This window comes from Babylonia areolata, chromosome 7 (genome assembly GCF_041734735.1).
Source record: "Babylonia areolata isolate BAREFJ2019XMU chromosome 7, ASM4173473v1, whole genome shotgun sequence".
NCBI classification, from domain to species: Eukaryota; Metazoa; Mollusca; class Gastropoda; order Neogastropoda; family Buccinidae; genus Babylonia; species Babylonia areolata.
Window position 1 is genome coordinate 32,400,949 of NC_134882.1, and position 60,000 is coordinate 32,460,948.

The 60,000-nt window shown below is 38.9% G+C and overlaps 6 protein-coding genes across 8 annotated transcripts in view; 3 read left to right on the top strand and 3 right to left on the bottom strand.

Moving 5' to 3' along the window:
- Window positions 1-8,113, top strand: part of LOC143283972 (ras-related protein Rab-9B-like) — a 12,288-nt gene extending 4,175 nt beyond the window's left edge. For 2 of the 3 annotated variants that reach the window (XM_076590453.1, XM_076590455.1), the window contains exons 2-3: window positions 2,480-3,191; window positions 4,646-8,113. In XM_076590453.1, the coding sequence (XP_076446568.1) occupies window positions 3,018-3,191; window positions 4,646-5,074 (603 nt within the window). In that variant the 5' untranslated portion in view covers window positions 2,480-3,017 and the 3' untranslated portion in view covers window positions 5,075-8,113. Of the gene's footprint in view, window positions 1-1,516; window positions 1,618-2,479; window positions 3,192-4,645 lie in introns of those variants that run through there. The other variant, XM_076590454.1, reaches the window with a different exon arrangement.
- Window position 8,114: 1 nt separating this feature from the next.
- Window positions 8,115-14,942, bottom strand: LOC143283973 (DNA-directed RNA polymerases I and III subunit RPAC2-like). The gene is made up of 5 exons (XM_076590456.1): window positions 14,808-14,942; window positions 12,624-12,724; window positions 10,685-10,770; window positions 9,729-9,808; window positions 8,115-8,336 (listed from the first exon to the last, which is right to left on the bottom strand). Exons 1-5 carry the CDS (start codon window positions 14,838-14,840, stop codon window positions 8,277-8,279), a joined length of 360 nt encoding a protein of 119 aa, XP_076446571.1. The 5' UTR covers window positions 14,841-14,942; the 3' UTR covers window positions 8,115-8,276.
- An 8,674-nt stretch (window positions 14,943-23,616) lies between these two features.
- LOC143283975 (eukaryotic translation initiation factor 3 subunit F-like) lies at window positions 23,617-31,691 on the top strand. Its single transcript, XM_076590458.1, has 7 exons — window positions 23,617-23,758; window positions 25,795-25,865; window positions 26,527-26,606; window positions 27,999-28,228; window positions 29,440-29,576; window positions 30,621-30,734; window positions 31,468-31,691. The coding sequence occupies exons 1-7, from the start codon at window positions 23,650-23,652 to the stop codon at window positions 31,549-31,551; spliced, it is 825 nt and encodes a 274-aa protein (XP_076446573.1). The 5' UTR covers window positions 23,617-23,649; the 3' UTR covers window positions 31,552-31,691.
- LOC143283974 (RNA-binding protein 41-like) lies at window positions 31,670-41,053 on the bottom strand. Its single transcript, XM_076590457.1, has 6 exons — window positions 40,892-41,053; window positions 40,348-40,506; window positions 37,464-37,671; window positions 35,345-36,163; window positions 34,202-34,349; window positions 31,670-33,087 (listed from the first exon to the last, which is right to left on the bottom strand). Exons 1-6 carry the CDS (start codon window positions 40,951-40,953, stop codon window positions 32,990-32,992), a joined length of 1,494 nt encoding a protein of 497 aa, XP_076446572.1. The 5' UTR covers window positions 40,954-41,053; the 3' UTR covers window positions 31,670-32,989.
- Window positions 41,054-41,278: 225 nt separating this feature from the next.
- LOC143284233 (uncharacterized) lies at window positions 41,279-47,239 on the top strand. Its single transcript, XM_076590907.1, has 4 exons — window positions 41,279-41,339; window positions 42,373-42,566; window positions 43,513-43,695; window positions 45,795-47,239. Exons 2-4 carry the CDS (start codon window positions 42,407-42,409, stop codon window positions 46,784-46,786), a joined length of 1,335 nt encoding a protein of 444 aa, XP_076447022.1. The 5' UTR covers window positions 41,279-41,339; window positions 42,373-42,406; the 3' UTR covers window positions 46,787-47,239.
- An 8,770-nt stretch (window positions 47,240-56,009) lies between these two features.
- Window positions 56,010-60,000, bottom strand: part of LOC143284234 (sodium/mannose cotransporter SLC5A10-like) — a 129,485-nt gene continuing 125,494 nt past the window's right edge. The window contains exons 13-16 of the mRNA XM_076590908.1: window positions 59,112-59,231; window positions 58,658-58,753; window positions 57,317-57,416; window positions 56,010-56,310 (exon numbers count right to left, since the gene is read on the bottom strand). Of these exons, the coding sequence (XP_076447023.1) occupies window positions 56,126-56,310; window positions 57,317-57,416; window positions 58,658-58,753; window positions 59,112-59,231 (501 nt within the window). The 3' untranslated portion in view covers window positions 56,010-56,125. The remainder of the gene's footprint in view (window positions 56,311-57,316; window positions 57,417-58,657; window positions 58,754-59,111; window positions 59,232-60,000) is intronic.

Here is a 60,000-nt window from a genome sequence, read left to right on the forward strand (position 1 = left end):
ACACGAAGGGGGTTCAGGCACTAGCAGGTCTGCACATATGTTGACCTGGGAGATCATAAAAATCTCCACCCTTTACCCACCAGGCGCCATCACCGTGATTCGAACCCGGGACCCTCAGATTGACAGTCCGACGCTTTAACCACTCGGCTATTGCGCCCGTCGCAGATTAGTTATGAGTCGCTTATCTGCCAGTGTGATTGTCCGTGAGAGACTGGATTCGATTCTTGCTCACTTCCTTTCTCCCATAATGAGTTTGACTGACTGGAAATTCAAAGACTGACCCGTCTAGTCATGCGGATGAGACTGATGATTAAAACGGTCCGGTGTAAACTGAAATTGGCGCACAGAAAATGAACCCAAGGCAAAGACTGCATGAGTGTTGTATTCTGGCAAACTGAATCTGTTGAAGTAATTCATTCCGATAGGTACACAAAATTAATATGATTACATGCATGTCGTACTCAAGCCCAGAATCAAACGCGCGTTGGGTTATAAATCCTGTTGTCAGGCATATGCCTTACGGCAGTGTGTGGTGTAGGATCAGGATCAAGATTTGGGGCGTTGTTATATACAACTTAGCCATTTTAGGTGTTTTTTTTATGCCCCTTCAGATTTGCTCCTTTACATTGTTGGTCAGGTCGTTGACTAGCTCAGTCATTTTATCCATCAAAATCTACATTGTTGGTCAGGTCGTTGACTAGCTCAGTCATTTTATCCATCAAAATCGTATTTCATTTTTGTCAATTGATAACTCATGTTTATCTATGATGTTCTTAAAAGTATTTAAACTAGGTGCACGTTTGATATTGTTTGTTAATTTGTTCCAATAATTTGTTACTCTGTTACTAAATGTAAACTTTCGGAGATTCGTTCTGGAATAATGTTTAAATATTTTATCTGTGCTGTTTCTTGTTGTGTCTACCTTTGGAGTACAAAAAAGTATGCTTTATTTACATCGTCAAACCCATTAAATATTTTGTACGTCTGTATCAAGTCCTATCTTACTCTTCTTGCTTTAAGTGATGGTAGTTGTAAGTGCTTTAATCTTTCTTGGTATGAATGTGTGTAGGGCCAGTATATCTGATGTGAGGGTGAAATTTTGTTTTAAAAAGGTCAACTACACCGACGAGCCGCAAGTCAGGTCAGAAAAAAAAGAAAGAAAAAAAAGAAGAATAAATCCAGTGAATGTAAAAGGGCTTATAATAATAAATAAAACATATCAGTTGATGAAGTAATATCTTCACTTTATCAAAGTGAAGAAAAAAAACAACATGTTCAAGTTATCATTGAATAATAATCCATAATTCATATAATACTGATTATAAAATCGATTTCCTTTTCTTTTTCTTTCCTTTTCCCCTAACACTATAAGATGCTTTTCATTCATTTATAGCTACTTAAATCCTGTTGATACATTTCTTCTGGAATGCAACCCAAGTTGGAAGAATATTCTGTTGTTGTTTTTTGACACTACTACTTTATCATAATAGGCATTGAGCGAATCCGCCCCTGGCACGTGACCATCACATGACCATCTATCATGTAGATAGATAGCCTACAAACATTTGATCCCGATACTGACCTGTGGACTGGGTCACGAAGCCATTGCTTGTTAAGGTGAAATATTGAATAATACTATAACCGGAAGTTGTTTCTTTCTTCGATTCTGTGTTGCATATTCGCACCCTCCTAATTAGTTGCATGCTTGCACGTGTGTGTGTGTGTGTGTGTGTGTGTGTGTGATTTTGTTGTTGCAGGAGTGGTGTGTGTGTGTGTGTGTGTGCGCGCGTATGTGTGTGCGTGTGTTGTTGTTACAGGGTGTGTGTGTGTGTGTGTGTGTGTTGTATTTTGTTGTTGCAGGAGTGGTGTGTGTGTGTGTGTGTGTGCGTATGTGTGTGTGTTGTATTTTGTTGTTGCAGGAGTGGTGTGTGTGTGTATGTGTTGTATTTTGTTGTTGCAGGAGTGGTGTGTGTGTGTGTGTGTGTGTGTGTGTGTGTTGTATTTTGTTGTTGCAGGAGATGTGTGTGTGTGTGTGATGCCCACATGTATGTGTGGTGTGTGTGTGTGTGTGTGTGTGTAATGCCCACATATGTGTGTGGTGTGTGTGTGTGTATCACTGTATGTATGTGTGTGTGTGCGATGCCCACATGTGTGGTGTGTGTGTGTGTGAGAGAGAGAGAGAGAGAGAGAGGGAAAGGACTAGCTCAAGGATACATGCAGGACATATTTTCTTGAGCCTGTTATATTCAGTGAAAGATGACATGCAGCGATTATCAAACTTTTCAAGTTAACTTCTATTATCAAAACTTTACTTTATAAACAAAAACAAACCAAACCAAACCAACAAACAAAAACACATCTTTAGCTTTAAATCTATGAATATCCTGTTCTCAATATACATCTAATGTCTGCAGATTTTTTTGGATATGTATGTGTGCCAGAGACAATTCTCTCATCCTGGTTTGGTTTTCTATTCCAGGTTCTTCCAACAAAAGAACAGGGTATGAAAGTGTCACCTTTTGTTCCTCATAGAGTGATCAGTGATGATAAGAAACTCTAGGGACAGCTGGACAGTACAAGGTCTTCAGAGAAGAAACCCCCCTCAGTGAAGTGTTTCGGTCCTTAACTCCTTACGAGTTATAATAAAATATATGAAATTAGTCACTTTCTTCAACTGGGTAAAATATAAAAAGTGGATGAATGGAAGCAACAATATCATTTTTAAAATAAAGTGTGATAACCAAACATAGTTTAGACTAATAAAAAAAAGAAAAGAAAAAAAAAGTGTGAATGTTGGTTGAGTGAAACAGCTACAATATGAATGGAACGTGCAAAGGCATCATCAAGAAAGTCTGAGAAAGCAGACCTGAAGAAAGAAAAAACCTAAACATAAAAGAAACATGACAGATGTAATTTTGGAAAATTGTTAAACAGACTGTAGCAAAGTGAAAGAGAGATCTGAAGAAAGAGAGGGGAGGAAGGAAGCGAATAGAGAGCAGCAAGCAGCAACAGCAAAGATGTCAGGTACGACACTGCTGAAAGTGATACTGTTGGGAGACGGAGGAGTGGGCAAGTCTTCATTGATGAAACGCTTCGTCGACAACAAGTTCGACTCCCAAGTCTTTCACACTATCGGCGTCGAGTTCCTCTCTAAGAACGTTGTGGTTGGTCAGACGACTTTCACCTTGCAGGTTGGTATGGCATGTCATCAATTTTTATTTCATGTATGCCAAAAACTGTGTTAAAAAATGTCTGTGCAGGTTCTTAACCCCATTTCTTTTCTTCTTGTGTGGAGTACATTACTGATGTTTAGTTAAATGTGGGAAATCATCCTATCATTTCTATGGAAATAAAAAAGAAATCAGTCATCTCAAACAGACGCTTGTCTACCTATACAGTGTCCATGAGGGTCTGAGTTCGAATCCTGGTCTTGCCCTTTCTCCAAAGTTTGACTGGAAAACTGTACTGAGCTGTAGTCATTCGAATGATGTAAGAAAGCAAGGTTCTGTGTGCAGCATGCATTACGTGCACTGAAAAAGAACCCATGGCAATACAAGTGTTATCCTCTAGCAAAATTATGTGGAAGAAATCCACTCTGATAAGTACATGAATATATATATATATATATATGTGTGTGTGTGTGTGTGTGTGTGTGTTATCTATACATATGTGTATGTGTATATATAAATATCAATAGATACATACATACATATATTTATAAATATATAGGCACACACATGTACTCATGGCTCAAGTCCGTTGTGTTATGTTGCTAGTAAGGCATTTGTCTTGCAGATGTGGTGTAGTGTATTTGGATTTGTCCGAATACAGTGACACCTCCATGAAAAAAATGAACCTGGTAATGCTGTTGCACCCCCATTGCATCATCTATGATCACTCGGTAACAGAATTTTTACTTGTATGGAAGTTCAGTGATTTTAGTGGGAGTATTTATCGCTATCATTGAGTAGCAATTATTGATAAGTTTTGTTTTACCGGCTCTTTAAAATCATTCTTGTACAAAAAAGAGAAAGAAAAAAAAAAGCTGTATCTGGATGAATATATGTTATTGTCTTGTGGTTCCCTGCTATCTTTACTGCAACAGGATGCATCAGAATAATAACTCCCCTCCCCTACACACAAACACACTTTATTTGATGCCAGAGGACCTAGGTGTGTCTTTGATGGAAAACTGATTTCTTTTTTAAAGGTAATTATCAGTTAATCTGAAAGTGCTATTAATGGATTTGCTTAACTGAAGAATTAGAGTTAACTGAATTCTTTTGATGCAGCGACCAATAGCTGTGTGCAGCCACAGCTGGACTTGTTAGCAATGAGATCAAGTCTTGGGATTGGTGGCCATTGATGGATTACCAATCATTCCTGATACACAGCTGTTGGTGCGTTGTCATTGTGGTTCTTTTCTTGATAACTTTTTACGTAAAATTTTTTAAGATTTTCATCGATACTGGGACACCAAGTTTGTTCTTTTATACCATAGCATGTGATATATGTGTGGAAGGTGTCAAGCATAAATATAGTAAGCAAGCATTTATTACCAAACATCTTACTGTTGATTAAAAATCAAAATCTGTAATACATTATAGTTGGAATGTGTTGTTGACTTTCTTTTGTGCGGTTTCAGATTTGGGACACAGCAGGACAAGAGCGATACAGAAGCCTTCGGACACCATTTTATCGTGGCACAGACTGTTGTCTCCTGACATTTTCCTTGAACGATAAACAAAGTTTTGAGCATTTGTCTATGTGGCACAAAGAGTTCATCACCTACGCTGATGTGCAAGACGGCACGGCCTTCCCATTCGTTGTCATTGGCAACAAAGCTGACATGAAAGAAGAGCGTGAAGTGACCAGCGAAGAAGCCCGCAAATGGTGTTCTTCTCATGGACATTTGCCCTACTTTGAGGCAAGTGCTAAAGAGTCGACCAATGTGGAGAATGCTTTCTTGGCAGTCATTCAACGTCTCCTTGAACTGGAAGATCAAATGGAACAGAGGCCTATGCAAGGACTCCCTGTGGATTTAAGACGAGCACGAAACAGAATATCTTGTTGAGTATCCTGTTTGTACACAGACTCTGGTCACAGATGATAAAGTACATATGTTTAATAGAATTTGGTAAGCAGATTTTGCTGATCTCATTGTCTTTGGATAGGTTTCCTTTACACTGATATTTCACTTGGGTTGTGGGTTTCTGCACAACCAAAAGCATAACTTGTGAGATTTTTTTTTTCCAGTCTAGAGCTGATTGTGATTGGGACAACATAGTTCAGTAGCATCCTCTTCACAGATCAAGATGTCTTTGAGAGTGTTAATCTTGATGGTTGATGGTGGGATATATTAAAGGAAGCATACAGCAGCCCAGTACAGCCCTGTCTGCATACATTCATTCTCTCAAAGCTGCATGGATCAGCATAGCAGCTTCAACCTCATAAATGTTTAACAACCCCCAGTTTTATGCCTGTCATTCGCTGCATTCATGGCAACCTAAATGTCTGTTTCCCTCCAACCTCTGTTCCTATAGCACATTTGTGTCCAAGTATTCTTGCGTCAGCAGGCTTGTGAAAACTGTTGCTGAGGTTGCATGGTGGCAGTCTCCACTCCATGGGAGACACCCACTAGGACTTCAAGGCTAAACATTCATTGTTGTCTGTACAGCGGCATAGTAAGTTGTGTTCTGTATAGTTAAATTACTGTTATACCACATTGGAACAGGCACCAGTGAATGCTGCCAGAGTGAATTAGCAACAGTGCAGGGTCTCCTCTACAAGGTGGTGTCATGGTGGCCTGACACTGATGAAACCCTGTAAACTGTTGGTGCTGGGACTGTGACAGAACAAGCTGGGATATGGTTGTGTATGTGTGGAATTTGGGATTGAGTAAAGCAACTGAAGAGAGCAGTACAAAAGCAGAAAAAAACATCTCTTCCAATAAACCTTACGTTAACACTTACGATTACCTCAAATCCTTCTCTGTGTGTACTTAAAATACATGGAAATACACATTTCTGTTGAACCTGTCTTATAAATGGTTGAACATGAAGACTTCTGCTGCCGATTTGGTACTTAAAATGGTCTTTGAAATATCTAGATATGCAGATTTTTGTTATGATTTGGTGCTTAAGAATGTCTGATAAATGAATGGATATGCAGATTTATGCAATAATTAGGTACTTAAAGCACATGGACTACGAATTTCTGCTAAAATTATTTTGTATATGGTTGGACAACCAAGACATTTTTGCTAATTTGGTTCTTAAAATAGTCTCAGAAATATTTGGACATGCAGATCTCTGCTGATTTGGTACTTGTAACTGTTTTAATTTTATGCTTAGAAATTAAGATACACCCTTGTGTTGATTTAAGAAACTGGTTTGTAAAAAGAATGGTGGCAGATTGAGATAATATTGGCATCTGGCTATATGTGCTTACCAGATTGTGTGTGTGTGTGTGTGTGTGTGTGTGCGCGCGTGCGCAAGTGCATTCGCAAACATGCACAGATGTGTTTGGCTTTCGATAGTTGATCCAAAACTTTACACACTGTAAATTGCTTTCATCAACAATACTCACTTCCATAACCCTCTTGTCAACATATCCTAAAGAGAAAAACTTCCCCTTGGTTTTTTTTTTAAACACTGAAGTGTTGTGAAAACATTTGTTGTTCAAACGAGGTGGAATTCTAGCAAATGTTTGTCACCACTGCAATGTTATGGTTCCATGTGATATCATATCACTGCAATGTTATGGTTCCATGTGATATCATATCACTGCAATGTTATGGTTTCATGTGATATCATATCACTGTGATGTTATGGTTCCATGTGATATTTTAAGTGCCTGATCACCCCCTGTCATTTGAATCTCACCATAAATGTCATCAGATACACTGATTAGGCATCAACCAAACAAACAGAAATCCTTGCATGGCAACAAAACATACAACTTAGCACTAAAGGAGTGTGATAAATATCTGAGGTGTAACCAGCCAGTTTGAAAAGTCCTACACCAATCCCATTGTTGGTGGAACCCAAAACACTTCACCAAACACTTTTCAAAGGTTAAAATAATTCAATGAGACATGCAATATTAACATAATTATTCCAAATCAGGCATTTCTAGCATTGCAAGGTTTGCCCTGATGCAGAAGGCTATTACTTTCATGTCTGTGGATGCAACGTAGGATGTCATGCTTGGTGGGAGAAAGTGAGCAGTATGTTGATTCCATGGTCACTAATCTGTCCTCACCTGCCAATGTTTTCATCATCTGCCTTTTCAGTTTTCGATATCCAGCATGATCAAAGCATTTTGCTGTGACTTTATCACTTCAACAGATAATATGATACCTTACATTGCCTAAAAAATATGTTTCAAATGCTACAAAGCATTTCAAAATATTTGCACCCAGCACACATGAATGAACATGCTTAACAACTCTGCCACAAAATGTCCCATAATGAGCCAGTTTGAGCACCCAATTTTAGACACAGCATCTCACTGGACTTTTTGGGGTTTCCCCACCCACTTCCAGTCCACTGGTGCCATCGTCACAAGGTCTGGGTGATGGAAAACTACCACCATGTGGCCATCCATGGCTGACTAAAGGTGCCTGGTGGAGTGGTCTGCTGCAGCCGTAAAAAAGCTAAAAACTGAACAGGGCTTTATGAATGCAATATAAACATATATATTTATAATATCTGTCAGATACACCCCCCCCCCTCCTCCACCTACTCCCGTGTGAATAAATCACTGCCATCTTTTTCAAAATAAAATAATGTTCGTATGTTCTTGGGCTGCTGTCTGTTTTGCTTTCTTGGTACAACAGCAAATGTGACATCTCTGTTTTTTAAAGTAAAAAGTACTTATGACCATCAAAAACCCTCACCAAAAAGGAAAAAACAACAACAAACAAGCAAACAAAAACAACAGAAATTAATCTGATAGATATTTCACATTTTATTTCATTTATGCAATGTAATGTAATTATTTTGTAAGGTCACAGAACACTTTATTACCATCATTTAAAAAATCTGAAACATAAAAACTGTTGTTGCCATTATACAGATTACACACACACACACACACACACACACACACACACAGACAGACAAACAAACAAACAAGAAAAAGAACTCCCTTTTGCACGACTTTCCTTGACCCATGCATACACACAGAGGTACAAACACACCTTTACACTCACAAATCCTATCATTCTCATTTTCAACCAGACACACAAAGATCAAATAATCACTTGATGCAAATCAAGATGCTCCATCCTCATCATCTGAAGGGTGAGTGGATTTATAGTGAGCCACTTCAGTCTGAAACACAACAAACAGGGAGAAAAAAGGTTTTAGGAAACTGTTCACTGCTACTGATAAAACACTGTTTCAGTTACAACTTGTGTGCTATAAAATATGTCTCTTAACTCCTCACTTTCCTGCCATCTCTTTTTCATGTACAGCTTCAGGAAACTATTCATTATGTTACCAATAAAACATCATTTCAATTATGTAAGCTATTTTCTTACTTCTTTGCAGTTAATCTTTCATGCATACCCAATACACATGTTCACCTGATAACCTTTTCTGTGCTGTTTCTATATATATGGATACACAAGAACCTTGACCATTAAAGCACAGTCACTACCTCTTATTTCAAGCAACTGAGGAACACACACACACACACTTCAAACTGATGACACATCACACATCCCATCAATTTGCACATACACAATTTGTAAGTAAATAAAAGATAAAGATCAAGCCAGAACCCCTTGCCCCACACCTCTCTGTGCTCTATCACCACCAAGCTCCCAGAGAAAGGAATTTTCCAGGAAGCTCACTTTACAATATAACACCTACACCCACAAACAACAGCAGATGAAAGGTGCAAACACAAATCTTCATTGCAGTCAAGACCAGACACACAGCCCTTTGGGTTTGAAGAATGCCTGCATTATGCAGAACACAAACAACTAGCAATCAACATGTCAGTCTTCCAAAGGAAACTGAAATGTTCACATTTACTGAAGAAGGTTCTGAGATAAAGGCAGTCAACACTATTTTTGCAACACAAATGCTCTTACCAGTTTACTGGTATTTTGAGAAATAACAACAGGAACAACAGAAAAACCCACTTTAGCAAAGCTAACTATGCAGTCAGCATTTCATACTTTGAGTGAGTGTGGGGTGGGGGTTGGTGGGGGGCCGGGGGGAGCCATATAAAATGAAATTTACATAAACAGATAAAAAGGGTTAAAACGTTAAGTCCCTTCGCTTTTTAAGGCCATAAAGGCAGTAAATAAATATTCACTGTGTCTAGGGCTGCTTAGCACAGGAAGGCAGGGCCCAATCTTGTCCTTCTGCCATTTCAATCTACCCCGAACAAAGTCAGGTACCCATTCACACCTGGGTGAAGTGTAGAAAATCAGAGTAAAGTGCCTTTCCCAAGCACAAAAAAACAAACTGAAACTGGGCCTCTATTTCTGATTCCTGGTTAACACTGGATCAGAAGTCCAATGCCTGACTGATTTTGCCATGGTGTCCCAGGAATTGATAAAAGAGACACATTACCTGGAAATACTACACACTGCAAACACACACACACACACACACACCTGCACAGATACAGTAATATTGTAACAATAACATACATATCGATACAGAAACTGAGAGTAAGAATGAAAAATGTTATCAAACTATGCAACAAACCTGAAACGTTGAAATGATGTGGCTGCAAACACCACTCAAATCCTTGAGTCCTTTTTTGAATGCGTCCATAGCTGTCATATCTATAAGAAAAAAAACAACAACAGAAAATATAAAACAAATTATCTTAACCAGTATCACATGAACTGATTATTTTCTTACCTTGCAACCCCCCCTCCTCCCCAACCCCCTCCCTCTCCCCACTAAATTCAGAACCATGGAATTAATATCCCTCTATCAGCTTTGTAAAGAATTTTCAAATAAATATTCATGCCCTTCCTGGCCTGAATTTCTAAGTTTAAAGTAAATCAAAATGACACATCAGATCATGATTATGCTGATTACTGCAATCAGAATCTTAGTATCAAAGAAAGCAGGAAAACAAGAGGTCTGGCACAGATACCAGTGCATATTTGTTGCCTGAAATACATTGCATTCAAACTGATTACACCATAAAAATAAAATTAAAACTGCTCTTTTTTTTCTTTTTTTTTACATAATAATGTTCAATGTTCACACACAATAGTGTGTGATTTGTTTTCATAATAATTTCATTTTTCATAGTTTAAAAAAAATCAAGCTAGTATCATGCACTGTTGAATGAAACTTACCAATAGCAACTCCATGAAAAATGGACCACAATAAGGGAAACATACATAAACACAGCTGCCAGAGTTAGGCCAAACAATTCAACATTACATACACTGACACACACTTCCACACACTATATTGGATCTGTCACAACAACCAGTGCACAAACCCCACAACTATTCTTTCCCAAGAAGTATGACTATGAGCTGGTGATTCATACTTTTATAGTCTAACGTCCTTTTTATTTTCAGTGGCACTAACATAAACAAGTATACGGACAGTCTTCAAAAATTTTCTTACAAAACACAGTGAATAAAAAACAACAACAACATATTTAAACAGAAAAGAAATAAGCAATAAACACATACCGCTTGTGGGATACGTCTGTACTCTCAAGTGGATCTTTTTTTCCGATGGATGAGGAACATTGTAACCACAAAATTCAACATTAGGACTGCAAACAGAAACAGAGAGTTGTCATGTATATACATGTATTAATATCTAATATAGTATACCATGGAATTAATATCAAATGACACGTCAGATCATGATTATGCAGATTACTGCACTGTGAGTATCAAAGAAAACAGGAAAACAAAAGGTCTGGCATACATATACCAGTGCATATTTGTAGCCTGAAGTACACTGCATTTTTACAAATTCAATGATCACACACAACAGTGTCTGATTTTTTTGGGTTTTTTTTTCATAACAATGTTATTTCTCATAGTTTAAAAAGTCATGCTAGAACTGGGCCTTTATATCTGATTCCTGGTTAACACTGGATCAGAAGTCCAATGCCAAACTGATTCTGTCATGGTGTCCCATGAATTGATAAAACAGACAATCAGGAAATATTGCACAGTGCACACACACACACCTGCATAGATAGAATAATAGTGTAACAATAACATACATATTGATACAGAAACTGAGAGAAAGAATAAAAAAAACATTATTAACCTATGAAACAAACCTGAAACGTTTCAATGATGTGGCTGCAAATGCCACTCAAATCCTCGAGTCCTTTTTTGAGGCTCAGTTTCTGCATGTTTTTTTTTAGTCCATAAAGGCAGTAAAGGATTAGCACTGCGGAGTACTAACACTAAGCTAAAATTAGTGTAAATATTATTTCAATATCTATACTTATATAAATATTTATACTAATATGAATTTATCAAATTGATTCATTATTCACTTTCTTACTCTTAGTTAAAACTTTGGCAGAATGGTTAAGACGCTCAGCTGCCAATACACAGAGTCCGTGAGGGTGTGGGTTCGAATCCCGCTCTCGCCCTTTCTCCTAAGTTTGACTGGAAAATCAAACTGAGCGTCTAGTCTTTCGGATGAGACGATAAACCGAGGTCCCGTGTGCAGCACGCACTTGGCGCACTGAAAAAGAACCCATGGCAACGAGAGTGTTGTCCTCTGGCGAAATTACGTAAAATGAAATCCCCTTTCATAGGTACACAAATATGTAAGCATGCACTCAAGGCCTGACTAAGCGCGTTGGGTTATGCTGCTGGTCAGGCATCTGCTCAACAGATGTGGTGTAGCGTGTATGGATTTGTCCGAACGCAGTGACGCCTCCTTGAGAAAGTGAAACTGAAACTGAAGTTAAAACTTGACTTACACATGCTACACCAGATCCAAAACAATGTGTGGAAGTGTGTGTCAGTGTAATGTTGAATTGTTTGGCCTAACACTGGCAGCTGTGATTATGAGCGTAGTCTCTGACCAAGCTGCTGGGTAGCAGCGAAAATTCATATTTTTCTTGTTTTGTTTTTTTGTTTAACAAAATAGGTGTAGGTATTCAACTTTGTTTTAATCATTTTACACACACACACACACACACACACACACACATATATATATATATATATATATATATTGTAAATCCGATCTTAACATTATAACTATGATTTTTTTAAAATTTTATCATATTATTCACTGAAATCATTTAAAAATCATGCTTAAACTTGTATTGGTAATCATAACAAATGAAATGCTGATATCATTTTGGAAGAGTAAATTGCGTTTTCATAGTCCCAAAATTTTGAAAACAACCCCCTCCACAAATTACACACACACACATACACAAGCAGTAATTATATAGTATAAAATGTAGCAAGCATTTTAACTTTAAAGCAAAATTAAGACTGTGCATCACAATCACATACCTGCACAAACATTGTGCTACATAAGTGTGTGTTAATATATCCAGTACACACACAGTTGAACACAATATCTACACACAGACAACAACAACAACAATAACAACAACAACAAAACAACAGTGAATTATACTTTTTCATGATCATGTAACGAAGACTGTTTCCTAAGGTGTGATCCTCATCATGCAAGACAAAGGTGCACATGGTTTCATCATCTTTTTCCGGAGATGGCAACTGGAACAATTCAAAATCATTATAGAAAACTAAGTTCATTCAGTGATTCAGCTCTAATATAACAATCTGCTAAAATAACTATCACTCATCTAGAATTAACTACATTGTCTGAATACAGTGATAAATTAAAGTACTAACACTAAGCTAAAATTACTGTAACCATATTAATGAACATTACAGTAAAAATAACCATTAGGTGTGGATGTAACATGTAACAAAATAAAGACAAACACTATGTCAACATTTGTGTTCTATGTTATCTAAAAAATAGTTAGACAAATTGATACATTTTTCACTTTCTTACTCTTAGTTAAAACTTGACTTACACATACTACACCATAAGTTAAAATGAATCTCAGAAGTCCACACAAATTTTTCAGTTGGGAAAGTGGCAAAGAGAGAGACAGACAAAGATAATGAGAAAGAGAAAGTGAGGATAACAGTTCTAGAGAGGGAGATAAAGTCAGAAAATGATAAATAAATAAATCATACTGTATTGTGTTACTTTTTGTCACAACAGATTTCTTGGTGTGAAATTTGGGCTGCTCTGCCCATGAAGAGTGCATCGCCACAGGGCAAAGCCAACTCCCCATTTTTCCTTTCCTTTTTCTCACTGCAAGTGTTTTGTTTTACTATCTAAGTGGATTTTTCTACAGAAATTTTCCAGCTACAATTTACTGGCATGGGTTCTTTTATATGTATGTGCTAAGTGTATACTGCACATATGGAATTTGTTTTGTTTATTGTTATATCTGAAAGACTAGCACCCTGATCATCACTCATGAAGTGAGGCAAAAATATAATTACAAAAATGCAATCATATTCAATTGCATAGTAAAAATATGATAAAACACCATCAATATCATATTCTGTGGCATCTGAAACAGAAAACAAAGGAGAATCTAAAGTCTTAGATAAGTAAATAGGTTGATGCCTAATGATGGTTGTTCTAACAATAAACAAGATTCAATGTTATGATTTAGCTTATGAAGCAGTGATAAGAAACTCTAGGCAGAGCTGGACAGTACAAGGTCTTCTGAGAAGAAGTCGTCTTCTTCTTCTTTCCATTACACGACTAACATCAACTTGCCGATGACTCTGTCATGGTTCATGCATGCTGGGTATTTTCGTGTCTCCATTACCCACCGAACACTGACATAGGTTACAGGATCTTAAGCATGTGTATTTGATCTTCTGCGTGCGTATACACACAAAGGGGGTTCAGGCACTTGCAGGTCTGCACATATGTTGACCTGGGAGACCAGAAAAATCTCCACCCTTTACCCACCCTGCACCGTTACCGTGATTCAAACCCGGAACCCTCAGATTGAAAGTCCAATGCTTAAACCACTCGGCTATTGCACCCATCAGTCCCCCTCAGTCAAAGTTTTTCAGATTTAACCATATGCTCTTACACTAATAATTTTCCATAATCGCTTTTATCATAATGACATCCTCATCCTGATTCATTTTGAACATGAAAAAAGCCCCAAACAACTGCTGTAGCGCAAACATCTCTGCATCTTGTGAGGTTGTTGACAAATTGAAATTCGTGAAGGTGGAGACAATAAGTGAATAACAGGTTCAGGTTCAGGTTAGGGGCGATGTTTTTTGTTATTTTGTTGGTCAGGTACTCCCAAGCCCAGGCTCACCTTTGACCATCAAAGTCAAACATTGTTTTCTTTATGATATCGTGGTCATGAATAAGCTTTTTAAAGGCATTCATTTTAGGTGCACGTTTGATTTCTGGAGTTTGTCTAAGTCTATTCCAATTGTTAGTTACTCTGTAACTAAAAACATATTTTCTAATGTTGCTACTATAATGTTGCTTCTGAATTTTGTCGATACTGTTACGGGTGACAATGTTAGTTTGTGAATCAATAAAGAAACATGCTTTGTCAATGTCATCAACATTATTATATATTTTGTACGCTTGTATCAAGTCCCCTCGTACCCTTCTCGCTTTAAGGGAACCAAACCGTGTTTGCATATTCTAATGATATAGGTCTTACCAATGCTTTATATAGTCTTAAAAGTGTGCTACAAAAAAGAAATGATAACAAACTCGAGACAAGATACTTACCACTTCAATCCTCTCCTTCTTCTTTTCACTCATTTTGTTATTCTCTTGATGTGACTGGTCGACGAAATCTCAAGTAACTGCACAACCACGTGAACTTGGAAAACTTCTTTCCTGACAGGAAGTTGACAATTTTTCGTTCATGTCAGCTCAACCCGTTTAAGAATGCCTGCTTCCGGGGTTGATTTTGAAAATATAATCATTGTCGAATTTCGTTCAAAATCTATAAAACTTCAAATTTTAGTTTCTCAATATCTTCAGATTTGTTTGAAATGACACCAAAGAAGGAAAATAAAGTACACACACATATACACAAAAGGAGAAAACATGTATTCCTATTTGGTCAGTTACCTGCCTCAGGAAATCACTTCGCAAAGAGCGAACTTTGTGATCAATACAAACAGGTGTGATAAAACCTGTGTTCAACAGAATGCAGAACAAAGTGTAAAATCAAATACAGTTATGGGTTCATTTCAGTGTTGGCAGTTAGCAGTTTTCTTCATGACTTTCCTTTTTACATGCTGTGAGTAACATGATTATTTTTTTTATTATTTATTACCTTATAAAGAATTTTTTTTTAATTTTTAGAATGGTACGAAATCTCAGAGAATCAGGAATGCGGAAGAAAACAAATGCACACACACACACACATATGATGAATACGCAAAGGACACAAATCTGTCCGCATTGACAGATGTGTATATGGGATTCATATGCGTATGAGTGTGTATGTGTATTTTCTTCCGCATTCTGATTAGATATCATCCATCTAGATATGTCTTCTTCTTCTTCTTCTTCTTCTTCTTCTTCTTCTCTCTCTCTCTCTCTCTCTCTCTCTCTCTCTCTGTGAGCACATTTTCACTTAATATCCACATTTCTTCCTTATCACGCCTCTGTGTAACTGGTGGAATCAACTTCCACACCTTGTTGTGAACACTAATCATTCCATCATGAGTGGAAAATCATTATCATTATTATCATCATTATCATTTCATTGTTCAAGACTGGTGCAGTTTAACAGCCAAATAGCTAAAGCGCTGGACTTTCAACCTGAGGGTCCCGGGTTCGAATCTCGGTAACAGCGCCAGGTGGGTAAAGGGTGGAGATTTTTTCCGATCCCCCAGGTCAACATATGTGCAGATCTGCTTGTGCCTGAACCCCCTTCATGTGTATTCACAAGCAGAAGATAAAATATGCACGTTAAAGATCCTGTAATCCATGTCAGTGTTCAGTGGGTTATAGAAACAAGAACATACCCTGCATGCACACCCCTGAAAACGGAGTATGGCTGCTTACACGGCAGGGTACAAACCATCATACATGTAAAAGTCCACTCATGTACATACGAGTGAATGTGGGAGTTGCAGCCCACGAACAAAGAAGAAGAAGAGGAAGAAGATTTGTTTAGTCAAGTGTTCAGTTTTGACATGAACAATGAGTAATTCTCCCCTTGTCTTCCATCCCCGAATGCCAAGACTGCCATAAATACTGTTGTAAGTTGGAGTCCAGTAGATTTTATACGTTATGGTTCTCAGAACTGACATTAAGTTTCACTGATTTTGTAGCAGGGCTACATAAATGAACATACACAAACACACCTGTCAAATATCTGAATATGTGTATATCATATATATATATGTATTATAAAGTCATTACACCTTATGCGCATTCAGTGTTGTGTATGGTGGAGGGAACAAGAAGAAAAACTGTTTCAGGTCTCATTTTGTGTGACCAAGTGGAATCAGTCTTGTATTTGTCACAATGGTGGAATGTGATACAATTTAACAAACAAAACATCCAGCCCTGTATGTACATGCTGTCTGTCCTACATGTACTATCAAATGTTCCTCTCACTCAACAGCTGTGCTCATGCAGATGTTTAAACTCAGACTATTCTTCAATAAATAAGAAGATAGGAAATAGCAACATAAGTTATGCAATATATTTATCGTCCCCACCCCCCACCCCCACCCCAAAAAAAGGCACACACACATTTGCATTAGATGTACATGGGCTACACTTATCTCAGAACAGTCGTGAAACAGATGAATACTGACAAACTTAACCCTTTCACCGCCAAACTCGCATTCATGCACAGGCGTGGTAGAGAATACATGTCTCTGAAACTGAAAGGTGACCATTCATAGGTCTGTTATCCATGAACCAACTACTCTTGATGCTTGGCAGTAGGATAGGCCATATTTTCTATCCATCGTAGGATGTTCTTAGCCAGTCTTTTCTGTGTTTATACCACAAGGGAATTTTTATACTCTAAATTGACTGGCGGTGAAAGGGTTAACAAGAAATTTAAGGGCATACAAAAGTAGCCTTTCAGTCGTCTGTTCTTACATAGTATACATATATATATATATATATATATATATATATATCAATTAAACTATGAAGATTGCACTTTCCACAGCTAGTTTCAGGATAAAAAATATATTACATTTTCTGGTGTTGTTGGGAAGCCAGAAGGTTTTTGGGTTTTATGTCTCACTATCGCTCTTTTTCTGTATGTTAGCTGATGGTACCACATACATCGTTTTGAATTACATATATTGTGATGATTACTTATTTTGTGTCAGCTGATAGTAACATATGCACCAATTGTTTGAATTACATGCCCTTATCTTATCAAGGTCATGACTACTTACTTCATGTTTTATTTTTATTCCGATAGTTTGTGATTTTTGCTGTTGTTGCAGGTGTGGCACCAAAGTGTTTCTCGTGTACTGAGAAGGATGAGGGATGTGGAGATCATTTTGGATTACCAAACAGTGCAGCAGTCTATTGTACTGGCACTTGCATGAAGATGAGGGGTGAAAAATATTGTATGTATTTCCAGTCATCACAATGATTGTAAGCATGAAACAGTGAAAGTTGTTTCATGATTTTTCTACTCCTTCTCCCTGTCTCCCCTTCTCTCTCTCAGATTCACACACACACACACACACACACACACACACACACACACACACACACACACACACACACACACACACACACACTGAGAAACATACAGAGAAACACTCATCACACACACACACACACACACACACACACACTTGCACACGCACACACTTTCTTAATCATCATTGAATGAAACAATGGTGAACAACAGATTCAAATGATAAGAAAAATATTTGTGTTACCTTTGATGAACTGCTTTGCTTTGTTCAACAAATAAAAAAAATATATATTGGCAATATCCACAGCTTTTCCCCTGTGTTCGTTCCATTCTGTTTTGTTCAGAAGATGGGGAAAATTGTAAACTGGTTAATACCATTGTAATATACTCTACATTTCTTCCCCTGTTGAATTACATAGAGAAGACCAGTCAAAGTGCTAAGGGGAAGAAATGTAGAGTATATATGTATATATATATATACTTTGCATTGCTTGATATATCTCTTCATATCTTGTACTGAACTTTTATGTTTCAGCTAATTCTGTACGCCTTGTGGAGGTAACCCGAATGTGCCAGCTCACAGAGAGAGAGGAGGGGTGTTATGACTCGACATGGAATGGGATATCTGTAGAAGCTTGTGCTTGCAATACTGACTACTGCAACACAGGAACCAGAATTTTCTCTGTGTCTAGTGGTCATGTCTGGCAGGTTTTTCTTGCTGCTGCTGCTGTCTGGGGAGTACATGCATATATTGTATAAACTTTCTTGAGATTTTTTCCCCCAGCATAAGTGTTAATATATATGTTATAAATGATTGTACATGTATGAAAAAGTGATTGCTTTTGTTCATTTGCTTTTTAAAAATATACAGAACTTGACTGGTAGTGAAAGTGTGCTTGTGTGTGTGCATGCATATTTGCGTGTGCGTGTGTGTGTATGTGTAAATAGATAGTGTGTGTGTGTGTGTGTGTGTGTGTGTGTGTGTGTGTGCTTATACAGTCTCCTCTTGTTCTTTTCAAAGATTATTTTTTGAAAGATTATCCAGAAAATTCTTTCCTTGTATAAAGTCTATGCAACTTAATACATTCCAGGACCAAGTTACTGTACTATTTATTGTAAATCATTTGTTTCCAAACCTTTTTCTTATAGAATGTATATGTGTGAAAGCTCAATGTAATTAAATTGTACCTTAGATGAATAATAACATTATCTTTGTTTAAAAAAAACAAAACAAACTTTTTTCTTTCCTTTTCATCGTTCTCCTTTCAACTTTCCATTTCTCTTCTTTCTCCTCCTTGTCACCTTTTCTTTGTGCTTCCTTTAAGAAAGATATTGGTTTCTTTCTTTCCCATTTGTTCTGGTTTCTTTCTTTCTTTTTTGCCCCCATCTTCTCTTCTTCCTTTTAACAATTAGCATCAACACATGGTGGACTCTGTTCACAACCCACTGAACTCTTAACATGAATTACAAGATCTTCAACATGCATACTAATTTGAATCTTCTGAGTGAAAGGGCTTCAGGCACTGGCAGGACTGTAATGGGGAAAAATGTCCATGCTTAACCCACCAGGACGTTTCTGGGATTCAAACCTGACACTTCATGCTGGAAGCTTCTTAGCATTGTAACCATGTTTGTTCTCCTTTATTTCTTAACTGACACAGGTGTTTTAACATTGTACATATATTTGTAAACTTGGTGCCTCCAAAATATGCTCAAATTATTCTTAATGATCTCTCCATTATATATGTAGTTGGAATTGTAGACATACATACACTGCCAGCATTCTTTCACATTGATTCATTGTTGTGATCGAAGCATTCCCAGCACATCACAGAGAAAAAAAGGTCAGTTTTTATTTTAGCAAATGTCAGATGTTATGGATGAGCAAGAACAAGCTTTTCCATGCAGATGTCATACATTGTTTATCTTGTACAGGTTTATGTATCTTTATTTGATATAATGAAATTAAAGAAAAATGTTCATCAGATGTGTGTGAGTGTGTGTGTGTGTGGATTGTGTGTATACACCAACACACATCAGTTTCATTATTTGAGTACATTTTTTGCAACACACACACACACACACACACACACACACACACACACACACACACTTTGGATTAATGCAACTTATAAGATGTGTGGTGTTCCTTTGTTTAATGTTCATATTAAAGGTTAACAAGAGGCAAAGCCTTCAAGACTCACTTGTGCTTTGCCCTTTATCCAGAAAAGGAATCATGAGGGCGAAAAAAAGATATGAGATTAAAAAAAATTTGAAAAATTAAAAAAAATTTGAAAAAATGCTCTGTATTAGATATGATATACAAAATATGCTTGGGAGGAAAAAAAAAAGGCATGTGAGCGGGATTAATCAATGCATGTTCAGTTCCGAAGCAAGCACAGTAATCCCCACTGCTGCGGCACATCTGACGTCATTTGACTAAATTTAATACTTAAAGATTTAATTCTAAAAGCAATGTTGACGTTTTCTTCTTTGTGTGATAAATAAATGTGATTGTAGTTGACTATATAACGTTGATTAAATCATGATTTTGTGTGTTTTATTTTATCTCAATTATTGTTTTGTTTTGGTGGTAAAGGAGACTTTGCCATCCCTTCAAGCACACCGCAACTCATGGTAGATCTCTAGATTTGCATGAACCAGTCTTGGCCTACAACAAGCTGAAAGAAACGATCGATAAAATTTTTCTTTTATGTTCATTCCAGTTAATTCAGTGTCTACTTAAGAATATTTATATGCAGTAAACACCTCAATGGTGTAGTTAGTATCCCCGTATGTGTTCCATCCAGAATTTGTATTTCTTTTCTTTTAATTGTGAACAAGAAAAACGAGGTCATTTCATCTTCGAATACAACCTACCTTCTTGTCAGCCAAACTCAGTGGGAAGCAGTTTTTAGAATTTTTGGATTTTGGAATGAACCTCAACGAAATAAACCGTCAATGAATCGGAAATACGGTTTAACTTGGGAAACTTAAAACCTGTTATTGGTATGACTGTGAAGATTTTTTTCATACTATATTTAAGTCAAATTTGGTATTGGCAGACAAAGTATTTGCAGAGAAAATGGCAATGTTAAAGTTTACCATGGATGCACAGATACAGATATATACACACACACACTTTGTTTACACAAGTGAGTCAAAAGTGATTATAAGGCTCAAAAGAAAAGCAACGACAGAAGCAAAACAAAATGCTTTTGAAATTTTCTCCACGGCAGTCATGGTCAGAGATCAAAGGTTACGGTAACAATATAATTTTGATAAAAAGTTGAAATAGAACTTGGGTCCGGTATCCAGTCTGATAAAGCTAGGTACAGTAGTTGTTGATGGCCATAACATAAAGCCAGTTGAAACCAGGGTCAGAACATAATACATTTAAAATGATAATGTTGTGACATGGAAGGGAGCGATTTCTCCAGTAATGTGATACATCACCCCCTGACCCGTTGAATTCCCATTCCCTTCTTAATTTTATTTCTTATTTTGTAATTCCTGTGTTTGGTTTATTTGATACAACATGTGTCTTCATAAAAGGCCTCTGTCAGCACACTTACTTGAATTTGAAGTTACAGTTTAAAAGCAAATCAGATCTATTGTGCTTGGGTTTACTTTTTATGAATTATATTTGAGACATGACTTTACAAGCCAAGAGTTCAAAGTTTCAGATTTGACACACCAGCTGTTTTGCACAAATGTATTAAGGATAAAGCATTGAGAAGAAGCAGCTAGAAGGTGTAGTTGTGGACACAGTGGGTTTTTCTATGTGTTATTTTGTGGTTAGGACCTTGTTGCTATCCTCTGAGCTTGCTAGGATTGGCAGATGAACTCAGAGTGAATGTTTTTCTTCTTTGTTCGTGGGGTGCAACTCCCATGTTCACTCATATGTACATGAGTGGGCTTTTTCGTGTATGACCATTTTAACCCTGCCATGTAGGCAGCCATAGTCCATTTTCGGGGGTATGCATGCTGGGTATGTTGTTTCCATAACCCAACGAACGCTGACATGGATTACAAGATCATTAATGTGCATATTTGTTTTTCTGCTTGGGTATACACATGAAGGGGGTTCAGGCACAAGCAGATCTGCACATAATTATGTTGACCTGGGAGATCAGAAAAACCTCCAGCCTTTACCCACCAGGCTCCGTTACTGAGATTTGAAGCCGGAACCCTCGGACTGAAAGTCCAATGCTTTAACCACTTGCGCTATTGTGCCCGTCAGAGTGAATTTATATGTTGGGGCCAGGACTGCACACACTACATTCCACCTTAGAATTCCATTGTAAACATGTCTACATCTATGACCATCCCTCCCTCCCACCGTAGGTAATAGTGCAAAGCAAGGCTTCGTCCTCGCATGAACTCTTCTCATGATCTTCTTCAGCCTGATGTTCCAAAGGGCCAAATAAGACCATCAAGAGAAGGGCAGTGTCTATGTCCAATACAACACTGATGGCAGCATTTCTAACCTGAGGCAACTACAAGCTACTTCCAAGACATTTGAGGAACTCATCCAAGACTTTGTTGACAAAGCTACACTAGTTGCACAGACAGATAGCCATGTGGCGATTAACATCCTGTTTCAAGTTGCAGAAGTTACCGTGGCAGGATGAGGATCACTGCCCTCCCAATATTGTGCTGCATTGTGAACTCTTGACTGGCAACTGTGACAGAAGGGCACCAAAGAATACAAGAACTTTTTGAAGAAATCCTTTGATACCTGTCACATTAACTGTCACCAGTGGTCTGCTGTCACCTCTGATTGTGAAACCTGGTGACGCATGTTTTCTTTGAGAATGTACGCAGAGCTGGCTTTGACACAAGAAAAGAAGACAGTGACATTCCAGTACCAGATCCAGAACCCTTGCAGCCATTGTGGCCGGGCCACATTGGACTCAAAAGCCACCAGTGATCATGCAGCAGATGTGAACATCATCCACCCTAACGCTCCATCTGCATAACCATGCAATGGTGTTTGACCAGATATTCCTTGTGATAATGGAAACAAGCACATTAAGGGAAAAAAACAAAAAAGTTTTTGCAGATTTCACTCTAATTTCAGTCAACATTACACATTCATTTTAGAAAATGTTAATTTCTCTTTGGGGATATACATATATATAAGTTGACTTTTCAATCTTCATAAAATGTCTGCTCTCTCCTGTCCACATGTAATTCATTCTGAGATCTTGGGACAATAATTATCTAAACAGTGAATTGCTGTATGAATATAGATATGAGTAAAAATAATCATCCAAGTAGTTGTTCAGATGAGACGATGAACTGAAGTCCCATGTGCAACACGCACTTGATGCGCCGAGATTGAGAAAGAACCCGGCCATGACGAGAGTGTTGCCCTTTGCCAAAATTCTGCAGAAGAAATCTACTCTGATAGATACACATAATGCGTTAACTCAAGGCATGATAAAGCGTATTGGTTTATACTAGTCAGGGATCTGCATAACAGCTAGATGTGGTTTATCTGAAAGCAGTGACACCTCCTTGAGAAACTGAAACTTTGAATAGTGGAATCAATTATAATGAGCAAACTGATATATTTTGCTTTTTGTGGGTCAGATTCTTATTGATTACAACATTATCTTCTGCTGTGGGTTTTAACTTTCAGGAATATGATTCTAATAGTTTACATTTTTGTTGCCAACATCCGGACACAACAAAAAATAAAACAGCAAGTTTAATAGTGACGGTTCAATATGTCGCACTTACATGCCACAAAATCTAATCTAACTCTAATCTGAATCTAGACACAGACGACAAAATTTAATCTTCATTGTCTCCCTGTTCTCAAAATAAGCAAAACGATTATCAAGGAAAAATTACTATATACCCCGGAAGCTAACTTCTTATTTTGACCTTTCATCTTCCGGAAGTGAGATACATCACTGATTCAACATGGCTTCGAACCTCGTGTGTAAAATTCACCCGATGGTGATGTTCGGCATCGTCGATGCCTATGAAAGAAGGAAAGAACAAGCCAAGCGTGTTATCGGCACACTCCTAGGTACTGGTTGCTTTTGATTGTCATAGAATTTTCTGAAAAATTCAGGTTTTTGTGAAAAGACAAACTCATTTTTTGCATTCACCATCTTTCTTCTGCCAAAATGGTTCAAGATGTTACAAGCCAACGTATGTTGATCTCGAACAGTCGAAGGACAGTGTATACTTTAAGAATCACGGAAAACTGAAAAAGCACAAAGAATTCATTTTAGCAATCCCAAACTTGTTTGTTTTACTTAGTTACAGTAGAAGTTAAGAGTTGACTGTTCACTCAGGACAAAGGCAAGTTTGTGCGGTAGGCTATCACATTGGTTGCACTTGCAGTGATTCTGTTCAGACTGAGACTGCCCTATCTCAGAATTACAAGTGACTGGTTTCTATATTCGGTTTTAAAACATAAGAATGTTTAACTGTTGAGGCTGTGTTGTTCTGTCACCGAACATTTTATGTAATCACACAGTTAAAAATATGTAATCAGAATTGTATATGATCCCCTCTCAAGTCAAAATCAGAAACTAAAGGTACATAATCACCTCCCAAGTCAAAATCTGAAACTGAAGGTACAGTTTTGCAATATCACTATGTATGTAGGGGGAAAAAAGAGAGAGAGAGAAAAAAAGAAGAGAAAAACTGAAAAAGGTAAATATCTGGAAGTGTACCATTCAGTTGCCAGCCTGAACTGTGACATTTACTGAAGTTTTATTTAGTTTTCAGGAAATAAAACGTAAACATCAATGCCACAAATAGTTTAGGATAAATCTTTATTTTGATGTCATGTTCTTCATATTCAACAGCCTTTCTTTGTCTCTTCATTCTTATCATTCACTGGCATCAGTCACCAGTGTGTGTGGCAGAAATCTTGCTTTCCTGTATTCTGTTCTTTGGAAGAGCAGAGACAGTGTGGTAACTACATGGACAAAATGGTGGTGGGATGAGCTGCTTTTTCCACTAATGTTTATGCTGGCTTCATTAAGTTGCACAAGCATATTGTACATCATAGCCAGTCTTGCTTTTTGTCACCGCTTCTGGAGAGTAGGCCATTTGAGCTGATATGTCATCTGAGTCTGTTTTATGATAAGATTTTATTTCAGCACAACTCTGTAGTGTGATATGGTGTGTATCATTGAAATGCCTAAAGTTTATCAAAGTCCTGTTGCTTGGTAATGGAATGATATAGATCTGAGACTGCTTGAATATTCCAGGACTGGTGAGAGGCCTTTGATGGTCTTTGAGTAACTTATTTTCAGATTTCTCCTTTGGAAGTTCAGCATTTTATTTGCTTATGTCTGAGCAGGTGCCAACTTATTATTTGCTATAAATAGTTTCTTCCTGCTTAGGTCATGATATCCAGGATAAAGACTGAAACTTCAAGACCAACATTGGCAACAACCTGCTAGTGCTACAGAAATTGGGTCTGAATGATTTTGGTGAAGATGGCGATAAATTCATGATATATCTGTGGGTGAAATTTTAAAGAAAAGAAAAGAAATCAAAACATACACAAAATAAAACAGGCTGCAAGGTAGGTAATTACTTTTTTGGGTTTTTTTCTGAAAGAAAATTGAATGGTATGTACAGTTTATTGTCTTATGATCTGGGGCCAGTTGACAACAGGTATCACATTGGCATCTCGTATTTGGCTGTAAACATCACTCTCTTTTTCATCAGTGTCAGACTCAAAAGCATGATCAGCTGATATGTTAAACATATCTAAAAAGTTCTGTTCTTCTGTCTAAAGAAAATTTTTGCAGTTTTTTGTCTCTTCTTGGTCAGGGTTGTTTGCTTTTATTGCCAGCTATTTTCTTGTGTGCATGTATTCCTTCTCTGACAACTGGTAAAAAACATCAATGGAAATCTGCAGACACTGAAATAATTAGACACTCACAGCCACACCGTGGTACGGTGCAATGATAGTTCACTGTGAGCCAGAAAACTGAGGAACATCCTTTATATGTTCTTATGTAATTTTTTGTTTGATTGATATCTTCCTTTCATTAATTTCATACTTCATACTATCTAACTGCAGCCTTTTCTTTTCAGGTTCTTGTGAAAAAGGAGTCGTAGAAGTCACAAACTGCTTTGCTGTGCCATTCGATGAATCTGAAGATGAGGTAAGTGTAATATTTGAGTACAGAGTAGTCAGTTGTTTTTCATTTGTTTTATGACAGCATTGTTATTCTGCAGGTATTGCTTTATTTTTTAAGTTCTGACTGCTTTATTTTTAGGTATTGAATTGATTGCAATATACTAAGGATAATAATTCATAATCAATATTTTTTTTATATTTAGACTTCAGAAGTAGAATGCAGGATATTAGGTTTCCTTTTTTAATGTAGTTCACTGTAAATTTCCCATAATTTCTATTTATAGATAACGAGCTGATTTATTATTTAATCAGCTGATACTCTTGTATTGAACTATTTCATTTTTAAGTGTAGGTCACATTATGATAAGAGCTGCTGCTGTAGCTTTGTATCTGTGCCTTTATGACTGTTGAGTATGATGTTAAAAATCTGAGTTTAATGATTTCTTGTATTAAAACCAAGGTGTTATGATAAAAAGCTGCTGTTTACATCATAAGATATATATATATTACTGATAGTATATCTCCTGTTGTTGCTTACATATCAATATGTGATATGAGCACAACTATTAATTTGCCTGACTCTGTGACTGACCGTTTTTTGTTGTTTTTTTTTTATAAGTAAAAGAGAAGGGAGGGGAGGGGGGCACTGATTTGCTTTCTTTAATGTTAGTAATTTAAACTTGCAGGTCGCTGTGGACATTGAATATGCCAGAAATATGTATGAACTGCACAGGAAAGTCAACTCCAGTGAGACCATCGTGGGCTGGTAAGTTGTCTTTCTTCCTAATGTAGTAATGATAATTCACAAATCGGGTAAATTTTGATTTAGGCTGGTTCATTGGTTGTGTTACCAAATATTTGAAAACAGCAGAACGAACATCTTGACAGGATTTGGTAAATTCTGTTTCAAGAAAATGCTCTTAGTATAACAGCATGAAATGCATGAGATTCACAACTACAGCATTATAATGTCTGTAATACTACTGTAATTTTTGGCCCACAAAGCGCTCCAGTGCATAAGGTGTACCCGCTGAGTTTAAAGAAAAAAGTTATTTTGAACTTGTATAAAGCGTACACATTCGATGTCGCGTCTGCCCTAATACTAAAGCGAAATTCCTCAATTATGGCTCTGCTAATAAGGGATGTTGTTTTTCAAGTATTGCCATCATCTTGGATCAGAATCTGACTTGTTTTCTTCTCCATTTTTCTTGCTGTGTTATCTGGTGCTTTTTTCCACACATTTTTTAAACAATTTTACATCCTTCAGTCAAATGTACACTGTTGTAAAGCCTTGGTTCATTAACTTGTTCAGTCAGAATCTAGTCCGCTAGCTCTGCTTTCAGTCCCATCTGCTATTTTGTTTTGCATTCTGTTTTCAAATAACGGAAAGTTCACTTCTGATTTTTCCACTTGGACTCCATTAATTGATCCCTATGGCCTATGGGTGAACTGCGATCACGTTAAGTTGAAATTTGGTGACGTTCATGATTTGGTTTCAATTTGATTCGATGGTGAACATAAACCATGTCGAATTGAACAGTGGTAAGACTGAAGTGTTGCTGTTCAGTGCGATTGTGAGCATTTATTGTAATCAACGATGTTGTCATATAATTATCGAGTTTGTTGTGTCAGGTGGCCCCTCGTGGTGGTCAGAATTTAGTTTTTATACACAGAGAATGCACATACAGCCAATAAGACGCGGGGGTCAGGTTTTAGTAAAAAAATGAGTGCCTTATTGACAGTAAAATTACAGTAATTGTTATATTATTTTTGTTAACATCCATCATCAAAGATGGATTTCAATCATTTGAATAATCAGCTGATTCTTTAATCTGCAGTGTATTAGAGCTATTGCAGTGGTCAGTCATCCATTCCTCTGTTGATCTGGCTTATATAAAAAGAGGCTTGGGTTTTGTCTTCACATGAACTGGCATTCTCAATCTAAAAAAAAAAAAAAAAAATCATTTTTGACAATTTGTTCACACTTGTAGTCGCATGATTAACTAGTTCTCACAGTGTTAGTGCAATACATTCTCATAGTATTAGTTCAATGTCCAGGTCTTCCACACAGTTTTGAAACGCAGATTCCTTATAAGCCTTTTTAATCGCACTACACCACACAGCATGATCATGACCCTGTACTACGCTTTGTGTTCAGGTATTCCACAGGTTCAGAAGTGTCTGTCCATTCTGTGCTCATCCATGAATACTACGCCCGTGAGGTGAAGAACCCCATCCATCTGACTGTGGACACCATCATGCGGAAGGGCAGGATGAACATGAAAGCATTCATCAGCACAGTCATTGGCGTCCCTGGCAAGACAACAGGCACCATGTTCACCCCAGTCCAGGTCAACATCACCAGCTATGACGCTGAACAGACTGGCTGTAAGCAGTTACCAAGATATTACTGGACTTTTCTTACAATGTCATGTCCAGCTTGCAGACAGTATATGCTTTGTAATTGAGAAAGAATGAAGGTGTTTTCCTACATTTCAGATGTAATCCCTGCTGCTTATATAGTTTTCTCTATCAGTCTATGTGTTGAATTTTTAGCTCTGTACCAAGTTCTCACCCCCCTGCCTCACCCCCCCAAATATCAGAGATTTTGTCAATTACTGACACACTGCACATGTCTGTGTATGGGTGAAATATTTTCACTTCAGGGTCAGAATTTTGAATTGTAAGTTGTGCACTTAATTATCTTAGGTCAAGATCATGCAAATAACAAGAACCTTCATATGTGCATTCTTTTGGATATTGTAACTTCATACACAAATATGTGCACAGCACAAGTTCCCAAGGGGAAAGGAGAGAAATGTGAGGGTAGGGCAGTTATAAAGTTAAGATATAATATCATTTGTTCACTGTAACATATAATTGTGTGAATCTGAATGGATTTTTACTTTTACTTTGTCACCTTGGTATATAATTAGGAAAAACAAATAAAACTACACACAGGGGGAAAAAAAAAAAGGGTGGCACTGTAGTGTAGCGACATGTTCTCCCTGGGGAGAGCAGCCCGAATTTCACACAGAGAAATCTGATGTGATAAAAATACAAATACAAATAATTATTGTGTTCTAAATTAGTGAATTTGGATAGATTTTGGCATTTACTTTGTCACCTTGGTAGATGATTATTGTGTTGTTGTTCCCTTGTATCACAAACTGGAAAACTGGTCATATGGTCTGACTATCCACTTCTTTGTGATATTTGAAACTTTTTATCATTGCTTGTTTGCTAGAGTCAATTTTGCAAAATTTTGCAAGGTATGTTATTTGTAGGAGTCACTCTTAGGCTAAAGTTGGTGTTCTTACTAATTTTTAGCAACTGCTGCATTTCATCACACCTTGTTTTTGCTGTATATCAGTCTGATGTGTTAAGAACAGATAAAAAAAAAAAAGTAGACCACTACCATGAGGTAACCATTGTAGTTGTTTTCTTTTTTCGACATAGAAATTCAACCAACAGTTCACTCACTCGCTCATGTCTTGCGGCTGCAGTTTCAGTACTAATATTGAGTGGAAAATGGAAAAGGTCATAGATTTTCCTTGATGTGATGTAGGTTACTACAGAGCTTTCACACCATGTTGCAGTGGAGGTTCTGCAGCAGGGCAAGTACAACACAAAACGCAGCGTGTCTGTGCCGTCCGACCTGTGCCAGGTGGAATCAGCCTGCTCACATGTGAGGACCATGCTGCAGCAGGTCATCGAATATGTCGACAATGTGTTGGTAGGTAAACTGCACCTTAACACAAATTGCTGCTAACAGTGTGTTTGTTGGTCAGTTCACACTTTGAAGTAAGTCATGGTGGCCAAAATCATTCAGGTTTTTTTTATTTATTTATTTATTTTTGCACAGTCAGTGGCACTTCTGGATGTGTTGCTAAGTCCACTGTTTGTGGACTGCCTGCACTGAGACCGTGACAGACACACCTGGATGTGGCTGTGTATGGGGGAATCAAAATAAGTGGCATTGGAATAACACTTCTGAAACACTGTTGATGATGGGGCAGCAAAAAAATTTTTAAAAAAGGAAAAAAGAAAAGAAAAAAAGTCTCTGTACTTTTCAGAAAGCATGACTGTGATTGTGTTGACACTGTAACAAGGTTTGGTAATTTCATTACATAGCATCTGGCTTTTTGTGCATATTTCTGTTATACTGTAAGTCTACTGTATAAGTAAGTCCATACACATTTCTGAGCGCACAGCTGCCTGCTTCAGCCAGGCAATCTCCTTAGCAGACATGGAAACAGACACAGGGGTACAAGTGTGTCTGGATATTTTGGAAATCAGATTTTCAAATGTGTGTGTCAGACAACTGTTGGATTACCAATTTTGCGCTTGAGTGCTCTATGGTTTGCAGATCCAGTTTTGTTAAATTGTGGTTTTAAGTTAGTGTGATAAGGGAAAATGAAAGATTTTGAATCTCAGCAAACTAGTTGCCTTGTCACCAAATTTGATATGGTCATTGCTTATGAACATTAAAATGATGGGTTGGAATTCACAATGATCAGTATATGGATTTTGGACTCATGCTCCCCTGCAGACAAGCATGGGCAAATAAACATGTACAGACAAACTCTAGCATAATTTTTTAGTCAGACGTTTGATAGATTTTGATTTCAAAAGGATAAAACTACATTAAAAAAAAACAAAAAAACTTGAGTTGAACAGGCAAAGTCTTAATAATCCAGATCATGATTTATAATGTCCAGAAAATGGAAAAGGAGAGAGATGGAGATATTTATGCCAAGTTGTGTGTTTGATGTTTCAGGCCGGCAAGATTCCAGCAGACCCAACTGTGGGCCGCAGTTTACACGATCTGGTGTCCTGTGTACCCAACATTGATCCTGAGAAGTTTGAGAACATGCTCAACTCTAACATGAAGGTAACTACAGCAAAAGTTGCTAGGAAAATAAATTATTTGCAGCAAAGTTCACATGGAGTAAAGTACCTTTAGATGTTTGGTATGAAGTGATTTTCCTATGCCAGACTTTTTTTTTTTGACTCACACCATACATAAACAGTATGATTCTATATACTCTAGTGTTTGTCGTATGTTTTTGAATAGAGATATACCCCTTCAACTTGACATTCACCAAATATTTTATTGCAGAACTTTCCTTAAAACTGGGTTACCATTGATTTGTCTTCACATACTACTGTCATTTGTGAACATGTTTTTCTTTTGTACCTGTGTGATGAAATGTGTGAACACAAGAAATGCATAGGTCATCTGGCAGCTGTGAGGAAACAATACAGATATACTTTATTTCACCATTTAAATAATCCCTGGTTGTATGCAAATTATAACTGTGCTTTATTTATACATGTATACATTTTGACTGTGATTACTTGTAGTCCTATTTTAGCTGTTTACTAAAGGTTTTTTTGTTTTTTTTTTTGCGCATGTGTAAGAGTGTAATAATTCCTTTTTATAAGATGAATTATTGTGCTTCTAGGACATTTTTTTAATGACTCCTAATAGTTTCTACTCCATCTTATGTACTTATTCAATTAATTTTAAGTATGGGATTTGCATAGTGCTTTGGGTTTGACATTGCTTCTACTTGTGTTGTAGCACTGTATGAAAATGAATTATTATTTATGTCTGTCTGCAGGATCTGCTGATGGTGATGTACCTGGCTAACCTGACCCGCTCACAGCTTCTGCTGCATGAAAACCTCAGCAACCTGCCAGCCTAAAGCCACTGACATTCTTCCTGTGCATTCTGTATCATACAGCTGTTGTGTGTACATCACCGTCAGGAACTGTTTTCTGTCAAGGGTAGAAATGCGATTAAAGAAAGACCATGTTGGAAAGAATCGCCATGGCTATCAATCAATCTCACTTGTGTGCTTGTCGTTTAAATTTTGGTTTTGGGTGCAAGGAGTAATTCAGTCAATAATAGCTGTAACAGATTGGGTGTGTGCTTGCTGCAGATGTCTTTTCACGGATATGTACACTTTTGCATTTTTCAAGCCAACATGTCTGCACATCATTCATTCTCTTTTTAGAATGGATCAATTCCTTTTTTTGTGAATTGGGTGCAGATGAGTGATTGACAAGCATTACTCAGACACAACCTTGCAACACAAGTCTGAATGAGCCAAATCTATATTATAAATTAGCATGACTTCTTGAATCATCTTGTTGAAATACTAGTGGTATGCACACAATTGTACACTGAATGATTTCTGATATTGCTTTAAGGATTTCAGAAAAAGCAGCTGGGCCCCCTCTACTGATGAAAAGCTGTCATGATGCATACAAAATAGTGGTGTTTTGTTTTCTAAACTATAGCTGTCATACAAAGCTAAATTTATACACAAGTCCTATAGTACAGGTTGCATACAATAATGGTGCATTATTTAATAAAAGCATAATTTACCAGTCTTGTTCACAATGGTGTCTTCATGGTCAATCTCATTGATTCAATCATTTGTTGACACTCACAGCCCATTTCTTGAAAAGTCTCCTTTATTGTTTGAAAAAAAGTACAGTTGAATATCACATGTCTTCATTGATCTTCTAAGTCACCTTCAGTTTGGCTTGTAATTTTATTGACCATTCCATTTTGATGACTCAATACCATCGCTGGCAGTTCCTGCAGTGGTTCCTCAGACACCACACCTGTCTGTTTCATGTATGTCCAAGGGTGAAGTGTCTTTGAAGTAAGTAAACAAAAAATCAAACAGTCTGCTTCATTTTCTTTTACTATATGGTGTGAGGCCTGAACACTGATGGCAAAGAACAGTCGCCATATTCGGTCAAAAACTTGAGACATCAGAATAAAAAAAGAAAAAGAAAAAAAAAAAAGACAGCAAAAGAAAATATTCAGTTTACAGTAAATATGGTATCACTTCTGTGCCCCCCCCCCCCCCCCCCTTTTTTTTTTTTTTTTTTTTTTTTTGGATTGCTGCAATTTCAAGCTGAGAGGGAACAGTGAGTTATGTGTCGGTTTTGGTCTCTTTTACTAACACATTTAAAAAAAAAAAAAAAAAAAAAGTTTGAAAAAAACCCAACAAATCATCAACCAAGATCTGGTCCTGCCAGATCCATTGTTCTCTTTTTCAAGCTTACACACATGTACGCACGCATGCATGCATGCTCACACATACACACACACACACTTTCTCAATATCATGCTGTTGTCCTCCGGCCATACTGGACGATAACCGGTTTTTCGTGGAGAAGAAACCCATTGACCAGTTGCAGTGCTTGTGTGGCCACCTCAGAGTCTGAAACAGACCACCCAGTTTACAGTATCAACACCATCTAGTGATTTACACTCACACACACGCAGACATACAAACACATACCTTCTCACTGTGCTTAAGTCAGCAAAGTTTGTTTAGCCTGTGCTGTAGAAAATACATCACTTGATAACTGATGCAAGCTTGCCCCACCTTGAAGTTCATTTCTCAGGCACATTTTTTAGCTGCAACGCTACATTATTTTGTAAGAGTGAGAATGTGTGCCGTGCATTGTAATCTGAAAGATAGATCTTTCATACAAACGCATAAAAAGTGCTTAAGAAAAAGAAGAAAGAAAGAAATAGGTGAAAAACAGGATGATGACAAGAAGACAAAGAATAATGAGAGGTGGAACACTCACAGAAAAATGAACTACAGAAAAGAGAGGAAAGAAAGAACAGAAGACAACCAACATCCTAGTTTATCCTTAACAACCAGCTTTTCCAATGTTTGTGTGTGTGTGAAAAAAAAGAAAAAGTAACAAAAGATAGAGATATGCTAATATTACTTTGTGACTTTAAATTTCAGTATAAGCATTGACGATTGACTAGATGTGGAACATGTCTGGCTGAACGCACCTGGCAAAAAAGGGAGAGGATTCTGGGAAAATAGAAGCATTCACAACATTTGTTTTGCTACAGTAATGTCTGAGTTGTTCACTGTACAATTTCACATCATCAGATTGTACTGTTGGTTCAAAAGCATTGTTGACACAGATTCAATGACAATTACTGTGTGTATTGCTCTCATTTAGGTCTGTTTGGGACTGATGGGATATGCAAATACTGGCATAGCATAATTGAAACACAGTGGGTATCTTTATTACACAAACTTGTTCTGTGGAAAATACTGACAACTGGCAACTTCAGTGAGTATGAATAAGTACAATAGGCAGTGGATTTTGTAGAGTACAGGCCTAGTAAATACCAGTGAAAAGTATTTGGGGGTAAAAAGAGAAAAGATAGTAATCTAAAAGCAGTTCAGTACTCCAGTAATCAAGACATAACTTACGCATACAGAATTTCTATTCAGTATTAGCATGTTGCTGTCATGAACTTCAGTTTACTAGACAAAGCATTTGACGTATATTTGAACTTACTGTCAAATGTGACAAATGCCTGTCCCCTCATGCGTCCAGTCATTAATCTGTATACAATATGTGATTCGGCCTTTTTCTGGAACCGACCAAAAAGAGACACCAGATCTTGCTCACTGCTGCGAGGTGACAGGTTTTTAACATACAGCACCTGAAACAGATAGTCATTGATTTACATCCCATATCAAACTCTGTGAAAGGCATTATCTTATGATGATACAGTCATCTCTTTTTAATGCAATCAATTTTGACTAGGAACTTTTACAAGATTATTTAAAAAGATTTCTTTTATTGTTGTAATGCTCATGTGAGTAACATTCATAATGAATAGGAAAACTGAAATGTTATCAAAATCATAGTTAAGAAAACCCTCTCAAGAGACTTCTCTGAACAGCCTGCAGACTGTCATGTTGAAAATGGACATCTACATCAGTAGATGATCTGTTATCAAGTTTATTGAATTCACAAGATGTCTCTGATGCTCTCATTTCAGTCATGAAGAGAATTACAAAAGAAAAGAAAAAAAGAGTAAAAGATCTTATTAATGGTTATGACATTTTAACCCCACAGACATCAAGTATTAAAATAATAGCCTTGTCGAATAACTAGATTTACAGAGTTTTGACCTTTGAAAACACTGCGTCCTGTTGGGCATAAAATTATAAACTGTTTTCCTCCGGAAAAAAAATCAAAACTTAAAAAAGGCAATGGCAGGAACTGAGACACACTCACTCTTGATTGTGTCATTTATGAAAATAACTGCCAATTTGAGGTTTCACCATACAACACACACACATACGCAAATAGGGGTTTTATCATTTTTTTGTGCAAAGTTTACCTTCAGTTTTCACGCAAACAAGAGAAATACAACAATAAACCAGATGCAAGTATGTTCATTTGCAGTCAATTTTAACTTATTGGTTGCACTAAAGGATAGATCTGCACCTAAATGGAAATCAAAGAGATCAGTTCTGCCATATCATGACTCAAGCACTCAGGGAAAAGAGCATGACAGACAGAGCTTTTGTCCTGAGAACCTTTTATTTGAATATTCAAACAGACAACCCACCCTCATCTCCTGTTAACTGGTAAATTATATATTACCAACAAGCAGCAGACATATGGATATATCAGAGGAACACTCACACTGCTTGGGTTGCCAGCTTCATAGTTTGCAAACTTAGGTAACTGCTTGATTTGCTCCAGGTTGAGGCGGTTCTCCTCGATGTATTCCACAGGGATAAACTCGATGGGCCCTTTCAGAACTTTCCTGTCGTTCTGAGCAGCAGCTTCTACAACAGCATCACTTCCTTCCACAACCACACATTCTCTGTTATTTGTACCAGTTGGATTCTGATTTGATCCACTGTCTTCACGCTGACTGTATTGTTTATTTATGCATGTTCTGTTTGAAGCCGATTCTGAACTTTGTGGGTCGTTTTCCGAACTGGTATTAACAGTCTTTGTGTTTGAATCTGCAGTGGCTTTTTCTGACAGCTTTAAAGCTTGCATTTCCTCAAATGTCAAACATCCTATGATTCCACCTTGTTCCTCATCACTGTTTTCTTCATTAGGTGCATCATTCACATTTAGATTACACACTTCAGTCCTGACACACTGTTTTCGATTTCTTCTACGCCGCCTCCTCTTCTCCTTAAAGTTCTCCCGGGCTCTCTCTTCAATGTCTGCCATTAGCTGAGGAAGCTGGTTGATGGGATCATTTGGGTCCCCTGTAACATCCTTCTTTTTCTCAGTCAATAGATTGGTCAAGGCATCACTGTCACGGTTGGTGCCATAGAACATGGATTTTTCAATATCCATTTCTTGCCTGCTGATCTGTTTGAGGCCACGGAATGTGTCAGGGACAGCCAAACTCTTCTCTTTCTCTTTGATCCTGCCATCAATGGCACGCAGCTGCTCTTCTTGAATCTCAGGGTGGGCTCCATATGTGCCTTTGTTCGTTCCCTGTAAACATCAGAAAATGTATATAATAATATCATGGAGCAAGCTCAGGTTCAGGGCAATGTTGGCCTGCTGCTATGGAAACCAGGAAGTTAGAAAAGGAAAATGATTTCAACTATTTAACACATAAAAAGTGTCTGTCATGAAATACACTTGACAGGACAGTGATTTGTGATTTTGTTGATTAAAAAATGATTTTCTTATAAAAAGTCACAACTATCAGATAATGCAAGACAATGTGCTTCTCTGGTGATAAAAACAACTCAAAATCTATCTTGCAAAAAAAAAAAAAAAAGCACTTTTACAAGGTACAAGGAATCAACACATTCTACCATGATGAAAATAAAAATTTCATACTGCTTTGGCAACTCTTAAAACACTGAGCAAAATTTCTTTCACTGTTAATTTTCTCCCTTTCAATTCAAAAGACAATTACTGAAAAAAATGTTTTCAGCTTGATGGTTTTCTACTGATTTAGCACACTTTATGAATGAGAGATTATTCTAACTTCTAAGACTAACCCTTGAACAAATATCACACTTGAAAACAAAAATCAGCAAATCAACAAACATGCTTTTCAAAAAGATTTTAAAAAACAACCTTAGTCACTTGCATATAAACAATAATTATGTCACAAGAAAAGAAATGACCAATCTGCAGCATCTGTTCCAGTTTCAGTTTCAAGGTATGAAGACTGAACCATCTAAGCTACATCACATCCCCCCAAAAAAAACAACAACAACAAAACAACAACAACAACAAAAAACAAAACAACAACAAAAACGAAAAGAGAAAAAGGAAGAGAACAGATGCCTAACTTACTCATAGACCCAACACCTTAGTCAGGCCATGACAGCCTATCATTGATATATATGTACAACATTAACCTGTAATGAAATGAACAAACAGTTGAATAAATTCAAAAATAATAAGAATAAAAATGGGCCATATTCTGCAAAGTTATGTACGCTCACTCACAAGCGTGCACACACACACTCACAAGCAGAATGCCAGATACACCTATGCATAACACACATGCACCACAAATCCCACAAATGCCCAGGCCCAACACTCCACCAACACACATACACACCCAGGTTCCACATGCACATTATTCATACATATATACTAAGTCTTCCAATAAATCATACTGGCTATGAAGCTCTATTTCAGAATAAGATGGAAGTTGACAGCTGCTGAGAAATATTGAGACACACCCTGCATGGAAATTAGTTAAATTTCTTTTCCTGTGGCCACAAGAGTCAGAAACCATCTTTAAGAAAGTATCACAGATTATTCTTACAGCAGAAAGTTGTCCTGTCTCAAGTCTCTCTCTGCCAAGCTGGAGGCGAATCTCATCGTCCGTCAGTCCACACTGACGCAGTTTTTCCATACGCTCATCTCCTTTGGCAATATCCCTGTACTCCTGCAGTTTCAGCACCCCTTTGACCTCCTTCAGGACTGGTTTGTACCGACCTGCTTCTGTAAATTGCCGATGCTGAGATGACAATCTGAAAAAAAAAAAGCAAAGAAAAAAAAAGAAAGCCAGGCGCACACACACACACACACAACCACATCATTACAATGGAATTCTATTCCACAGAATGTGATGGTGAATATCTGGTGACAGACAGCTCATTTCCAAGTAAGAGGCTTGTCATACCCTGATCAGTAGCTTCTAAACATGATCATCTGTCAAGCTGGTTATCTGTACACAGTGTTCTCCTTGTCAGTCATTATTCATCCAGTCAGGTGTATTTGTTCTGTTCATCAGCTAACTGGCATAGCCCACTTAACATCTTGAATGTCAGGTCACTTTGTTAGATCTGGGGGCACTGCTGTGTGCCAAGGCATTATCATCTGATGAACAGTAGCTTCATAAAAGTTCATGGAATATATTTGTTAATTAATATGTTAGACTGTTTGAAGACATTTGTTGATGGTCTAGTGTCATTCACTGATTCAGGTGTTATAGTGTGCCAGCAGTGTCACCCCCAACCACCCACACACTGTCCCCTCCCCCCCATCCCTTCACCCCACCCCTCCTTCTTATCTCCCTTCCCACTCCATCCAAAATCCAGTCTTTGAGGCTGTGCCGACACCACGCCACCCTCCCGCCTTCCACCCCCCCTCAGCCCACTCCCTAGTCGGCGCCTTTGGTCCGCGACACTGCGTCACCTGCCTAAGCTGTAGGAACACGTGCAGTTATGTGATGTTTGCCACAATCCCCGTGCTGGAACAGACGAGTGTCGGCACATCCCGTGTGGCGGCCTGTCTTTCAAGTCGTTCCCCATCTCCCCTTCCATGAACGCAGCTGACATAGATGGCGGGACTTCGGAACGTAAACTAGGGAAAATTTATGCTAATGCGAACTTTGATCATGCCGGCTAACATGCCACGAGTTGTATTGTCCTGTCTCCCCAATCTCTTTGTGACGTAAACGGGTGAACCTGTCGTCACACAATGTTATAGAAACAAGTGGGTTGAATTGTAGCGAATCAGATCAATCTGTTGTATTGGACGAATTGGGATTAAGCAGTGAATCTGTCAGTCATTCACATAGCGTCACTAGGACAAGCAAAGATTGGTTATTTCAGTTCAACTAGTTGGGGGAGTGAGTGTTGTAGCTTGCATAAGTATGCATAGTATGTTGTGGGAAGGGATAAAACCAGTCAGCACAGCCAGTTCTTAGCTGTCTCCCAGAAAACTGACTGACACAGGCTGACTGACTGAACGGTGATGTGAGGTGCAAGGAAATCCTTGTTGGGCTGTGAGTACACAACTTGTAATGGTTTTATGTTATGTTGATAACTTAGTTGTGTTGGGAAACTATGTTTTGTGTCGGTGGACAGCCAGTTTAAGTTGATAATTTGAGCTTGTGGCTTGTGGAAAGAAAAGGGGTTAATGTGTGAAAGCTACCCACTGAGAGAAGTTCTGACCAAAATCTTTTGAGTCCCCCCCCCCCCCCGCCCCTTCTGTTTGATTACAGATATTTTGTTCTGTATTTTTGATGTATTACAGTAGGTGGTGTTGGTTCAGTGTGAACTGAACAGATCTATTGTCTAAAACACTGTCAGTGTGTGTTGAGGGTTTTTCATGTGTGTGTGTGTGCATATGGGGGCAACAGCAAGTGTTGTGGAACACGTTTGATTTGTTGGTAGTTGTGGTAAAATGTGTAGGAGTTGTGCTATGTGTCAGTGGTTTACTTTGTTCAGACAAAGTGGGAAGGAACATTGTATGTGATAAATAGTTGGTAAACTATGAGAGCATTGAGGGTCAGTGCTATGTTGTTGCACATTGCTGTTTACCAGAGATATGTTGGAAGTAATGATTTCCACACATGTACTTGTGTCAGAGGGACACTTTGTGAACGCAAAGAGGATATTTGTTTGGTTATGGTAACACACAGTTTTATTGTATGATGCGTAACCTGAGTCGAACACTCTGGGTTGTATTGGTCAGTCATAGGTATAGTGCACAGTATGGTATGTCCATGCTTGATGAAGCTTGTATTACCTCACAGAGATTTGTGTGAGAGGAGTGCATACTGGTGGACATGTGATGAAAGGTGCTGTGAGGGTGTAGGCCTTTTATGTCAGTGATGTCCAAATATTTGAGATTTTATCTGACCTGGGTTTTGGTTGTGTGTTTGTGTTCCAGGTGTGCTGCTTTAGGTGTAGGGTGAACTTTTTACTGTGTGCTGCTTGTAGGAAGTACTTGAAGTAGGCAGTGTGTGCTGCCGTAGTGTGTGTTGCTTTTGCTAAGTAGGGTGAACTGCTTAGTGTGTGTGTTATATTGTAAAAGTAAACACTCTATAAAAACCACTCCATGTGGCCCTGCTATTGATGTGAGGAGAGAGTGAGTGAGTGCATCATTAGTTGATCCTATATCCCCCTGCATAACTTCTCTCTCTCTTGAACTCGAACGAACCACAACACTTTCAGTTTTTTACACAGGGTAACTGTGAGTGTGATCATCATTTGCAAATCATTGTGTTTGAAATGGATATGGTCAATCATTAGCAAAGAGGTTTTCTGAATTAATTAATAATTTTCAAAGGTCCAGTCTCATGATAATCACTTTTGTATTCTTAAGTGTATTCTTGAACATGCACTCACAAACAATACTGACAACAACAAGAACAAAACAAAAGAACACAGAAAAAAATCACCATATGGAACACATACTCCTGTATTGTCACTTTGGTGTTGAGTTGTTTCTGAGCCATAACTCTGAGCTGTTCCTCTCCTTGTGTCTGCAAGCTCTCTGTCATTTGTGCTGTGGCTGAAGATGACGCACTGGGCATGCAGAGCACCTCCCCAGTTCGTACACGCTTTGGATTGCCACTGACAACAAGCAGAACCATGTCTAAAAGTAAAATCATTAGAAAACTCAATGTGAAAAAAACGTATCATGTAACATGATACAGTCAAATGGGCTGATAATTGTTGGTAAAAGGAGAGCGAGAGGGGAGGTGGCCTGGGGGGGGGGTAGAGGGAGAGGGAGAGGCAGAGAGAGAGAGAGAGAGAGAGAGAGAACAAATTTGTTTGATGTGGGTAGTGGAATAAGCATGCATGCTTCTTTCCATCCAACCCTCAGGGCAAAGAGGAAAGGATAAATTCAAGTTATTCAATAACAACGAAAAGAAAGTGGACATTGGAAATTTTGATTGTTACTGCCATTAAAAAGTCTTGGAGAGAGAGAGAGAGAGAGAGAGAGTGCTTAAAATACCAAGGGATTCCAGTGTCACGGTAAGTATCTTTCCGATCATATAACCGTTTCCTTTTGAACATCTTTGTCAGTTTGCTTGTTAACAGCTTCGTCCTAAACTTCTCTATAATCTGGGATGTTTTCGTCTGTCTGTTCAGATCACGGACAGGTTCTGTCCGTGGTTCAGATACACAGCTAGTTATCTCTCTTTGGGATTTACAAAATGTTAATTTCGTAAAACATGGGATAAAAACAACAACACAAGATTTTTGCCTATCACCACAGCTGAACTTCCAAAATATTAGTTGTATTTCCAATGTATTGACAAAGTATATTTGTCGGTTTTTCTTAAAGTGTATCATCGCAAACTTTCAAATAGATATTTTACATTTACCATAGCTTGAATGGCAACAAGAGGCGTCATCCACTTTTCTTTCAATTCCACCGAAGGAAAGCATAAACTGACAGAGTAAGTGGGACTTACTTTGTGTAAATTCTTTCTTTCATTCTCTTTCTTCTGTCTCGTTTTGTTTTGTGTATTTCTTTGGAAATTTCCTCAATTCCTTCCGTATGTTTATTGATGCACTGCATTTGAGTAAGTGGGCCCAGCAGTAGAAGTAATAGCAGCAGTAGGGGCTGGCTTAAGCCAAAGCATTGCAACGTTTAATATGTCCCATCTTATATTTCTCATTACTAGAGGTGTTTTTTTTGTTTTTTTTTTGAATATGACATGTGCATTCTAATTTTAATTTCATTATTGTTTATTTCTTTAAATCATCAAAATCGAAAACATTAAAAAAATTATATGAAATAAAGAGAGAGAGAGAGAGAGAGAGAGAGAGTTCTTGAATAGACCAGCATCAATTTGCTGATTATCATGTGTTGCTGGGTGTTTTCTTTTTTTTCCCATAATTCACAAAATGCTGACATGTATTACAAAATCAGTATTGTGCATATCTTATCATCTGCATGTTTTCACACAAAAAGGGGTTCAGGCACTAGCAGGTCTGCACATAGAATGACATGGGAGATTTAAAATATAGCCCCTCACCTACCAGTTGTGTTGAAATTGGGAACTGAACTTTGGAGACCTAGATGAGAATCCAATGCATGTTCAACCATAGTAACCCACCAGAGATTTTAGAATATGTTTGTAGTATGTGCAGTTTTAAAGTCAACTTGCTTAGCATTTGAAAGGTTAACAACTCGTTGCCAAAAGAATGTTTACGTTTGTTTGTTTGAAAACAAGGAATGGAAAGTTTGCCCCTTGAATTGTATTTTCGTTAACATCTTTATATATTTTTAAAACTTGACTGTATTTATGAAAGGATATAAAAGGGATCAGAAACCCATCACTTTTAGCCCTGCTGCAGCCTCTACTATTGCTGTTACAAATGGCAGTGGCTATGTTTCATCTATTAGTAAAAATAATAGGATATGTTTGCAATGAAAACAGTATCTGACTGATAGAGTTAATTGTGCACCTGTTTGTATTTTTTCAGGAGTTCTGCATTATTTGCTTCATAAAGTGCGAGGATGGGATTAGTTAATGGACATTTGAAGGCTATACTGACAAGTCAGCAGAACTGTGTGAAATGTATACCACAGAAACCGTACCAGCCATTTCCAGAACACTTGCATGAATCACAAAATGGTGGTCTGGTACTGGAAATACGTTCTTTACCATCCCAAATAGGTGAGGTACCATAGTGTTTTGAAAATTATATATTATTGGGTTTTTTTTGTTTTTTTTTTTTACATAATGACCATACACACATACATATGCAGATGCATACACAAACACACGTATACTAGTTATTTCTTGGAATATAATTTTATCTTATTATAATTTTGACTAAGTAACATATAATGATAAAAATGGTTTACTTTATGCAGCATCTTTTCCATGTAAAGCTGAAACACTGATGTGTAAAGACTTGCACTGAAACACTGAACTGGAAAAGTTACATTCATAACCCTGCACAGACATCCAATCAAACATCAAACCCCAATTTTTGTTCACACACACACAAAATTAATTTTATCACCCAATACACAACGCTCACCATACATATATATCATAATATCTAATGCTGATATTATAATAAGCAAAACCATATCACAATACTTAAAACAAGTTACTCACATCACAATACCCAACATCATGTAAAAGAACCCATGGTAACAAAAGGGTTGTCTTTGGTAAAATTCTGTAGAAAAATCCACTTTAATGGTAAGAGACACTTGTAGACAAAAAAAAAGAAGGAAAAAGGGATGCCACTGCACTGCAGTGATGTGCTCTCAGCGGGGAGAGCAGCTAAATTTTCACACAGAGAAATATATCATGACAAAAGTAAACCAATACAACACAATACAATACATAATAATATATTGGAGGACATTTTTAAGATCATAAACACAGAAAGACGTATTGATTTACACTCTATAGTGACACACATACATGTGAATACAGAACACACACACACACACACACATGTTCACATCTTGGATATTGCGCATGTGTCCATGGCTAAAAGTACAGAGTACTGATAAACAGGTCAATCTCTCCAAATATACATAATTAATATATATTCCTGAATAGGCCAGTGTATAAAAAAACAACAACAAACAAATCTGTGCAGCACGAAGAGAAGTTTCCCAGGACGCTTTCTGGTGGGTGGATGTCCAGTTCCTGCCCTACAATGATGCTGAACTGGTGGTCGCAGCCACGCCCTACACACCCCGCCAGTTTCAAGCCTGGGTCGCTGCAAAGGGGGTTCCGCATGGCAGGATTATTGTCTTTGACACCAGGCACCGTCCTATCAGTAGGATATATTTTATTTATTTTTGTATCTGGTATTGGTAAAATTGGTGTGGCAATCAGTCTATCTGCTTATCAGTTAACCTTTCCCGTACGTCGCCTAAAATTTTGCGCGCCGTACGTCGTGGGTGTGCAGAAACCCATGGTTTCTAAGAAGGAATGACCCCTCGCTGTACGTCGTGGGTGTGCAGGCACCCATGGTTTCTGTGTACGAACTAACCCTTCGCTGTACGTCGTGGGTGTACAGGCACCCATGGTTTCTGTGTACGAACTAACCCTTCACTGTACGTCGTGGGTGTGTAGGCACCCATGGTTTCACTGAAGAAATAAGACCTTGCCGTACATCGTGGGTGCACAGTAACCCACACCTGTCCGTAAAGCAAATTTGACTTTTCTTCAGCAGACTTGCATGCGCAGTTTCCACTTGTGCGTGTAGGCTATTTACTCCAGTGCTTGACCAGGCGCATTGTGAATAAGTTTTGCCCGTGAGAAGAGAGTGTTGTTACTTACAAAAAACGGTTGTTTTTTTTTTGTTTGTTTTTTGTTTTTTTTGTGTGTGTGTGTTGTTTTTGTTGTTGGTTTTGTTTTGTTTTTAGCGGCTACACGCCCATCCTCTTTCGGTCAAGGCAGATGCCCTAACATAGCAGCAACAGCCTGGTATCAGTCCCCCCCTTCCCTTGGCCTAGATCTCGGCATTCCTGGCTGGCTGGCTGGCATTTTTTTTTCTTTCTTTTTTTTAGCCACAGTCGGGTTTTCTCTACTTTGAACAGATTAGGATAAGAATAAAATTTCTATATCAACTATCTTTCTTTTTTTAACCATAGTCGGGTTTTCTCTACTTTGAACAGATTAGGATAAGAATAAAATTTCTATATCAACTATCTTTCTTTTTTTAGCCATAGTCGGGTTTTCTCTACTTTGAACAGATTAGGATAAGAATAAAATTTCTATATCAACTAGATTTTAGATCAATTGATTTCAGACTTACAAAAATATCCAGTTCTTAGAAAGGCACTTTAATTCCAACTAGATAAAAAGCTATCAATCAGTTGCTCCCGATCATTCTCTACAAGAAAAACAGTTCATTCAATATTGTTGAAGATATCTAGTGCAATAAATATTGTTTTCTGAAATTAGTTACAACTTTAGAGTAAAACTTGCCGCAGACTTGAACCGGGATACGATCAACAAAAGACAAGGTCACTCTCATCTCTCTCTGTAGCGAGCCCAAGTGACGTCACGTCGACAACGCGTGGCGCGCAAGCTTTGCATGGGTGGCTCCACACCCACGACGTACGGCGTGCAAGGTTTATTCTTTGGGAGTATGGGTGTCGTCACACCCACGACGTACTGGGACATTAATTGATTAATAACTTCTTTGTTTATGTATAAAAGAAAATAATGTTCAGTGGATATGTAGTAAACTATATTATGGACAAAGTCATGAAATTATGTGGAAGTGGCTTCAATATTACTTGAGTTACAGAGCAAAAACACTTGTCTGGGTGATTTCACACCCACGACGTACGGGAAAGGTTAAGTATGTATGCGTGTGTGTGTCTGTGTGAGTGAGTGCATAATTATGTGTGAGTGTGTTGTGTAGTGAGGTGAAAGATTTAATTCCATGAAGTAATAGAAACAGATGGACAGACCGTGTTTGCAGTCTCTTTTTTAGCCTACTGAGCTGAGAGAGAGAGAGAGAGAGAGCGAGCATGCGTGCACACGTGCGAGAGAGAGAGAGGGGGGGGGGGGGGGGGGGGGAGAGAGAGAGAGAGAGAGAGATCCAAAGAGACAATGAGGGAGAAAAATAAAGTGAATATTTTTTATTTGTTCACACTTTGTTTTATGTTGGTGTCAGGAGAAGATGTGGAGTTGATGACATTCTGTGAACGATCCAATGAAGTGCGGACATTATTTTTCAAATAAATGACCTTAGTATAATGAATGTAAGGGAGAGAACGTGTTTTGTATATTCATTATCACTGAATATATATATGTATGTGTGTGTGTGTGTGTGTGTGTGTGTGTGTGTGTGTGAGGGGAAAGGAAAGCAGTTAGATCTGGTGTGATCCTGAAAGCCTTGCCTTTTTCGTTTTTTTCCAGAGGGGTATGTATTGACTGGAACAGAAAGCACAATGTACCCTAAGATCCAGCCCCACCCACTGGGAGAGGCAGTGGGGTATGCTGGAAAAGGAGAACTGAGGGTGGACAGCTTGCAGAACGAAGTGCTTTTCTCCAAACTCAGGGACATGGGCAACAGAAGCCATCGATTCTGCGCCTTCTCACCAAACGGTGCCAGCATGGCAGTTCTGACGCACTGTTCCAGGATGTACTACCTGGAGGTCCACCACATGGGGACATTCTTATCTTCTGTTCAGAAGATGGTGGCTTGTCACAAGCTGTGTCCTGGCTTCATGGCCTCTGGCACTCACAATGATCACGTGGAGTGCAAGTGGTCTCCAGATGGCTCTCGTCTGGCTGCCAGTTCATCTCGCGGAAAACTGTTTGTGGTGGACAAAGGCTTGTCTCACAGTGTGGTGAACATATTCCCTTGTTTGGTGGAAGGAAACTTGAGCAGTGCTGGTTCTTTTGACTTTGACCCTCGTGTTGGGCATTCTGTCATGGCTGTGGGAACGTCGGAAGGTCTCTTGGCCATCATCCAGACTGATGTTAGTGATCAAGGTGATGTGATCCTGCAGGAACTTGACACTGAAGAAAACATCAATTGTGTGCAGTACAATCAAGATGGCAGCAGCATTGCAGTGTCATTCAGTTCCTTTTGTGTGTCAGTGTACAGCACCAAGGATCTGTCTCTTCATCACACCATTGACATGTCGGAATCCTGTTCTCACCACCTGTCACTGTATCAGAATGAGCCGTTCCCGCTAGTTCAACGCCTCAGTTTCAGTTATGACGGACGTCACCTGGCTACAAGCTCCTGTGATGGGTATGTTCGAGTCTGGTCGGTCCCTCGCTTGCTGACCCTTCAGGAATGGTGCAGGAAAAGAATTCTGCAGAACATGCCTGTTGTGATGGTGAGGAAGTGCAGTTTGCCCCAGAAAATGAAGCAGTTCCTTTTGTCAGAGTTTTTTTAGGCAGAACACCCAGTGTTTATTTATTGGATGATGTTCTTGCAATAAAGCATTTGTATGGTCTGTGAAGTTGGTACCATATTAGAGTTATGTCAGTTCTTAGATCTGTTACAGAAGCGGTGTGTGTGATTATTGAGATTCTGAGCACTGTTTTTTCCATGCTGAGAGCGCAGTGTTCAAATCCCAGCAGTGCCTTCTTGGATGTGCAGATGCTATTGTTCTTTCCATTTGTGTCAATATGCCATTGCTTGTACCCTATCATTTGTACATACCATGTACGAGCTAAAGATCAAACTTAACTTTTTAAAGATAACATAATTCAGGATAGCTTTTCAAGGCTTATGAAAACTACAAAATTGCGCAGTGGGCACAGTTGCCAGAAATAGACTGTGTAGCTGCTGAACAGAATCAAAGAATATAAGGTGTGCATGTGTGCGTGAGAGAGAGAGAGAGAGAGAGAGAGAGAGAGAGAGAGTTCTAAAAAAAAAAAAAAAAAATTAAAGATGGAAGCTGTCTAGTGGACATGACTTAAAAAAAAAAAGTTCTGCTGGTAGCTTTGTACAAGATTAAAAATAAATGGCAGACCATGATTAATTGAAGGCAGGACAGTGTGTTCACCGAGTAGATAAAATTTCTAGTGGATAACATGCATGTGCTTGTATGTGCCCAAGTTTGTTCTTTGGCATTTGACTGAAAGTGACATTAGATCAAGTGTTTATGCATATGTACATGTACATGTTTGTATTATGTGTGTGTGTGTGTGTGTGTGTGAGTGAGAGAGAGAGAGAGAGAGAGAGAGAGAGAGAGAGAGCATGCAGGAAGGAGATCCTATACATATTCATCTTTTATTTGTGTATTTGTGGGTACGTTATTTTGTGTAACTGCTTATTGTTTATAATTTACTTTAGATTCATATGGTCATAAGTGTTTATTTAATTTTTTTAAAATTATTATTATTATTCCTGATTAGAAACAAGTTTCTTAATTTTTGTTGGATTAATTCAAGCTCTCTTTGTATATATATTTTTCAGTTCAACAACTTACAAACGTGATATGAATTTGAAAAAACAAACAATGTTTTTGCATCCTCTTTACATAGCAACATTTTGATGTGTAGTGTTAACCACTGAATACTTTATTATTACTGGATTGTTTTGTCTGCACTTTTTGGGACAGGTTTATATGATCAATTATTGATGATGCCTTGAGTTGAAATGGCTGTTACCATTTGGTATTGTATTTTTGAAGCAAACTGTGATATAAAAGACAAATTCTACACTGCACAGCCTCATGGCATGCTATGCTTAAGATGTTTTGCTTCTCTCAGAGCCTTAACAGCAGGAACACATATATATTCTATTTTTTGCTTGGTACCTGACAGAATGGTCTTTACTGGAATAAGTTCCTTTTTACGCAGGTTTCCATGTGAAAGAAGAAATAAAAAGGGAAGTAAATCTGATGATTTTGAAATATTACTTTTTTCCCCCTTTTCAATGAGGAATGTAAGCTTTGTAAGAATGGTGCCCTGTCATCTGACAGAAAACATCAGCTGAACTGGTATTATGCTTTTGAAAACAGAAACAAGTAACATTATTAAACAAAACATTGTGTGGAGGAGAACGAGTTCAAGTAAAGTAAACAAATCTTTTATTATTGTAAGTACATTTTGCAAAGATGTTTAAAGTTAAAGAAATTGGTGGTGGTGATGGAAGGGGATGGGAGAACATTTATAACATACTAATTCCTTGAATGATAAAATCTGGTGGTTTACTGAATGCTCTGGAAATTTTCTTATTGCGTGTCAGTGTTTCACCTTTTGAAAGAAAGATTCTGCATAATCTATGATGCGATTATAATATTATATGTAGATGACTGAAAAAAGAAATCAACCTATATTTTGTACATCTGTCTGTATAACTTCATCTAATTTACCTATTCCTTATTTAATTTCCTGATTAAAATAACAAACAAACCTTATAATAATAATAATGATTGTTTATTTGTTGTTATTTCTTCTCCTTGTTTGACATTTTGGTCTGTGGTTTGGAACAAAATTGTGTACACTTAATTTTAGGCAGGTGTAATCAATATAATCAATTTGAAATGCTGATTTGATAAAACTTGTTTTCTTTTAATTCTTATCACCTAATCAGTTTTGATGATCTTGTGTGAAGGGTTTTAAACATTGAATATAAATTTGATGACATTTCTGGGTTTTGTGTTGCTTTCAGTCCTGGCCCTAACAGACAATGGACTATAAAACACCAACTGAATTTTGTTGTGTGCATGTGGCTGCATTTGTAGTATGGATGTGTGAGGAGGCGTGTGCATTCTCCCATGTGTGTGTTTTGTACAAAACTGTAAATCAGAACCGTTAAACCATCATTTCCGTGTGTGTGTGTGTGTGTGTGTGTGTTCAAATATTCAGCTTTGATGTTTTTTCAGTTTCTGCTTGTCTATGTTACTGAACAAGGATTAATTGTAAATACTTTATTTTCATGGATGGGTGGATGATTTAACACTCCTCAAGATATTAAAATTTCTCAAGGAGTGCCACATACCAGCTGAACTAAAGCTGCTGACTCTGGAAGCACTAAGCACCAAACACCCTCCCTATACCTGGGCAAGAGCATACACAGATGGGTCTGTTGAAGAGGCACTGAAGAACAGAGGAAGTGGGGTGTATATTAGATTCCCTGACGGCAAAACTATCAGCAAGTCAGTGACTATAGGCACCCTTTCAACCAACTTCCGTGCTGAGGCCTGTGCTCTGCTACTCGCAGCCCAGACTCTCAGCCAGGACACACTACCCACCAACACAGTGTTCCTGACTGACTCTGCAAGTCTGTCCTGCAGTCTCCAGGTGCCAGGAGGAGAGCAGATCTTAAGAGACATCAGGCGCTAGCAAGAACTGAATCTCCTCAAAGAGAGAACTGCTGTGGTGCTGCAGTGGATCCCATCACACTGTGGCATAGAGGGCAATGAAGAGGCGGACCGCCTATCCAAGGCAGGCAGCAAATTAGAGCAGGCAGCCCACCCAGTGTCCTACAGTGAGGCAAAAAACGATACTGAGAGACAGCTTCAGGAAAGCATGGTGCCAGCGTCTGGACATTGGGCCAGAAGACAAAAAAGACAGCATCCATGAGCTGGACAGAGCAGCACAGGTCACAATCTTCAGACTGTGAACGGAATACTGTCAGTTCCTCTCCCATCGCTACCATCTGAAGATATCAAATACTGACCAGTGCCCTTGTGGCACAGACCCACTTCCACATCCTGCAGTCCTGCTCCATCTTCAACACCAGGCATGGCCCAGACGGTGAAGCTCCAGGAGAAACTGGGGACCGGCGGGGTCCCTGTGACGGACCACAGACTTCACTGTCCTGACCTAACTGAAAATCTAGCCTAGCCAGGGAACCTGGAAGAAGAAGATTTCTCAAGATCAGTTGTAATAAAATATGATGAAACAAGAGAGACAGAGCCTTCAAGACTCACTTGTGATACACTTTTTAAAAAAATCCAAGCTTTTTATGTATTGAGTATAATGCATTTACTGTTATATTTATATTTTTTATATTCTCTAAACTTGGCACTTTGATCTGATATTCGACTCAACAAAAGATCTGTCATTATTTTCATTTTTTGTTCAAACAGGAACTTCTTTTGCTAAGCATGAAAGTTTTGTTTATTGCAAACGTTTTGCTGCAGGCAGTAAAACAAGGGAAATTACTCTGCTGGGGGACTTAGTTTGCTTTAAACTGATCTTTCTCATCTTAAACATTACATTTTGAAAATATACTCAATACATAAAAAGCTTGGATGTTTTTTAAAAAGTGCATCATAAGTGAGTCTTGAAGGCCTTGCCTCTCTTGTTTCAAAATGTAATGTTTAAGATGAGAAAGATCAGTTTAAAGCAAATTAACTTCCCCTAGCATTACAGAGTAATTTCCCCTTTTTACTATCTGCACCAAAACGTTTGCAAAATAAATAAAACTTCCATGCTTAGCAAAAGAAGTTCCTGTTTGAACAAAAAATGATAATAATGACTGCTCTAGCTGTTGGGTCAGAATATCAGATCAAAGTGCCAAGTTTAGAGAATACAAAAAATATAAATATAACAGTAAATGCAGTTTGCATATAATTAGGCTTCATTCTTTATTTTTTTGTGCCCATCCCAGAGGCGCAATATTGTTTTAAACAAGATGACTGGAAAGAACTGAATTTTTCCTATTTTTATGCCAAATTTGGTGTCAACTGACAAAGTATTTGCAGAGAAAATGTCAATGTTAAAGTTTACCACGGACACACACACACACACACAGACAACCGAACACCGGGTTAAAACATAGTGAACATGTTACTTTTTTTATAATTTTTTATAATTTCATGTTTGAAATTTTGGAACATCAGTTTGGGTTTATAAAACTGATTTAATCAGAATGTCCATGTGTGTGTGTGATTATGTCCATGTGCGTGTGCATGAATTTAATTCGAATGTCCCTTGTGTGTAATTATGTTCACATGTGTGTGTGTGTGTGTGTGTGTGTGTGTGTGTGTACTGTTAACGCCAAATAGCAAAGTGAATGAGGGAAGGTATGCTGAATGCATGTACAACCTGCACCTTGTGGGGTTCAATGTGGGTTTTTGTGTTACTGTAACAAAAATCTACCAGGGGATCTCAAGGCCTGATCAGCAAGTTTTATGTGAAGATCAAGCATCTGCTCTTTTTTGTTCCCTGCAGTTGTGGTGTAGCATATATGGATCAGCCTGCATGCTTTGACACCTTGAAACTGAAACTGTAGGTTCACAGCACTAGGTATGTTTTAAGCACAATGAATGAAAATTTAAAAAAAAAAAAAAAAAAAAAAAAAAAAAAAAATCCCTTGCTCATTTCTAGATCTAAACAATGATTGTTGACATGGATTATTTGATATGAAAGGAAACTGTAAATTACCAAAGCACAGTACTTTCAAGTTACATAATGTCTCCTTCCCTCTACCTGTCCCAGGTTTTCTGGTTAGCTAGGCCTAATTAAATGAGCTGTGTGGTTTGTTTCTGTGACTGCATTCTGCCCGCCACTGAGCCAATCTGACACAGGTAAAGGCCTGATCGGCGTGTTGGATTTATGCAAAGGTCATGGTCACGGCACGGGTCAGGCATGTTTAAGAAAAAAAAATTATTTGGTCTTCGTAAATATGTCTAAAAGGAAGACACTGATCTGCGACGTGCGAATAACTTGTTGTCTAGACTTACCGCTCCTGATATCATCCAGGAAACAGCTGGACATGACGTTATAGATCAAGCACATGTCAATAGCCAGAACAGCCCAGAACAGAGTGCGACGGCGAGGGGTCGTCGATGGCCTATGCTCTACCAGGAACGATGGGCAAAATGAATGAATGACATGTCAATTATTTTGCCTGTTCAAACAATTAAAATGTCATGCAGTAAACCCATTTCACTGTGTTGAATTGTTCCTGTTGTCACAGTTTTACACATGATATCTGCTTCCATTTTATTATTTTAATTTTACAGCAGATGTGATGCAGCATATATAGATAAATCCCCACGCTTTGACACATTGAAACATGAACTGAAACGGTCACCTCAAAACTGCCAGATCTGTGTTTTGTGTCTTGTCTTGACTTGAGACAAGAGAGCTAGCTACAGAAGGGGCATCACTCACGCAACAATATTTTTGTATAGATATTGGGTACCGCGCTGACTCTGGGGTACCGCACACTCCATGGACCAGTGCAGTAGAACTTGAAATGTTAACATGTTAATGCACATTGTTATTTAAGCACACAACCGAACTGTTTACTTCAAACATCAAAGTCCAGTTTAAACTGCGAGTATAAAATATATATGAAACTGTCTCATTTGCTGGTGTACAATTCATTGGGATATTGAACCGATGCAGACGAATTTGAAACGTGAACATTACAAATCGCATCGTTATTTTACCACATGATCGAACTGTCACTTCAGCCATAACGATTAAAGATACATCAAATACCAGTTTAAACTGCGAGCATAAAATATCTATGAAACAATTTCTTATTTGCTGGTGTAGAATTCATTCGGACATTCTGGTCGGACATTCTAGTTTGTGGGTATCATCAGCACTGCTATATGCTGCGTGTGTGGGTATCATGAGCGCCACTATATGCTGTGAGTGTGGGTATCTTGAGCACAGCTGGTTGCTTCGAATCGAGTGTGGGTATCTTGAGCACAGCTACATGCTGCTAGTATGGGTATCTTGGACACAGCTATATGTTGCTATAGTGGGTATCGCTGGCACCGCTACATGCTATGTGTGTGAGTAACTTGAGCGCCGCAGTGCTTCAGGTGTGGGTGTCTTTCTGAGCACAGCTATGTGCTGTCTGTGTGTGTACTTTTGAGCATTGCTCTGTGCTGCGTCTGTGGGTACGTTGACCACTGCTCACTGTGTGTGTGTGTGTGTGTGTGTGTGTGTGTGTGTGTGTACCAAAGTTCGGTTCGGTTACTTTGACAGCATACATTCCTTTCTGTCCAGGTGAACTTTAGAAAACTTTGAAACGGAGGGGGTTTGCACACCTGAGTGTCTGCGTGTGTATGTGTGTGCGCGTGCAGTGCCTGTGTGTGTTTTCGTGCGTGCGTATGTGTAAGTGCGTGCGCGCGTGCGTGCGTGTGTGTGTGTGTGTGTGTGTGTGCGTTTGTGTGTGTGTCAGTGTGTGCGTTCTTGTGTGTGTGTGTGTGTGTGTGTTAGTAGTACCCCCGACCCAATACAAACTAACCTCACAGTAGAGGACTGAGGGGAGACATTCTGGTCCGATGCCCGAATACACCCCCACTATGGCCTCAATACTGAACTCAGAGAAGAGGAGGGGAGTAATTCTGGCCAAATGTCCGAATCCCCCAACCCTTCTCACCCCAAAATTCTGGCCTTACGTCTAATACATTAGTTCTTATTATTGATATTTTATTGTTGCCTTTCTATCTCTGTGAGATTAAGATAAACAGAGTTGAGTGCACTAGCTCGCGTATCTGCGCTGTATGATCATTTTTTGTGGGAGGTATGTGTATGCGTGTAATTTGTGTGTGTGTGTGTGTGTGTGTGTGTGTGTGTGCGTGCGTGCGTGCGCGCGCGTGAGGATTGTGGATGGGCGGGAGAGGGGGGTCAGGGGTGGGAGGGTGCGGGGTGGGGGTGGGGGTGAGAGAGTATGCAAGTATCGGCATGAGCTGCCATTGTTTTTTGTTGTGATTTTTAGATGTGGAATGGCTGATGCTTGTCATTTTAATAGCCCTCAGTTGTGCATGCTATTTGAAGTCCGTTCTTCTGTTCTTGAAGTCTTAAGTCGGTTGAGATAAGGTGTATCAGGCATATAACCAAAATCACACCACGTCATTGGTATTGATGTTCACGAAAACATATTGAGAGGGAAGAGGCCAGTTTAGACAAAAGACCCAAATCACTCCAACACCCATATAAAGACCCATATAATTGACATGTAGCATATAATCTAATATTGAAGCGAATCCTGCGGTGGTGGTGGTGGTGGTGGGGTGGGGGTGGGGTGCAGGCTGAGTGTAGGGGTGGGGGTGGGTGGGTGTCAGTTTCAGCACATGGCCAAAATCACTGCCACCACAGTGCTTTAAACGTTGAGTTGAGGCGAAGGGACAAAACTGACCTCTCCCATTTCCGACGCTTTCGTTTGAAATGTAATGAGCGATGGTGAGTTCAGACAGAGGGCCAAAACCACAATTCAGTTTAGTACGAAGTGAAAAGTTTCTCACTGGGAATTATTACTGTACATACTGATGACAAACATGAGCTGACATTAGTAAATAACCAGCTGCTCTTGCTTTTTTAAAAATTTCACACACACACACACACACACACACACACACACACACACACACACACATACATATATATATCGAAAGACTTTCACTTTAAATTTTGATCTCTCCTCCTCCAACACCAGTCAGTCCGTCCGTTCTTCTGTTCTTAACTTTGACTTTTTTATGGAACACTTTGTACAAAACGTTTGAAAAAAGTACAATGACAGTGTGATGGGATGTGTCATAAATAATCAACAATGACAGTGTGACTGCATGTGTCATAAGTAATCAACAATGACAGTGTGACTGGATGTCTCTATAAATAACAATGACAGTGTGACTGCATGTGTCATAAATAATCATCAACGACAGTGTGACTGCACGTGCCATATAGATAATCACCATGTTGGTATTAAAGTGGGTGCTCCATGACCTGCATGCAACTGAGGCCACAAAAAAATCCCCCAATCCCCCCAAAAAACATGTTGGTATTTGTGCACAGCGCGAGTGTCGGCCCCCCATGATCCAACTTGCTGATGTCCTTGAAGCGATCCTTGGACTCAGATGTACCAGCCTTCTGGGTCTTTCCCCCAGGGCACTCTGGGGCTGGCCTCGGGAAAGTCTTTCTTCCTTCATTTTAATTGCATTCGTGAACACGCCACTGAAATTTCAGTCTGTCTGACAAAAATCTACGTGGACGGTTTATGGGTAGCACTTGTAGCATACCCTTCAACAGTTTTAAAAATAATCATATTGAAATTAAAAAAAAAACTACAAAGAGATGAATTCATTTCATTAACAACAACGACTATTATTATGCAATAATGGTTGTACGTTGTACTGCTGATAATAAGGGGCCTTTTTTGTTTCTAAAGCAACAACTATAATTCTGTTTTAAATTAGGCAGAGCTGTTCAATGGCCTCAACATGACTCATTGCACCACACACACATACATGCAACAACACACCCCTGTATCATCACACCAACGCATACATACCGGCTTCCATTACAATAATGGGATGCATTGGGATATAAGTGTTATAGTGTGTCAGGCACCTATGGTGGAAGTGTGGGATTTTCTCAGACACACTGCTCACTGATGGACCCCTCCTTCCTACCTCCCTACTCTTCTCCCCCCCCCCCCGCACATTCCATGGCATCTATCCCCACCAACACCCCTCCCCATACTCTCTCTCCCTTCACCCCTTCCCTTGGCCAAGTGCAGAGGGAGCAAGTTATCATGAAATACTAAGTAAAGATGGTATCTCCTCTACACCTCAATTCATCTTTCTAAAAGACCCTGCTGTGGTACGAGGAGAGAGTGGATTGTGCACCTATCCTTTGCCTGTTATTCTACTCTACCCCTTCACCTTCTACACCTACCCGTACAACCCCTATCCTTTTTAACATAAGCACTCTCTTCCAGAATAATTACTTCTTTCTTTTTTCTTAATCAGAAACTATCTTTGTTCTCCACTGAAGAACTGGGCAAAGACCACCTAGGCGAAGACCACCTAGGCGAAGAAGCCAAACAGAAAGCCAAGCAGAGCCAGGAGGAACAACGCCACACAGTTCAGGACATGACACCAGGGAGCGGGGACCACTGAGTCGAACGTTTGCGGAACCGGCGTGGAGTTATCGTTCGTGTCTTCCATCGGCGTTGATCCGTCGATGTGGATCTCTGTCCCTTTCAGATGATCTGTGAAAATTAATGACCAGCCCCGATTGAGAGGCAAAGCAGAAACTGGTTCCAGCACAAGACAGCATGGCAATAGTTTGAACTTTCATTGAATAAAAAAAAAGAACAAAAAATCACAATGTCCAGTTGAAATAGACAAGTGGGCAACAGAAGTTCAAGTAAAAAATAGGATTCATGGATATCCGTTTCTCTGTGTTAAGATGTGTTTTTTTTTGTGTGTGTGGAGATGTTCTCCAGTAAGGAAAACCACTCTCCACTGGTTTAATGTTGATATACAAACTGCATGTAGATACGTTTAGAGACAGCAAACGAATCCCAACAACTTTTGTCCAAGACATGACTGTCCAAATAAAAAATAAAAAAATAAAAAAAGAGAAAAAAAGAGAGAACAAAAACAAAAACAAACAAAACAACAACAACAAAACCCCCCCGACAAACAACGAGGAGCAAACCAATACACTGGTTGGTAGTAATCCACTGATTTGAGTCAGGAGATGAATAAGAAGTAAATTAATCCCAAACGGGCGGGACAGATCTGTTTTCTTCTGACATGGGTCATGAAATGTGAGTGTTCTGAAATGCGGCACTATAAGCGCCAAGTCAGTGGTGTGGGGAAGAGAGTCATTAATGTGGATGTTACAAGTCAGTGGTGTGGGGAAGAGAGTCATTAATGTGGATGTTACAAGTCGGTGGTGTGGGGAAGGAAGTCAGAATTGTGGATGTTACAAGTCAGTGGTGTGAGGATGGGAGTCAGTAATGTGGATGTTACAAGTCAGTGGTGTGGGGAAGAGAGTCATTAATGTGGATGTTACAAGTCGGTGGTGTGGGGAAGAGAGTCAGTAATGTGGATGTTACAAGTCAGTGGTGTGGGGAAGAGAGTCATTAATGTGGATGTTACAAGTCAGTGGTGTGGGGAAGAGAGTCAGTAATGTGGATGTTACAAGTCGGTGGTGTGGGGAAGAGAGTCATTAATGTGGATGTTACAAGTCAGTGGTGTGGGGGTTACCTTCTTCTTTGGGTTTTCTGACGGCGGCTATGCTGTAGTCGTTTTTCCGTGCTCGCTGTCTTCTCTGTCTGCTCAGACTCCACCAGGTGAGACCATCAATCTGTTTCACACCAACATTATTAATTAGCAGCGTTGTCGGTGTTTAACTGACATCGTCATTGTCCGTCTCCCCAACGTCATCAGATCATCAGTCACGTTTGTTAACATCTTCATCACTGTCGTTGCTGACATCAGTGATAAACTGGATCCAGTTACTGTAGTCGTCATCATTATCATCTACAACGGAGCAAAAGTGGTGATTATGACAATATAAAGGCTTAGCGTCAACAATAAACAACTGATATTATAACTACGATGTATAAAAAAAAGAAGAAGAAGAAACCATCATCTTTATCACCAACACCACTATCATCATCATCATCATCATGAAATATGAATAACATTAAACTGATGTTTGCTTACCCAAAACTCGGAAAGAACTTCACAAAATGTCCCTGAACACTTCCTTTCGCACACTCTCACAACTGCCCACTTTAGCACACTTTCGCCGCCCAACCAAACAAACTCAGATGCTGGTATAGGCAAACACATACATGGATACCTTTTCATTTTTTCAATCCAAGATCCTTTCAGACCTCTCTGTTGTACACCAAAAACTCAACTCCAATCAAATGTATCAATACACCCCCACTCCCCACACACATGAAAAGCGCGAGCGGCTTGTGTGAAATCACGACACAAAAGTGCGACCCCCCCCCCCCCGCCCCCCCCAAAAAAAAACGGCACCTACAAACGACGCACATTCACTATCACTGAACCATTCCTACTCCCTCCTGGCCCTCTCCTTCCACCCCCTTCTTTTTGTCACTGACTCTTGTCTATCGCTTATCACCCATTAGTAACGCACGTATTCAACATGCCAAGTTACTACTATCCTCCGGAGTGCCCGGCCACAAACGCACGTGCAGATGATAATATCAGCCCCTCGTTCTCCCCCTTTCTCCAGCCAGCCCCCGACTCCCTCACTCCATCCCCTTTCTTCTGCCGTCACTCTCTCAACAGCTACAGTCCATAACCCATAGTTCGCACACGAACACAACGTGCCATGTAAATCTCTCCCAGAGTACCCGCCCACCCGGCGCTCAATACACTCATCCATCCGAAACCACCCTGTCTATTCTACGTGTCCGAGACGGTCCCTCGGGTCCACTCCTCTACCAGACCAATACAACGCATTCTTTCCGTTTGTCTCCCCTCCTCCCCCCATCGCTCTCCTCCCCACCTGTCTCACACGTACACTTACACGTACCACACCTCAGCTGACACACAACTGTCTCTGACCTCTTTTGCGTCCTGAGCTGGGCCCGTGAGACTTACGGTCAGCGCCACAAGGGATGTAACCCCCAACACGATGATGGAGAAATAGGTGAAGTGCACCTGATTAAAAAAAAAAAGAAAAAAAAAAAGAAAGAAAAAAAAGTAGGAAGGACAGAAAAAATATAGGGAAAGGAGGAAATAAGGAAACACACACACACACACACACACACAATCCATACTTGCCCTATATAAACACAACAACCAATCAGTCAAGCAAGAGCAAAATATGTGTGTGTGTGTGTGTGTGTGTGTGTGTGTGTGTGTGTGACACATTCTCTCTCACAAACAAAACATAAAATATGCACATACACACATGCACACGCGCACACATACACCCCCGCTCCCCCCCGTCCCCCACCCACCCCCACCACACACACCATCCCTCCACATAATGCGCCCCACACATCCACCCCTTTACCTTGGACACCACGGCGGGTCTGGTATCTTCATGGCCACATGCCGGTGCCGGGTAGACAAAGTCCAGCACCAGTCGGGTAACTCCAGTGGCCTGACCTGCCAGCACTCCCCAGAATGCCCCCTGGAGCAAGAGAGACACACACACACAACATCAACAACTTGCCACTACAACTGCAAATGAGTGTGGCTTTGAATTGGTTAAGACGCTCAGCTGCCAACACAGGGTGAGGGTGTGTGTTTGAGTCCCGCTCTCGCCATTTCTCCAAAGTTTGACTGGAAAATCAAACTGAGCGTCAGTCTTGTCTAGTCATTCGGATGAGGCGACATAGCGAAGTCCCGTGTGCAGCACGCAGTTGGCGCACCAAAAAAAGAACCCATGGCAACGAGAATGTTGTTGTCCTCTGGCAAAATTCTGTAGAAGAATTCCACTCTGATAGGTACTCAAATATATAAGCATGCACTCAAGGCCTGACTAAGCGCGTTGGGTTATGCTGCTGGTCAGACATCTGCCTAGGAGATGTGGTGTAACGTATATGGATTTGTCTGAACGCAGTGACGCCTCCTTGAGAAAGTGAAGTTGTCAAAGCAGACTGATCCATACACAAGTAGGTATGAAGAGCTGTAACGAACAACAGTAGGTTTAGTTTCAGTTTCAAGGAGGTGTCAAAGCGTGAGAACTGATCCATATACACTACAGCACATCTGCGTTAAAAAAAAAAGCAAAAAAGAAGGGGGAAAAAAAAGAAAAAAGGAAAGAGCAGATGCCTGACCTGTGCCTAAAACTACCACTACTACAACTGTTTATAACAACAACAATAAAATATACAACTGAAAACAAACCCACACACTTTTACTCAGCATCTTTGAGTGAAAACGAAACAAAAGAAAAT

What these genes read in the sequence shown, in the direction of transcription:
- LOC143283973 (XM_076590456.1), bottom strand. Translation starts at nt 14,840, where the DNA reads ATGAGTGAAAAGAAGAAGGAGAGGATTGAAGTG. An exon ending in ACAGACGTATCCCACAAGCG is followed by an intron (nt 9,809 to 10,684) that starts GTATGTGTTTAT and finishes TTTTTCTTATAG; the next exon opens with ATATGACAGCTATGGACGCA. An exon ending in ACATCATTTCAACGTTTCAG is followed by an intron (nt 8,337 to 9,728) that starts GTTTGTTGCATA and finishes GTTGTGTTTCAG; the next exon opens with ACTGAAGTGGCTCACTATAA.
- LOC143283975 (XM_076590458.1), top strand. Translation starts at nt 23,650, where the DNA reads ATGGCTTCGAACCTCGTGTGTAAAATTCACCCGATGGTGATGTTCGGC. An exon ending in TCGATGAATCTGAAGATGAG is followed by an intron (nt 25,866 to 26,526) that starts GTAAGTGTAATA and finishes TTAAACTTGCAG; the next exon opens with GTCGCTGTGGACATTGAATA. An exon ending in TGCTCAACTCTAACATGAAG is followed by an intron (nt 30,735 to 31,467) that starts GTAACTACAGCA and finishes GTCTGTCTGCAG; the next exon opens with GATCTGCTGATGGTGATGTA.
- LOC143283974 (XM_076590457.1), bottom strand. Translation starts at nt 40,953, where the DNA reads ATGTTCAAAAGGAAACGGTTATATGATCGGAAAGATACTTACCGTGAC. An exon ending in ACCAAAGTGACAATACAGGA is followed by an intron (nt 37,672 to 40,347) that starts GTATGTGTTCCA and finishes TTTTTTTTTCAG; the next exon opens with ATTGTCATCTCAGCATCGGC. An exon ending in AGACAGGACAACTTTCTGCT is followed by an intron (nt 36,164 to 37,463) that starts GTAAGAATAATC and finishes TGATGTTTACAG; the next exon opens with GGAACGAACAAAGGCACATA.
- LOC143284233 (XM_076590907.1), top strand. Translation starts at nt 42,407, where the DNA reads ATGGGATTAGTTAATGGACATTTGAAGGCTATACTGACAAGTCAGCAG. An exon ending in TTCTTTACCATCCCAAATAG is followed by an intron (nt 42,567 to 43,512) that starts GTGAGGTACCAT and finishes AAATCTGTGCAG; the next exon opens with CACGAAGAGAAGTTTCCCAG. An exon ending in CACCAGGCACCGTCCTATCA is followed by an intron (nt 43,696 to 45,794) that starts GTAGGATATATT and finishes GTTTTTTTCCAG; the next exon opens with AGGGGTATGTATTGACTGGA.